The sequence below is a fragment of the Capra hircus genome, chromosome 6 (assembly GCF_001704415.2).
Source record: "Capra hircus breed San Clemente chromosome 6, ASM170441v1, whole genome shotgun sequence".
In the NCBI taxonomy this organism is placed as follows: domain Eukaryota; kingdom Metazoa; phylum Chordata; class Mammalia; order Artiodactyla; family Bovidae; genus Capra; species Capra hircus.
Window position 1 is genome coordinate 84,964,847 of NC_030813.1, and position 72,089 is coordinate 85,036,935.

Sequence of the window (72,089 nt, forward strand, 5' to 3'; positions counted from 1 at the left end):
ACAAGTTTGATCTCTGCATTGGGAATATCTCCTGGAAGACGCCATGCAACTCATTCCAGTATTCTGACCTGGAGAATCCCATGGATGGAGGAGCCTGGTGGGTTACAGTCCATGGGGTCGCAAAGAGTTGACACTCCCTGCATGTATGCAGGGAATGACTATAATGAGAAGTTACTTAGTATATGCAAAAGACTTTTACTGAGGGTAAAGTTTCATAAACATTCAGTATATATCAAGTAATAATTTATTTTCATTTTTGGATGCCACCTTTACAGTACTAAAGATTAAGAAATGTAAAAGATTCTAGAGAGATGCACTTCTAATAAAAACCACCATATGAAAGCTGTATCTCTTAAAAAAAAGAATAAAATGTGCTTCTTATGGTACTCATTTAGTCTCATATTTATACTGAAGTAAAAATTAAATAGCACTGATTTTAAGAGAGAAATGTTGATTGTGCTATTATTACCAATATATTCACAAAATGATTTTTCAAAGTCATTATGAAACAAATGGGGAAAAATAGGTACATCTCAGTTATGATATTAATGATGAGTATTGCTGAAATTAATGCATATCTTTAAATGATTTGATAACCCAATATTCCTGGTTTCAAAATATCTGATTTTTCTACAGGAATATCCCAATGTATCTCTTCAAGTCAATTGCTTTTTGATTTTACATTCTTCCAAATAAGACAAAACAAGCGCAACAAAAAAAATCAGAATGTATTTTCACTTAGAAATAGTATCTACATTGTTGTAATTGGGTAAATCAAAAAGTTCTAGCTTTTTGCCACTTATTAGTGATGGAGTCAAAATCATAGTACATAATACTTGGGATGTCTTAGATGTAAAGGGAATTTGAAATTGACCAAATCATGGTGGCTTACTGAGAATAAACAATCTTAGAAGAGTTGAAAACATTTGAGGAGCTCATTTGCTGAAAGAAATCTGTGACTGCGCAGCTGAGTACTCATAATATTAATTGTTCCTGCTCTAATCTTGTTCTCAATATTTCCTGTTACCTTTGTTGATCCTCCTGTTACCATTGCAGTGATTCATCTCATTCTAATGATTAGCTCTTTCAAAATTTCTCCACTATCCTTAAAACTCTGATAAACTATTTCCCTAAAAGCACTAGAAAAACTTTTGTGACCCTAACAATAAGTTACTGATTACTGTTTTCAAAGTATTGAGCAAATCTTACTCCTCATTGTGTTTATATGAAGACTCACTGCTGCCTTCCTGATCTTCCTATGAAAACTTCTCTAGAAATAGTATCTAGTAAAGAAAAAATTATACTCACAAAGGATTATTAATGGCTTGCTTCTATGCATTAAGAAAATCTGATCTTGACACTGTTTCCAAGTCTAATCTAACAGCTGCTCCCTTGACCTTCATTTGAGGGATGTTATCAGGTTGATCAACAAACATAAGCAGTCTTACCATAGGGATCCCATGGCACATTGGCTAATTAATGCCATTTGTTCTACTATATAAAGGCTTTGGTTTTTCAGTGTCCTAGGATTGAATGAATTTCAGTAAAATTATTAATTATAATATTGAGAAATAAAATAAGATATGAACATTATAAAGTAACTGAAATAAGCAGTGTCTTTTAGATAACAGATGATTATACATATGAAAGCCTGTTTAAATTGCTTCAGAACATAAAGCAAGGAACCCCTAAGTCTGCTGAAGAAGTAAGTGAAGACTTCATAGATGAAGTGCCTTGTCACTTAAACTTCACAAATGAATTCATGATTGGCAGGTGAACACCTTAAAAGAACATTCTGGGTAAAAGAAACCATACGCATAAAAAGGGAACTTTCAGAAATATATTCTCTTAAAGAAATAGTGAAGTCATCTAATCTTATAGGAATGGTGTCAAGGCCATGGAAAAGGTAATTGTAGTGACAGTAGAACCTGAGAAAGGAAAAATATTTTCTCATGAAATGTGTAATTGCCTTGAAAAAATGATTGTGGATTTTTTTTTCCTGCAAAAAATGAGAGTCACTAGTAATAAAAAAGGAGCTGTTATTTTTTCAGTAGCTTTTAAAATACCCCTACATAGTAATGCACAAAATTCTCCAAGCCAGGACTCAGCAGTACATGAACCGTGAACTTCCTGATGTTCAACCTGGTTTCAGAAAAGGCAGGTGAACCAGACATCAAATTGCCAACATCCACTGGATCATCAAAAAGCAAGAGACTTCCAGAAAAACATCTATTTCTGCACTATTGACTATGCCAAAGCTTTTGACTATGTGGATCACAACAAACAGGAAAATTCTGAAAGAGATGAGAATACCAGACCACCTGACCTGCCTCTTGAGAAACTTGTATGCAGATCAGGAAGCAACAGTTAGAACTGGACATGGAACAGCAGACTGGTTCCAAATAGGAAAAGGAGTACGTCTAGGCTGTATTTTGTCACCCTCCTTATTTAACTTCTATGCAGAGTACATCATGAGAAACGCTGGCCTGGATGAAGCACAAGCTGGAATCAAGATTGCTGAGAGAAATATCAATAACCTCAGATATGCAGATGACACCACCCTTATGGCAAAAAGTGAAGAAGAACTAAAGATCCTCTTGATGAAAGAGGAGAGTGAAACAGTTGGCTTAAAGCTCAACATTCAGAAAACGAAGATCATGGCATCTGATCCCATCCCTTCATGGGAAATAGATGGGGAAACAGGGGAAACAGTGTCAGACTTTACTTTTGGGGGCTTCAAAATCACTGCAGATGGTGACTGCAGCCATGAAATTAAAAGACACTCACTCCTTGGAAGGAAAGTTATGGCCAAATCAGACAGACAGCATATCAAAGAGCAGAGACATTACTTTTCCAACAAAGGTATCTAGTCAAGGCTGTGGTTTTTCCACTGGTCATGTATGGATGTGAGAGTTGGACTGTGAAGAAAGATGAGTGCCAAAGAATTGATGCTTTTGAACTGTGGTGTTGGAGAAGATGCTTGAGGTCCCCTGGACTACAAGGAGATCCAACCAGTCCATCCTAATGGAGATCAGTCCTGGGTGTTCATTAGAAGAAGTGATGTTGAAGCTGAAATGCCAATACTTTGGCCACCTGATGCAAAGAGCTGACTCATTTGAAAAGACCCTGATGTTGGGAAAGGTTGAGGGCAGGCAGAGAAGGGGATGACAGAGGATGAGATGGTTGGATAGCATCACCGACTCAATGGACATGAGTTTGGATAAACTCCAGGTGTTGGTGACGGACAAGGAAGCCTTGCATGTTGCGGTCCATGGGATCACAACGTCGGACACAACTGAGCAACTGAACTGAACACAGGAGAAAATAGAGATGTAAGGAAAGAATTAATATATAGAACACTAACTCATGAAGCTACTGAATATTTCACTCTGAGAAGTAATTACAGGGAAAGTATAGATATTTTTTATCTTGAACATAAGGGACATGACCAGGTATAATACAGTGCCAACTGTCACATTTTCTCCTTTTCCCTTCTAGGGTTGGGAGTAAAAATACAGAGCTGAAGTTTTCTTTTTGAGCGTTTCAAAAATAAACTGTTGATAGGTTTGTTTCCTAATGAAGTAAAATCCCTCTGCTCAGCTGTTATTCGTGTTTTTAGCATTTGTTCTGTCAATTTTTACTGAGACGGTCATTCTGGGTGATTCAGCTATACAGCCAAGTATTGGGTCTTAAGGTGTCTGGTTTCTTGCCATTGTATCTCTGTAGAACCTGTTGGGGTAAAGGAAATGTCTTATTCAGTGAGTTTAAAGTTATAGTATTAGGTTTCTGAAGAGATGAAAAGACAACTAGTTAAATGTCTTCCACATGGTTTGTCAGGAAGCAAGTACAAGAGATCTTATGTCTTGACAACTACTAATGCACTGACATTAGTAGGAATACCCATATTTTACACACTTATTACTATGTTCAGTCAGGTATGGAATATAATCATGAATTTCTACACATGATGGCATAGACAAATGAAGTTTTCAATGCCAAATTTAGATATTTAAAATAATTGCTAGACAGTCCATTCTAATGTAACAAGACTGGGAAATTTCTAATAATCTGTATACTTTATAGCTTTATTTTCTTCTAAATTTCTTAATTTTTATATCTAATTTTCTTAGTTTTCTTAATTTCTTAAATTTTATGTCTTCTACCCTCAACTCTCATAGTTTTACACACATTATTGACAAAGTTTCAGAATTCTTAAGTTTTATAACACTTAAACATTTGTTATATATATATATATTTACTTCCTTAGTGGCTCAGATGGTAAAGTGTCTGCTTATAATTAGGGAGACCCGGGTTCGATCCCTGGGTTGGAAAGATCCTCTGGAGAAGGAAATGGCAACCCACTCTGGTACTCTTGCCTGGAAAATCTCATGGATGGAGGAATCTGGTAGGCTACAGTCCATGGGGTCACAAAGAATTGGACACGACTGAGTGACTTCACTTTAATACGCTAACTGTCATTTTCAAATATGATATTCACTAACATGCTACAGAAGAGAGTTAACTTATATTCACTTGTTAATATATCTTTTGATAGATATCTTTTACTTTTTTGATATACAAGGAAAATGCATGTGTAATTAGCCATTTAAGAGAAACAACTCTTTCTGTTCATTTATAATTTAGCAATAATAAGTTAATGCTACTTAGAAAGCATACCTTCTTAGATTATAAATTGTAAGCATTACTTCCAAGAAAATGAAAACTAGTAAGTTTCGTCATGAGCCCAGAGTATTACCACACTTTAGGTTCGGAAATAGTTTAAATTTACAAAGGAAGAGCTTATTGGTAATTTATACATATCAATAAGGTTATTGAAAATATCCAACCTTGTGATAATAAAATTTATTCAGCTGACCTTGAATACTTTAACAACAAACACAAAGCATTGACAGTAATCGTTTAGTTTCCATGCTGCTGCTGCTGCTGTTGCTGCTAAGTCGCTTCAGTCATGTCTGACTCTCTGTGACCCCATAGACAGCAGCCCACCAGGCTCCACTGTCCCTGGGATTCTCCAGGCAAGGACACTGGAGTGGGTTGCCATTTCCTTCTCCAATGCATGAAAGTGAAAAGTGAAAGTGAAGTTTCTATGCCCAGTACCAAAGTAAGGTACCAGTTTTGGAATTCCCAATCAATTCTCATACACTGGATTATAATTTATAGTTTTTAACCTCTATTTGCTATGTGAATATAAAGTAAGTTTACAAAAATAGCATAGGTTATCAGGAGAAGACTACAATATCAGATGTCAAACTAAAAGAGTAGTTCACAAATATCCAAAGACCCCAGTGATATTTTATACATTAGAAAATAAAGTATCACTCTATTTTATGGAGAAAGAGGCTGCTAAATATTTCCATGCCAGTCTTCCTCATGCCTCACTCCTTCTTATAATCCTTTCTTCCTTCTCTATCAGGAGGGGCAATGTGACAGGTTAGAAGCAGAATGCATTAAGGGCCAGACCTTACAATGCACAGGGTTTACTAAAGGGCAAGGCCCTATCTTCCCACTTTCTCTTTAATCTTCCCGCTTCAGACTTTGGCAGGGTTCAGTCAACCAGGGAGGTCGATATTTCTCTTTTTCCAAGTCTTTGTGCTGGTTGGGTATCTGGAGGCAAATTGGGGAGCCCTGGCTATCCTTTCTCTGAACAGGACCCTGAGAAGCACACTGGTAGGGCTATTCGAAAATTTAGGGGAAATGAAAGGAGCCAGAGCAAATACATTCTTCATAATGCATTCCAGACTTTTATCATTATTGCATAACATCATTGTGTTACTACACGTACTGTTAAAATATAACTCTTGAGAACATCTGTATGTGTACTGTCCTCAGGAGCCCTTCATTCAAGAGGAACAAATGACAAAGCAGAATTTGGTGATTTACCTTTCAGTCCACAATCCCATTATAATACCAAAATTGACACTTATCTTTAAATATTTTTCTTTATAATAATGTTAATCCACAGTGTTGTTAATAAAAGACATTCTATACTACTGTAGCACTTGCTATGAATATTTTGGCTTTTATAAATATCTGAGATAAGTTGGAGCTGTCATAGTAGTTTACCTTTCTTGCAGAAATTGTCTGTAATCTGACTTTTTACATTATTGAAACAAGTCATTAAATAGTTTTTCACTATTAGCCTGCCTAATGTGGAATCTGGACAAGAGATGATGCAATCATATCGGCTTTTCTTCTTTTATGTTAGTGACCACTGACCCCAAAGAAAATACCATAATACCTTTTTCTCCAGAGCTCTGGGCAAACTCTTCCATATCCTGTGAGAGAAGAATTTGCTTCATCACAAAGGAGCAACAGCATAACCACCAATATTGAAATGATTGCTACAAACAATTAAAGAGAGAAAAATCAGATATGGTCTGGAATTATTAGAGTTGTAGATTTTAAAAAGATGTTACCATCTTAACCATTCCTAAATGTGTGGTTCAGTAGTGTTACGTGTATTCATATTGTGCAACCAATAACCAGAACTTTATCAACTGGCAAAACTGAAAATCTATGTCATTAAGAAATGCCATGGCAACCATCACTCTGCTTTGTGTTTCTACAAATTTGACCAAGCTATATACTTTTGAATTTTATGGTACATGTCTTTCTGGACTGGCTTATGGCACTCAGGGGAAGGTGCATCCAAGTTGTGTGGTGTTTCAGAATTTCCTTTTAAAGGTTGAATAATCATTTATTGCTTTATTGGTTGAGGGACATTTGGGTTGCTTCAGCCTCTTGGCTCTTGTGAACAGTGCTTTCATGAACATGATGTACAAATATCTCGTTGGCATCCTAGTTTGAATTCTTGTGAATACATTCCCAGAAGTGTAATTGCTGGACTATACGAAAATTTAATTTTTAAGCTTTTTAGGAAACTCCATAGTGTTTTCAATAATGATTGTTTTTTAGCAGACCTCATCCCTGAGATTCTTGAGGTCCTTGGTATAAAGTGAATTTCTAGTGTTATGTATATCTGTGCACTTGTGTGTATGAGCTAGGAAAGAAAGGAGACAGAGGCGACACACAGTGGTGAAGAGGAGATACTGTAAAACAGTGTTAGACTTAGACTCTTCATCAATATTGTCATTGGTTACTACATAGATTATTGGAAGAAGACCACATAGCAACATAGCAACTCATATTTAATTGTTTATTATTATAGTCCTGCTAAATCATTTCTTTAATTTATTCCAGGGAGATGTTCTGAATACTTTTTAAAAATAAGTCATTAGTATTTCATTTCCCTATTAACACTAAGAAAAATTATAATTTGAATGATTTATCATTTTCTCATCTCTATACTTTACCTTCTCTTCAGTTCAGTTCAGTTCATTCACACAGTCATGTCCGACTCTTTGTGACCCCATGTACCACAACAAGTCAGGCCTCCCTGTCCATCACCAACACTGGGAGTTTACCCAAACTCATGTCCATAGAGTCGGTGATGCCATCCAACCATCTCATCCTCTGTTGTCACCTTCTCCACCTTGCCGTCAATCTTTCTAGGCACCAGGGTCTTTTCACATGAGTCAGGTCATCGCATCAGGTGGCCAAAGTATTGGCGTTTTAGATTCAACATCAGTCCTTCCAAGATTCAACATCAGTCTTTCCAGTGAAAACCCAGGACTGATCTCCTTTAGGATGGACTGGTTAGATCTCCTTAAAGTCCGAGGGACTCTCAAGAGTCTTCTCCAACATCACAGTTCAAAAGCATCAAATTTTCAGCATTCAGCTTTCTCAATAGTCCAACTCTCACATCCATACATGACTACTGGAAAAACCATAACTTGACTAGATGGACCTTTGTTGACAAAGTAATATCTCTGCTTTCTAATATGCTGGCTAACTTGGTCATAACTTTCCTTCCAAGGAGTAAGTGTCTTTTAATTTCATGGCTGCAGTCACCATCTGCAGTGATTTTGGAGCCCCCAAAAATAAAGTCTGACACTGTTTCCACTGTCTCCCCATCTATCTCCCATGAAGTGATGAGACCAGATGCCATAATCTCAGTTTTCTGAATGTTGAGCTTTAAGCCAACTTTTCCACTCTCCTCTTTCACATTCATCAAGAGGATTTTTAGTTTTTCTTCACTTTCTGCCATAAGGGTGGTGTTATCTGTGTATCTGAGGTTATTGATACTTCTCCCAGCAATCTTGATTCCAGCTTGTGTTTCTTCCAGGCCAGCGTTTCTCATGATGTGCTCTGAATATAAGTTAAATAAGCAGGGTGACAACATAACAGCCTTGACATACTCCTTTTCCAATTTGGAACCAGTCTATTGTTCCATGTCCAGTTCTAACTGATGCTTCCTGACCTGCATATAGGTTTCTCAAGAGGCAGGTCAGGTGGTCTGGTATTCCCATCTTTCAGAATTTTCCACAGTTTGTTGTGATCCACACAGTCAAAGGCTTTGGCCTAGTTAATAAAGCAGAAATACATGATTTTCTGGAACTTTGTTGTTTATTTGATAAGCCAGCGAATGTTAGCAATTTGATCTCTGGTTCTTCTGCCTTTTCTAAATCCAGTTTGAACATCTGGAGGTTCATGGTTCACGTATTGCTGAAGCCTGGCTTGGAGAATTTTGAGCATTACTTTGCTAGTGTGTGAGATGCGTATAATTGTGCGATAGCCTGAGCATTCTTTGGCATTGCCTTTCATTGGGATTGCAATGAACCCTGACCTTTTCCAGTCCATGGCCACTGCTAAGTTTTCCAGGTTTCCTGGCATATTGAGTGCAGCACTTTCACAGCATCATCTTTCAGGGTTTGAAATAGCTCAACTGGAATTCCATCACCTCCACTAGCTTTGTTTGTAGTGATGCTTCCTAAGGCCCACTTGACTTCACATTCCAGGATGTCTGGCTCTAGGTGAGTGATCACATCATTGTGATTATCTGGGTCGTGAATATCTTCTTTGTACAGTTCTTCTCTGTGTTCTTGCCACCTCTTCTTAATAACTTCTGCTTCTGTTAGGTCCATACCATTTCTGTACTTTATTGAGCCCATCTTTGCATGAAATGTTCCCTTAGTACCCCTAACTTTCTTGAAGAGAGATCTAGTCTTTCCCAGTCTAATGTTTTCCTCTATTTCTCTGCACTGATCACTGAGGAAGGCTTTCTTATGTCTCCTTGCTATTCTTTGGAACTCTGCATTCAAACGTATATATCTTTCCTTTTCTCCTTTTCTTTTGGCTTCCCTTCTTTTCACAGCTTTTTGTATGGCCTCCTCAGATAGCCATTTTGCTTTTTTGGCATTTCTCTTTCTTGGGGATGGTCTTGCTTACTGTCTTCAGTACAAGATCACGAACTTACATCCCTAGTTCATCAGGCACTCTGTCTATCAGATCTAGTCCCTTGAGTCTATTTCTCACTTCCACTGTGATGATCTGAGCCACAGTCACTCCTGGTTTATATTTGCTGACTGTATAGAGCTTCTCCATCTTTGGCTGCAAAGAATATAATCAATCTGATTTCGGTGTTGGCCATCTGGTGACATCCATGTGTAGTCTTCTCTTGTGTTGCTGGAAGAGGGTGTTTATTATGACCAGTGCATTCTCTTGGCAAAACTCTATTAGCTTTTGCCCTGCTTCATTCTGTACTCCAAGGCCAAATTTGCCTGTTACTCCAGGTGTTTCTTGACTTCCTACTTTTGCATTCCAGTCTCCCATAATGAAAAGTACATCTTTTTTAGGTGTTAGTTCTAAAAGGTCTTATAGTTCTTTATACAACCATTTAATTTGAGCTTCAGCATTACTGGTTGGGACATAGACTTGGATTACCATGATATTGAATTGTTTGCCTTGGAAACAAACAGAGATCATTTTGTCATTTTTGAGATTGCACCTAAGTACTGCGTTTCAGACTCTTTTGTTGACTATGATGGTTTCTCCATTTCTTCTAATGAATTCTTGCCCACAATAGCAGATATAATGGTCATCTGAGTTAAATTCACCTATTCCAGTCCATTTTAGTTTGCTGATTCCTAGAATGTCAATGTTCACTCTTGCCATCTCCTGTTTGACCACTTCCAATTTGCCTTGATTCATGGACCTAACATTCCAGGTTCCTATGCAAAATTCCTCTTTACAGCATTGGACTTTACTTCCATCACCAGTCCTATCCACAACTGAGTGTTGTTTTTGCTTTGGCTCCATCCCTTTATTCTTTCTGGAGCTATTTCTCCACTGATCTTCAGTAGCATATTGGGCACCTACTGACCTTGGGAGTTCATCTTTCTGTGTCTTATCTTTTTGCCTTTTCATAGCGTTCCTGAGGTTCTCAAGGTAGAATACTGAAGTGCTATTTACTTCTCCAGTGGACCAGATTTTGCCAGCTCCTGGTTACCAGTATATTGCTCTCTGCTTTTACCTTTGACTATTTTAGATTCTACATATAAGTGATATCATATGGAATATGTCTTTCTCTGTCTTTTCAAAAAGATGAAAAGAAATGAGAATTTCTAACTAGACTAACCCGGAAAAATTACAATCTTGTTGTAATTGAAAATCAATTTTGATTCAATTAATTAGGCACAGGTGGCTAGCACACATTAGTTTATAGACAATATCTAATAGTAAAAAAAAAAATAATAGTAATAACAACAGTTAGTATTTCTTCTAGATCCTTGAATATGTGCCAGTCACATTTTGGAAGTTTCAAATGTACTAAAAAAATTTTCCCCACAACAACAATGGGAGGTTGGCTTTAGGATTTTAAGAGTGAGTGGTTATATCTCTGTGAACACTGCAGTCTAGTTTCCATCATTGTTGCCTATATCTCACGAAAACCTGCTTAATGGTGTCCCTTCTGCTCTTGGCCCTTTGCAATCCAACCCAGTGACTACATCCTGTTATTTTTTTTTTTTTTAAATAAAATGTGATCCTATCTCTTCCTTTCTTAACTCTTTTAACTTTCTCCTAGTTCTTCTACTAGATATTTCAAATTCCTTATGATGATCTCTCTTCAACTTATTTCTTCAACATCATCTGCCTCTTACTCAGCCTCTTTCCATTTAGACTAAGCTTGAACTTCTTGGAAACTGTCATTACTATTCTACCTGCTTTTCTTTCATGTCTGCACCCCAGCCCTATCCCTTTTACGTATCCCTGAACATCCTTCAGATTTCACCTTACTTATCAGTGTTTCAGAGATAATTTCCATAATTCCTACTGGATATTTCAATAGCATGTGTGAAAGTGAAAGTGTTAGTCGATCAGCCGTGTCCCACTCTTTGCGACCTCATGGACTTCAGCCTGCTAGGCTCCTTAGTCCATGGGATTCTGCAGGCAAGAATAGCAGAGTGGATTGCCATTCCATTCTCTAAAAATTTTCCCGATTCAGGAACTGAACCCAGGTCTCACGCATTGCAAGCAGATTCTTCACCGTCTGAGCCACCAGGGTAGGAATTTCCTTATTATGATACTGAGCATGAAATTTTTATGACTTTCTTGTATTCTGGCTTTCCAGGTAGAGTGCCAAGTGGCACAAGCTGGCTTTACACCATTTCTCTATATTAGCACTTACTTCTGGAATATGCTAATCATTGAACAATTATTCTTTTAATGAATGTCTGATGTTTTATTATCTGTTGAATAATGAAGACTTTCATTTTTTTCATATATTCTCAAAATTCCCAGGTATCCCATTTGATTCTGTAATGATAATTAAATTCAGACACTTGAGTTGGTTTAGGAATTTCTTCGAGTTTCTAATTGGCTGGTAATTTTATCAAGCTTCTCACATCCAACTCACTCTAATCAAACATTCTAAATTAAGAATGCAGAATTATTTATGTTGAAAATGCAAAGTAAACAATGCAAAACAGGAATACCTTAGGCAGAGATTTGGCAGGTTTGCAGAGGAGGGCTCCAACAAATTCAAAATTTGGTAGCACTGGGAGAAGAAATTCTAAATCCCAGTAGGTTCGAATGAGCCATATTTCAGCCATTTTCCAATCATTGTCTCATATGTTGTAGTGGGTCTTCCTGAAAGGAGAACAAAAACAAATCTTAGAGGAAGTGACAATATTGTCAAATGCATATATTAGGTGATTTTTGGAAAAGAGCTTAGAGTACTTTAGCAAAGATGTTTTAAAGTGTCTGTTTTTTGATAAAGCAAACATATATGTGCATGTATAATTATACAATATGCACGTGCCTGGCAAGTTGCTTCTGTCATGTCTGATTCTTTACAACCCTGTGGACATAGCCATCCAGGTTCCTATAGGATTCTCCAGGCAAGAATACTGGAGTGGATTGCCATTGTCTCCACCAGAGGATCTTCTGGACACCGGGGAGCCAGGGGGTGATGTTGGTGGTGGGGATGGGTGTGGGTGGGATGGGCAAAGGACTTTCTATTTTTTGCCCTCAGTTTTTAAAGATAGCTTTATCTGACATAGAATTTTTGGCTGATGGTTTTGTCTTTCAACACTTTGAATATATCATCTCACTGACATAGAGCATCCATAGTTTCTGATGAGATATAAGTAGTATCTTATTGGAGTTTACTGGTATGGATATATTATCTTCTATTACTGCTTTAAGATTTTCTATCTTTAGTCTTCAACATTTCACTAGTGTCTGTGTATGACTCTCCCATGTTTATCCTCCTTGGAATTGATTGAAACACTGGGATATGTAGACTGATATCATTCATCATATTTAGGATGTTTTCTGCCATTATTTTTTGAATATTTTGCTTTGCCTATTTTCCTTATAGCACTCCTATTTTGTGTACATTAGTGTGTTGGTTTATATCCCACAGTTTGCTACCCTTGTGTTCATTTCTCTTTATTCTTTTATATTTGTATTCTTTTGATTCTATTATCTTATTGATCTATATTGAATTTGCTGGCTTTTTCATCTGTGGCTTCAACTTGACTACTGACTACCTCTAGTGAATTTTTTCCAGTATTGTAATTTTCAACTCTAAAATTTTCATTTGATACTTTTGAAAACATGATTTCTATCCCCTACTTTGTATCTCTTACTTTCTTGGGCTCCAAAATCACTGTGGGTAGTGACTACAGCCATGAAATTAAAAGATGATTGCTCCTTGGGAGAAATGCTATGACAAACCTAGACAGCACATTCAGAAGCAGAACATTGCTTTGTTGACAAAGGTCCATATAGTCAAAGCTATGGTTTTTCCAGTAGTCATGTATGCATATGAGAGTTGGATGATAAAGAAGGCTGAGTATCCAAGAATTGATGCTTTTCAACTGTGAGAAGGCTCTTTAGAGTCATTTGGACAGCAAGGAGATCAAACCAGTTAATCCTAAAGGGAAATCAAACCCGAATATTCATTGGAAGGACTGATGCTGAGACTAAAGCTCCAATACTTTGGCCACCTGATGTGAAAAGCTGACTCATTGGAAAAGACCATGATGCTGAAAAAGACTGAGGGCAGGAGGATAGTGGGTGATAGAAGATGAGATGGTTGAATGGCATCACCGCCTTGATGGACATGAGTTTGAGCAAACTCTGGGAGATAGTGAAGAACAGGAAGCCTGGCATGCTGCAGTGCATGGGGTCACAAAGAGTCAGACGTGACTGAATGACTGAGAAACAACAATTTCTGACGTATAGATTCTGTTGGATGGGACATTATCTTTATACTTCTCTTTCTGTCTTAAGAATGGTTACTGAAGGTGGGTTGCATGCTTTTAGGAATTCAAAGTCCTCCATTTAGGTGTAATATAAGGATTCACAATGGTCTCACGGTCATTTGCCTGGGTGCATCTTATGTCACTTCAGTCATGTCTGACTCTGTGACCCCATGGACTGTAGCCCACCAGGCTCCTCTGTCCATTGGATTCTCCAGGCAAGAATACTGGAGAGGGTTGAATGCCCTTACTCCAGCGGATCTTCCCAACCTAGGGATTGGATCCACATCTCTCATGTCTTCTGAATTAGCCGTCAGGTTCTTTTCCACTAGTGCCACCTGGGAAGCCTGCGATTGTTTATATATATACACACACATTAATGTGTATATTTAGTTTATCATTTCTTGAGTGTTTTGCTTTTCTCATAGTTTCCTTTGGGTCATTGGACACAATTTGCAATAGCTAATTTGAAGTTTTTCCCTGTTTGAACTATTAGTCTCTCTCATAGTCAGTTTCTATTGCATTTTTTCCCCCACACGGAGGTCACATTTCCATTTTTATTTATATGTATGGTGAAATTTTTGTTAAACTGTAACATTTAGGTAATAACAGTATAGCAAGTTTGAATATTGATCCTCTCCGGGTCCATGTATTTTTCCTGCTATTCGTTCAGTAACTGAATGGACTATTTTAGTGAAGTCTTTTTCCTCTACTGTGTTAAAGCTATGATATGACCGCTTGGAAGGTGCAGCCTTTGGCATACTCACATTCCCTGGGCTGATAGCAGTTATAGTGGGACACTCTTTTTGACTGTCTCTATTTTTAACTGTTACCCCTCACTAGTTGTTGGGTGATTGTGCTATAGTTTTGGATAACATCTTGAAGTATAAATTGCTCTAGCATCTGACCCCAAAAAGTTCAGATATTTTTTCAGGGATACTTTAGAAGTCAGTGTCTGATGTGTGTTCTGACCTCAGAAAGGCTCTTCTCAGCTGTGTCTTCCATTGGTTTTCTAGGGTTTCTGGTAACTTCCCAGTGGTTTAGCTTCTATCTGTCTTGAAGCAACTAGCTTCCTCTTAGCTTCTTAGCAACAAATTCTTTCATAGCTTGTGGGCACTCATAGGCTTGAACTTCCCACTAAGTGCGAGTTGCTCAGTCATGTCGACTCTTTGCGATCCAAGGGACTGTAGTCCCTGGAATTCTGCAGGCCAGAATACTGGAGTGGATAGCCTTTCCCTTATCCAGGGGATCTTCCCAACCCAGGGATCAAACCAAGATCTCCCTCATTGCAGGCAGACTCTTTTAACAGCTGAGTTACAATGGAAGCCCCAAAATACTGGAGTGAGTGGCCTATCCCTTCTCCAACGGATGTTCGTGACACAGTAGTCAAATTGGGGTTTTCTTGAATTGCAGGTAGATTCTTTGCCAACTGAGCTAACAGGGAAGCCCTGAACTTCCCACAGTCTGATTCAAATAAAATGAGTTGATGTTTGGCAAAACCAATACAATATTGTAAAGGAATTAACGTCCAATTAAAATAAATAAATTTATATTTAAAAAAATATGATTGCCTTGAGAATAACTTGGAGCTCTGTGTTTTATGCTTTGAATCTCCCTCTGATCAAACTCTCTGAACCTTGGCTTCCAGAGCTGGGGATATGGACACTGGCACACTTCTATCTCTGTTACATCCTTCTTTTAGGTGTAAATAATAGTGTCTATTTTTAGTTTGCCTCTTTTATTATGGAAGCTGCATTCTATGAATGAGCTGAGGAAATGACTATCTGCAATTCACTGTACTCAATATGCTGTACCTAAATTGAATCTTTGCCCTTTGAGTGTGGCTGAGAGGAAGAAGGGAGAACCTTGTCGACCACTCTTGCCTGGAACTTAGCCTCTGTAACACACAGCTGAGATATGTGTGTGTGTGTATGTGTGTGTGTGTGTGTGTGTGTGTGTGTGTGTAATTCAAGTGGCTTGACCCTTCTAAGAAGATACTATAGCACTCAAAAGGAGTTGTGAGGAGTGAGAGCTGTGTGTTCTTTCTGAACCTACTTAGAGTGGAATCTATTTTTCTGATTAAGGATAGTGAGAGAAGGAGCCATTTGAGGTTTAAATGGCGCAGGATTTCGGTGGTTTTACTGTTGTAATGTTTTTCTGGAATAAATGTGTCTTTACTGTGTGTCTTCAGGACAATTTCTAGACACTTTAAATAGCTGTTTAAAGCACAATTTCCATTAGTTATTCTTGTTTCATGTAAGAGCTGGTCCATGGAATATGTCATGGTGCCATTTAAGAAGAAGGAGGTTCAAAGTGTTGTGAAATTTCTCTACATTCTGCTTCTTTAATATATTCAATGGAATGTAGATGTCAGTTTGCTAGGGCTGAGATGAGTGAGTGGGAAGTAACTATCTAATGGGTACATAGTTGCTTTTGGGAGATGAAAATACCCTGGATCTAGCTAGAGGTGATAGTTGCACATAGTGTAACTCATTAACTGAAGTATACAATTTATAATGCTTAAAAAGATGAATTTCGTGTTATATAAATTTAACCTCACTGGCAGAATCACAAATGGGTGCCACCAGGATTTGGCTCAGAGTTCAGTTCAGTTCAGTTCAGTCACTCAGTCTTGTCCGACTCTTTGCAACCCCATGAATCTCAGCACACCAGGCCTCCCTGTCCATCATCAACTCCCGGAGTTCACTCAGACTCAGGTCCATCGAGTCAGTGATGCCATCCAGCCATCTCATCCTCTGTCGTCCCCTTCTCCTCCTGCCCCCAATCCCTCCCAGCATCAGAGTCTTTTCCAATGAGTCAACTCTTCTCATGAGGTGGCCAAAGTACTGGAGTTTCAGATTTAGCATCAGTCCTTCAAAAGAAATCCCAGGGCTGATCTCCTTCAGAATGGACTGGTTGGATCTCCTTGCAGTTCAAGGGACTCTCAAGATTCTTCTCCAACACCACAGATCAGAAGCATCAATTCTTTGGCACTCAGCCTTCTTCACAGTCCAACTCTCACATCCATACATGACTACTGGAAAAACCATAGCCTTGACTAGACCTTTGTTGGCAAAGTCATGTCTCTGCTTTTGAATATGCTATCTAGGTTGGTCATAACTTTTCTTCCAAGGAGTAAGCGTCTTTTAATTTCATGGCTGCAGTCACCATCTGCAGTGATTTTGGAGACCCCCGAAAATGATTTGGCTCAGAGGCCATGGTTTAATAGCCCCTGGTTTGTAATGGAAACCTATCTATCTATCATCTCTCTATGTATCTTTTAGTGTAGTTTTACAATTTTGTCTGAGTTTTAGGTGCATAGCATCATGATTCAGGATGTTTTGTAAATTATACTCATCATCATTTATTACAGATATTGGGTATAATTCTCTGTGCTAGTCAATAGATTCTTATTGCTTATTTTATGTTTAATAGTTTATATTCATAACACTATACTCCTAATTTGTTCTTCCCCTTCTCCAGTTTGGTAACTATAAATTTATTGTCTATGTCTATGAAGCTGATTCTGTTTTATATATAGATACATTTGTATTACTTTTTAGATTTCACATATAAGTGATACAGTATTTTTATGGATGACATATTTCACTATGAATGATCTTTTCTAGGTTCATCCATGTTGCTACAAATGGCAAATCTTTATTCTTTCTAAGGGTAATATTCCTTTGTATATACATGCCACATGTTAAGACAATTATCTGTTGTTGAGCACTTACTTGGCTTCCATATTTTGGCTATTGTAAATAGTGCTGCTATGAATATTGTGATTCATGTAGTAGTATTTCAGTGACTTAAATGCACACTGTCTGTGTTCAGAGTGCAACCTCTTAACCATTATGGTAAGGGGACTCCCTTTTCTGGGTTATAGTTACTTTCAAAATGTAACATTAACAGTTTCCCATTATTAAGATATATCATCACTATGATATTATGATAAAAGCATGATTACTGTTTAGGTTATGTATTAGTTCAAAAAACTGCTCTTAGAAGAGCAATACTTATTTTATTTTTATCTCTCATAGTTCTGAGTGTTGGTGGGGCTCATTCAGGTGATTCTTGTAATCAGATTCTCAGGTGGTTCCGGTCTTATGGTGACTGGGGCTATAATCATGAGGAGCTCTGGTGACTGCTTTTAAATGGCTGAAATTGCTGGAGGGCTGGAACTACTGGGACTTCTTAGGCATGTGTATGTATCTTTCCACAAGTGGTCATTTATCATGGAAACTTTGAGTATGTTACAGACGTACACGATGAGTAGGCAGACAGAGAGATGAAATGGAGATAGTGAGATAGATAGATAGAGACATAGACAGGCTGAACGACCAAGACAGAGAGGCAGAGACAGGTTTGTGTTGTGTTCTATAACTAAGCCTTGCAGGTTAGGCTGAAACATTTGTGAGACAGCCTCTAGAGTTACTAATGTTCAAGAGAGAGGGAATTACTTGAGGGGAGAGCTGGCAGAGTATTTGTAGTCATGACTCAAAAACACTATAAGTATAGATGTAATCCAGCAGAGGTCCCTTAACTATTGTAAAATGCATATAATACTGCTGTTAAAACCACAGTAAAATCAGTAGATTATGTGAGTTAAGATTTTAAAAACTAGTGGAATTATAAATATGAGGTGTTCTAAAAAAATAGAAAGAGTCCTTATATAACACATTGAATAGTATGCTAAATTTCCAAAGCTTTTTAAAAAAAATTTTATTTTACTTTTGGCCCCAGCATGTGGGATGGGGATCTTAATTCACAGACCAGGGATTGAACATGTGCTTTCTGCAGTGGAAGCTGGAATCTTAACCATTGGACCACCAGTGTAAGTACGTGCTCAGTCAGTTGTGTCCAACAAGGCTTGTCTGTTCATGGGATTTCCCAGGCAAGAATACTGGAGTGGATAGTCATTTTTCCTCCAGGAGATCTGCCCGACCAAGGAGTCAAACCTCGGTCTCCTGCATCTCCTGCACTGACAGGCAAATTCTCTACCACTGAGCCACCTGGGGAGCCCCTTAGACCAATAGGGAAGTCCTCAATTCAAGGATTCTGAGAGAAACCAATACATTGATAACGTGATATGAAAATCTTACGATTTAATATCTTAAGATAATAAGAACTGAATATTTTGAATCTATATGTTTATTTCACTAATTATTTAATATTACATAATAAATAAATGAAAGGACTATTTAGAAAGGTCAAGTAATGAAGAAGTATATAAAATAAAAATTTAAATTGTTTTCATTGGAAATTCAGTTCAGTTCAGTTCAGTTCAGCTCAGTTCAGTCGCTCAGTCATGTCTGACTATTTGTGACCCCATGAACCACAGCATGCCAGGACTCCTTGCTCATCACCAACTCCCAGAGTCCACCCAAACCCATGTCTATTGAGTCGGTGATGCCATCCAACCATCACATCCTCTGTCATTCCCTTCTTTGCCTGCCCTCAATCTTTCTCAGAATCAGAGTCTTTTCCAACGAGTCAGCTCTTTGCATCAGGTGGCCAAAGAACTGGAGTTTCAGCTTCAACATCAATCCTTCCAGTGAACACCCAGGACTGATATCCTTTAGGATGGACTGGTTGGATCTCCTTGCAGTCCAAGGGACTCTCAAGAGTCTTTTCCAACACCACAGTTCAAGAGCATCAATTCTTCTGCACTCAGCTTTCTTTATAGTCCAGCTCTCACATCCATACATGATCACAGGAAAAACCTTTTAGCCTTGACTACGAGGATGTTTGTTGACAAAGTAATGTTCTGCTTTTGAATATGCTATCTAGGTTGGTCATAACTTTCCTTCCAAGGAGTAAGTGTCTTTTAATTTCATGTCTGCAGTCATCATCTGCAGTGATTTTGGAGCCCAGGAAAATAAAGTCAGCCATTGTTTCCACTGTTTCCTCAACCACTTGCCATGGAGTGATGGGACTGGATCCAGCGATCTTAGTTTTCTGAATGTTGAGCTTTAAGCCAAACTTTTCACTCTCTTCTTTTACTTTCATCAAGAGGCTCTTTAGTTCTTCTTCACTTTCTGCCATAAGGGTGGTGTCATCTGCATATCTGAGGGTTTTGATATTTCTCCCAGAAATCTTGACTCCAGCTTGTGCTTCATCGAGCCCAGCCTTTCTCATGATGTACTCTGCATATAAGTTAAATAAGCAGGGTGACAATATACAGCCTTGACATACTCCTTTTCCTATTTGGAACCAGTCTGTTGTTCCATGTCCAGTTCTAACTGTTGCTTCCTGACCTGCATATAGGTTTCTGAAGAGTCAGCTCAGGTGGTCTGGTATTCCCATCTCTTGAAGAATTTCCCATAGTTTATTGTGATCCACACAGTCATAGGCTTTGGCATAGTCAATAAAGGAGAAATAGATGGTTTTCTGGAACTCTCTTGCTCTTTCGATGATCCAGTGGATGTTGGCAATTTGATCTCTGGTTCCTCTGCCTTTTCTAAAACTGCCTTGAACACCTGGATGTTATTGGAAATTCAGTGTATTCTAAAGATCATTTCTTCTGTGGTCTACAAAATTACATATATTTACATAAAATGTGTTTAATTTTATTTCCAAAGATGAGTGTCATGCTTATGTTATTTAGAATTTCTGGAACTTTTTATTTGTTTAGTAATGTGACATGAGGAGTATTTAACAACATTGTCCATAATTGAACTGTTTTCTTTCATGGCTGTTTAACTCATATCTATGTTGTAGATTAGTGTGTTCACAAATTGATAGCCATTTAAGTGCTAGTGGGAATATTCAGTGTGTAATCATGAACATGTGCAAGTCTTTCTGCATGACATATAACTAGATAATGAGTTGCTATATAAAACAGTGTGTATAAACTTTATTTCAATGGTATTTCCATATTATACTCCCTCAAAATTAGTCCTCCCAGATTGTTTGTTCTACAAATTATTTGCAGGAATATTACTTGTTGACAATTTAAATTTCCCAGATTTTCCATACCACCTTTTGTATGTCACTGGCCATTTCGCTTCTGTGAATTTCCTGTTTGTACCTTTCATTTATTTTCATGTTGGAGTGCCAGACTTTTCACTGGAGATTTTTAGCCTTTCTTATTGCACAGTGACTACCAACCCTTTGTCTATTACACGTGCTGCCGTGTAGATTTGCGGAAACTTTTGTAAGCCTATATGCTTGATTTAAAAATATTTTCTACTATGGAAACATATGGTTCTACTTTCTTTCTGTTAGTTTTATTTTTCTTTAAATATGTGTCAGTTATCTAGGTGGGTTCTATGAGAAGTTCTTGGTAAATTTTCCTATAATTCCCCAAACATCAATGTTTCTTCTTTAAAATAAACTATGCCTAAGGCTGATGAATGTTTTTTAAATGTTGTGGATGGTGGTCCCCTTGACCTAAAAGACAAGACTCGTTCCCTGAGCTGGACATTTTGATAATAAACTGCTTTTCTGAGGTACAGTTTTCATCAGTACCTTCAGATTGTTTTCATTTGATTCACCATTTTTTTACAAAGTTCACGTGATTTTTGTCTTGTGCTCATTGTTTCTGCTTATTTCAGTCATAATGGACCTAGGTTTAAAGAAAATAATGTCTATAATATTTTCTGTCATGATAAAGGATTGAATGTTTACATGTAAGTGTTATGGGAGGGACGACGCAATAGCTTCCTGAGGAAAGAGACAAAAGAATGAGAAATGCTGATCTAAAGTGTGGTTATGATATAATATAATATGAAAGTGAAAGTTGCTCAGTCATATCCAGCTCTTTGGGACCCCATGGACTGTAGCCTGCCAGGCTCCTCTGTCCATGGAATTCTCTAGGTCAGTGTACTGGAGTGGGTAGCTATTCTCTTCCCCAGGGGATATTCCCAACCTGGTATCAAACCCAGGTCTCCCACGTTGCAGGCAGATTCTTTACTGTCTGAGCCACCAGGGAAGCCCAAGAATACTGGAGTGGGTAGCCTATCCCTTCTCCAGGGGAATCTTTCCAACCCAGGAATTGAACCGGGGTCTCCTGCATTGCAGGCAGTTTCTTTACCAGCTGAGCTACCAGGGAAGCTCATATTATAATAGTAAATAATTCAGTCTGTGTTCAACAAACCCATTGAATTTCTCATCATATCTGCAAGTAGCTAAGTGGTGCTCTGTCCTGAATTGTAAAAATATACATAGATTTAGATATGTATATAGATATAGATAAGATCATAGATATATTCAGGCAGCTTTGGAGAGAATGAAAATTCAACAGTCCCTTTAGAGTTCAGGTAATTATTTTCTTAACATACAGTTGAGAACTTATATCCATTAGCAAAAGCTGGTTATGGGAGTGAAAATAATAGATGAATAAAAGGTGGGTGACAAAAAGAGAATTACGTCATGAAATTAAAGATTTTTGCAAGTATCTCAATTTTATAGATGGAAGCATGTAGCAGTTGCTACACTTCGAATTCCATGAACACTCCAAAGGCAAATGAGTTTAACTGGATGAAGGCAAGTGTCTTACCATGGCTTTAGGTAAGAAGTGTTGTTGAAGCTGGATGCACAGTAAAAATGAAGAACTATTAGTGGTCTCACTAATAAAATTAAAGGGTGAATCTTTCAAAAGAATTCCAATTATTGAACAATCTCTATAGCAAGGAAAAGCTATAAAATTCTATACAAAAATGAAGATAAAATTCTGAATATCTACAAAGTAATATGGATACTATGAATAGACTTTTATTCTTCTGGTTTCTACACCCAACATGTGAAAAACAGTTAAATTCAACCACATCTTTTTAGTATACTTTTGCATTAAAATAATAAATTTCAATACATACCCACATCATTTATGGAGGAGTTCTACTTACGAGGCAGAACTGCTAGAGCAGCAGTACCCAAACTTTTAGGCCCCAGGAACCAGTTTCGTGGAAGACCATTTTTCCATGGACTGGGATAGGAAGCAATGGTTTTGGGACGATTCAAGCACATTACATGTATTGCTCACTTTATTTCTATTATTGCATCAGCTCCACCCCAGATCATCAGGCATTTGATCTCAGAGGTTGGGGACACCTGCGCTGAGCCTCAGATACAGCTAGTCTCTTTTCCCCTTCTTTCCTGTTTTAGCAAACTTCCAGCAACAAAATAGACAACATTTTGTGATGACAAATATGGCAGTTGCCACACAGGCCAGCAGGAACCCAATGACATCCAGAGAGTGGTACTGGAACCAGGTGAGGTCATGGAGAGCTGGCCGCAAGTGCTTGGCTCCTTTGTGGCGCATGACAAACTCGATCCAGAAGACTGCTCTGTCCAAGGGCTTCATAGGCTGATCATGTTGAATGGCTGATAATCTCATCATATTCTCTTTGTAGCTGAAGGAAAATCAAACAGTTATCATTTATGGAATGAGCTATAATAGATAAAGATGTGAAAATTCCTTGCAGATGGTAACAGAGTGCAACACAGAGTGGAAGAAAAACAGATAATTTTCTCCGAGGTGATTATTGAGATATTAGCTTATGGGCTAGGATTTCTCAAATCACAGTTTTCAAGCTACAAAGAAAAGAAAGAAAATGGGAGAGAACAAGATTGTGTATTCTAAAGAATGGAATAAGCTGTCCCAAAGGGAAAGAAAAGAAAAGAAATTCGTAATATGTTTGTCCAAAGTTTGAATTATCTCATAAAGAATTGTTAATAGACCTGGTAGATGTATTTCAAAATGTTATAATCTAGTTATAGCAGGTAAATCAGGGATGAGGTTTGGAGACATGTCCAGACAGGGCTGGTCTTACATTAGTGAAGTGATGGTTGAGAGTGTGGAAGTAGATTGACTCAGTTTGATTCCTGACTCTTACTTTGTTGGCTGCTTTTTAATTTTTCTGTTCCTCTGATTGTTTTTAAGAAAATTAATTTTACTAACATTTTTAAAACATTTTTATTTTTTAAACTTTTAATTTTACTTTGGAGGGCTCAATTATGATAGAATCTGTTTCTCAGTTTTTCACTGTTATATAAAATGGCTAGGAATAGTATCTTATCTAGTTATTTTGAGAATATTGTATTGATTCTTAGAGGCATTCCTAGCATGCAGTAGACACTCAGTGAATGCTTACTAGTATTGTTCTGGTTCTTTGTCATGAGCCTTCTGGAGAAGGCTCAACATTTCACTCTCAGGCATTGCAGACACACTTGTTTCTATTGCTGAAATAATGGCAGACTAATAGACAAGAAGGAAGAATAAAGAGATATAGCTCATGAACTCTAAATCACAAAGTGCTATAACATGGCAGTGTGGTAATAACAATGGAAGTAACTTTTCTCCCTTTACAGTCAAAAACACAGGAGGAGCACTGGGTTTTTGCAAAGACTGCAGTAATCCTGGAAATATATTTTTAATACAAGAGGAATAGACTACAATAAAGAAGTTACTTAAAATGTGTAAAGTAACATTGTTTTACTAAATACAACATGTAGCATATTATGAACATTCAGTATACTTTCATTTTTGACACCAACATTACATTATTAAAAATTAAAAAGGAATACAAATATCCTAGAGATATGTACATTTACATAAAAACAGCAAAAGAAAGATTTGTTTCTTTCAAAAAAAGAGAAAAAGTGGTTCTTATGCTGCTCACTTACGACAATAGCTGTGCTAAAATTAAATTTAAATAACACTGCTTATAAAACACACAATGCATTTTGCTGCCATTACTGACACATTCTCAAAATCCTTTCTTTACAGAGTCATTATGACAAAAAAGGGGGATATATACACCATATTTGTGATATTAATATAATTGCATCATTGAAATTCATGTATATCCTGAAGTGATTTGGAAATTAAATATTTCTGTTTTCAGAAAATGTGTTTTTTAAATAGGGATATCCCAACATAGCTACCTATTCCAAATAAGACAAAAATGAGCACAAATAAAAGAACTCTGAACATAGTGTTTATATTTACACTATATTTATAGTGTTTATATTTATAAGCTGTATCTATATAGTTGTAATTGAGAAAATTAGAAAATTCTAGTTGTTTACCACTTATGAATGATGGGATCAAAATATTATTACAGACTAGCAGATACAGAGAACAATCTATTGGATACCAGATTTGGGGGAGTAGAAACACACAGGTGGGGGAGTAGGAGGCAAAATTATTGGGAATCACATAAGCTCAAGGAGGTGTTATACAACACTGGAAATTTAACCACTATTTGGTAATTACTTTAAATGGAAAATAACCTGTAAAAATTGTGTAACATTTTTTTAAAAAAGGAATATCCCAACATATGGGATTCCCTGGTGGCCACAGATGTAAAGAATCGGCCTGCAATGCAGAGACCTGGTTTGATCCCTGGGTCAGCAAGATCCTCTGGAGAGGGGAGTGGCTACCTACTCCCATGTTCTTGCCTGGAAAATTCCATGGACTGAGGATTAGTGGGATACAGTCTATGGGATCCCAAAGAGTCAAACACAATTGAGAAACCAACACTTTCACTTTTTCATATCAACATATTCTTCCCAAGTCTATTATGTTTAGATTTTATAATTCTTCCAAACAAGACAAAATGACCGCAGTAAAAAAAAAACAAACAAAAAAAAAAACAAAAAAAAAACACCAAGATATACCCACATTTATAAATAGGATATACATATTTGAAACTGGGTAGTTAGAAAGTTATAGCTGTTTATCATTTATCAGAGATGGAGTCAAAATATTGGCATAGAAAACTTGGAAAATAGTAAATGTATTTGGAATTTGAAATGGATTATATCATGGTGGTTTACTGAAAATAAACCATCTTTTAAGAGTTTAAAACATTTGAGAAGTTCACATGCTGAAAGAAAGTAAAGTGAGCAGATGAGTATCCATATTGTTCATGGTTCCCTACAATAACTTTGTTCTCAAAGCTTCTAAATCCATTAGAATTTCAATGATTTTTCTCATTCTAATGATTAAGTTTTCAAAATTTCTCCACTATCTTTACAACTGACAAACCTTTCCATAAAACCATGAAAAAAACTTAATGTGACATTCACAACCCGTTATTTTTGTCTGTTTTCAAAACATTCAGCAAATCTTACACCTCAATGTGCTTATGTGAAGACTCATGGCTGCCTCCCTCGCCTTCAGATGAGAACTTCTCTAGAAAGATTGGCTAGTAGAGAGAGAGAAAAAAAAAAATATATATATATATATACTCACAAAGGATTATTAATGACTTCCTTCAATGCGTTGAGCAAATCTCTTGTTGACATTGTTTCCAAGTCCAACCTGACAGCTGTTCCCTTGGATTTCATTCGAGCGATGTTATCAGCTTGATCATCAAACAAAGGAGTGCCCACTATAGGGATCCCATGATAGATGGCCTCATAAACACCATTGCTTCCACCATGAGTTATAAAGGCTTTGGTTTTTGGATGGCCTAGGATTGAGTGAATTTCAGGAAGACTATTAATTATAACAGAATAAAATGAGAAATGGGTATTATAAGGCACTGGAAGAAGCAGTATCTTTAAGATAACATTATTATGTATATTGAAAGTGCTTTCAACTTGCTTTCAGAACTCAGAGAAGAAACAGCTATGTCTGCTGAAGGGGTAAATGAAGATTTTGTGAAAGAAGTGCTGAGTCACTTGAACATCACAAATGAATCCAGGATTGGCAGGTGAACAACTTGAAGGACCATTCTGGGTGAAAGAAACCACATGTACAAAAAAAGAGGAGGGCATGCCAGAATTTATTCACCTAAAGATATAGTGAAGTCATTTAGTTTGATAGGAATGGTGTCAGGGGAAAAGAAGGATAATGGTAGTGGCACTGGAACCAGGGGAAGGAAAAGCTAAATTTTATCATGAAGTGTGTTATTGCTTCACAAAAATGATTGTGCATTTTTTAAATAGGAAATTGAGAGTCCTTGGTAATGGCAGAAGAGTTCTTATTTTTAGTAGCATTTAACATACCTCTACCGAATGGAAATGAAAAGTATAAGGAAAGAATTTAGAGACAGAACAGCAATCCAGGAAATTATTGATAAGTTCACTGTGAGAAGTAATTATAGCTAAAGTAAAGATTCTTGCTGTGAGGGATGCAACTATGTAGAATAAACTGACAACTTTTATGTGTTCTCCTTTTTTTCTCATAGCAAAGAAAATTATAATAAAGTAGTAAAGTTTTCCTTTTCAGTGTTTTAATAATTGCTTTGTAGTGTGTTTCCTGTTGAAGCACTCTCACTCTGCTCAGCTGTTACTCATGTTTTCATTATTTGTTGTGACAAGTCTCACCAAGAAGGTCATTCTGGGGAAACCATTTATACAACCGGGTGTTGGGTCCTAAGTTATCTGGTTTTTTGCCATCATATCTCCATAGCACCTGTTAAAAGTAAAGGAAATACTTTATTTTATGAGTTGAACTTCAAAGTTATACTAATACTTTCTAAATTGACTAAGATACATATAATTACATGCCTTCCATATGACATGTAAGGAAATGAAGACATATGAAGTAATGGTAACTAGTAATACAAAGACATAAATAGGAATACCTACGTTTGATGTATTAATTATGTACACATGATGGCAGAGACAAGTGAGATTTTCAATGACCAATTCAAATATTAAAAAAAAAAAACTGCTTCGTTGTTGCTTTACAGTCACTAAGTTGTGTCCAACTCTTTGCACTCCATGAAGTGCAGCATGCTAGGCTTCCCTGTCCTTCACTATCTCTCAGAAGTTGCTCATATTCATATCCATTGATTCGGTGTTGCTATCCAAGCAACACATCCTCTGTCACTCCCTTTCCCTCCTGCCCTTAATCTTTCTCAGCATCAAGGTCTTTTTCAATGAGTCATCTTTTTGCATCAGGTGGCCAAGGGTATTGGAGCTTCAGCTTCAGCATCAGTCCTTCCAATGAATATTCAAAGTTAATTAACTTAGGCTTGACCAGTTTGATCCTGCTGTCCAGGGGACTCTCAAGAGTCTTCTCCAACACCACAATTCAAAAGCATCATTTTTTTGGCACTCAGCCTTCTTTGTGGTCCAACTCTCACATCCATACATGACTACTGAAAAGCCATAGCTTTGACTATAGGGACTTTTGCAGGAAAGTGCTCTCTTTGCTTTTTAATACACTGTCTAGACTTGTCATAGCTTTTCTTTCATGGATAGGTGGTTTTATTTCTAATACAATAAGTCAGTGGCAGATTACACATAAGCTACATACTCATTTGCTTTCTTTATATGCTAGTGTTCATTTTAAAATTCAATATTCACTGATTTATTTTTGACTGTTATAAAAGAGTTTACTTATATCAAGTAGTTAAAATGGGAAGTTATATTATTAGAATTTTACACATTTTGATTATAAAGAAGAAAACGTATGCAGTCAATCACCTAAGATAAATATTTTGGCTTATTCATAATTTATTAATCCCCTTCATAGATCACAGCCTTGTCATGGTAAAGTGGCTTGCGTAACTCAATGAAGCTATGAGCCATGCTCTGCACGGCTACCCAAGGGCAGATGGGTCATAGCGGAGGGTTCTGACAAACGGCGTTTCACTGGAGGAGGGAATGGACAACGACTCCAGTATTTGTGCCATAAGAACCACATGAACAGTATGGAAAGACAAAATATATGACACTGGAAGATGAGTTCTCCAGGTCAGAAGGTGTCCAATATGCTGTTGAGGAAGAGTGGAGGGCAATTACTAATAGTTCCAGAAAGAATGAAGTGACTGGGCCAATGAAGAAATGATGCTTAGTTGTGGATGTGTCTGGTGGTGAAAGTCTGATGCTGTAAATAACATAGGATCCTGGAATGTGAGGCCAGTGAAATCAAGGTAGTTGGACATGGTCAAGCAGGATTTGGCAAGAGTAAATATCAACATGTTAGGAATCCATGAACTACAATGGTCAAGTTCAATGAATTTAATTCAGATGACCATTATATCTACCACTGTGGTTAAGAATCCCTTAGAAGAAATGGAGTAGCCTCACAGTTAACAAAAAGGTCTGAAATGCAGTACTTGGGTGCAATCTCAAAAACCACAGAATGATCCTGGTTCATTTCCAAGGTAAACCATTCAACATCACAGCAATCCAAGTCTGTTCCCCAACCACTAATGCTGAAGAAGCTGAATTCAATTGATTTCAGCAAGACCTACAAGACCTTCTAGCATTAAAAGTTAAAAAAAAAAATTTAAGAAGAAGTCTTTTCATCATGGGGATAAGAATGTAAAAGTAAGAAGTCAAGAGATATCTAGGATAAGAGGCAAGTTTGGCCTTGTAGTACTAAAAGAAGCAGGCAAAAGCTAACAGATTTAGTTAAGAGAACACACTGGTCATAGTAAACATCCTTTTCCAACAACTGATGACTCTATACATGGACATCACCAGATGGTCAATACTGAAATCAGATTAATTATATTCTTTACAGCCAAAGATAGACACTCTATACAGTCAACAAAACAAGACCTGGAGTTGACTGTGGTTCAGATCATGAGCACCTGAGTGCAAAATTCAGATTTGAATTGAAGAAAGACTTAAGTTGAAAGCGGGGAAAACCGCTAAGCCATTCAGGTATGACAGAAATCAAATCCCATATAATTACACAGTGGAGGTGATGAATAGATTCAAGGGATTATATCTGATATACAGAGTGCCTGAAGAACTGTGGATAGATGTGTGTAACATTGTACAGGAGGCAGCGATCAAAACAATCCCAAAGAAAAGGAAATGCCAGAAGGCAAAGTGGTTATCTGAGGAGGCTTTATAAATAGTTGAGAAAAGAAAGGGAGTGAAAGCCAAGGGAGAAAGGAAAAGAAAGATATACTCAACTGAATGCAGAATTCCAGAGGATAGATAGGAGAGATAAGAAGGACTTCTTCAATGAACAATGCAAAGAAATAGAGAAATCAATGGGATGTGAAAGACTAGAGATCTCTTCAAGTAAATTAGAGATCCCAAGGGATTATTTCATGCAAAGATGGGCACAATAAAGGACAGAAATGGTATGGACCTAACAGAAGCAGAAGATATTAAGAAGCGGTGGGAAGAATACACAGAAGAACTATACAAAAGAGGTCTTAGTAACCTGGATAACCATGATGGTGTGGTCACTCATCTAGAGCCACACATCTTGGAGTGTGAAGAAAATGGGACCATAGGAAGTATTCCTGTGAAGAAAGCTCGTGGAATTTCAGCTGAAATATTTCAAATCCTAAAAGGTGATATTGTTAAAGTGCTGTACTCAATATGCCAGCAAATTTGGAAAACATAACAGTGGCCATAGGACTGGAAAAGGTCAGTTTTCATTCCAAACCCAAGGATGGGTAATGCCAAAGAATGTTCAAAGTACTGTAAAATTATATTCCTTTCACATGCTAGCAAGGTAATACTCAAAAATCATTTATCTCGGTCTGAGCAGTACATGAACCAAGAACTTCCAGATGTGCAATCTGGGTTTAGAAAAGGCAGAGGAACCACAGATCAAATTGCCATCATTCATTAGATCATAGAAAAAGCAAGAGAATTCCAAAAAAACATCTACTTCTGCTTCATTGACTATGTTAACCTTTGACTGTATGGATCACAAAAAACTGTGGAAAATTCTTAAAGAGCTGGGAATACCAGACCACCTTAACTGTCTCCTGAGACACTTGTATGCAGGTGAAGAAGCAACAGTTAGAACCAGACATGAAACAACAGACTGGTTCAAAATGGGGAAAGTAATACACAAAAGCTGTATATTGTCACTCTGCTTACTTAACTTACCTATGCACAGTGCATCATGTAAAATACTGGGCTAAGTGACTCACAAGCTGGAATCAAGCTTGCTGGCAGAAATATCAATAACCTCAGATATGTAGATGACACCACCCATATGGCAGAAAGTGAAGAGGAACTAAAAAGCCTCTTGATGAAGTGAAAGAGGAGAGTGAAAAAGTTGGCTTAAAGCTCTACATTCAGAAAAGGAAGATCTTGGCATCTGGTCCCATCACTTCATGGGAAATAGATGGGAAAACAGTGAAAAGAGTGTCAGACTTTATTTTTTTTGAGCTCCAAAATCACTGCAGATTGTGACTGCAGCCATGACATTAAAAGATGCTTACTCCTTGGAAGGAAAGTTATGACCAACCTAGATAGCATATTCAAAAGCAGAGACATTACTTTGCCAACAAAGGTCCATCTAGTCAAGGCTATGGTTTTTCCAGTAGTCATGTATGGATGTGAGAGTTGGACTGTGAAGAAGGCTGAGCGCCGAAGAATTGATGCTTTTGAAGTGTGGTGTTGGAGAAGACTCTTGAGAGTCCCTTGGACTGCAAGGAGATCCAACCAGTCCATTCTGAAGGAGATCAGCCCTGGGTGTTCATTGGAAGGACTGATGCTAAAGCTGAAACTCCAGTACCTTGGCCAACTCATGCAAAGAGTTGACTCATTGGAAAAGACTCTGATGCTGGGAGGGATTGGGGGCAGGAGAAGGGGACGACAGAGGATGAGATGGCTGGATGATATCACCGACTCGATGGACATGAGTTTTAGTGAACTCTGGGAGTTGGTGATGGACAGGGAGGCCTGGCATGCTGCATTCATAGGGTCGCAAAGAGTTGGACACAACTGAGTGACTGAACTGAACTGAAAGAGACTCTTGATGTGGGTGAAAGAGGTAAGTGAAAAAGCTGTCTTAAAACTCAACATTCAAAACAATACATTCATGACATCTGGTCCCATCACTTCATGGCAAATATATGGGGAAAATGTGGAAGCTGTGACATATTTTATTTTCTTGGGCTCCAAAATCATTGTGGAATGTGACTGCAGCCATGAAATGAAAAGATACTTGCTTCTTGAAAGAAAAGCTATGACAAATCTAGACAGAATATTAAAAGCAGAGACATCATTCTGCCAAAAGAGGTCCATATAATCAAAGCTATATTTTTTCCAGTAATCATGTATGGATATGAGAGTTGGATAGTAAAGAAGGTTAGGTAAGGTAAGATAAGGTGAAGTCACTCAGTCATGTCCTACTCTTTGAGGCCCCACAGACTGTAGTCTACCAGGCTCCTGTATCCATGGGATTTTCCAGGCAAGAGTACTGAAGTGGGTTACCATTTCCTTCTCCAGAGGATCTTCCCTACCCAGGGATCGAACCCAGGTCTCCTGCATTGTAGGCATACGCTTTACCATCTGAGCCACCCAGGAAGTCCTTAAAGAAGGTTAAGTGCCGCTGAAGAGTTAATGCTTTTGAATTGTGGTGCTGGAGAAGATTCTTGAGAATCCCTTGGACTGCAAGGACATCAAACCAGTCAATCCTAAAAGAAATCAATCTTGAATATTCATTGGAAGTACTGCTGCTGAAGCTCCAATACTCTGGCCACCTGATAACTGATTTGAAAGATCTTGATCTGGGAAAGGTTGAAGGCAAAAGGAGAAGGGCTGGCAGAGGATGACATGGTTAGATAGCATCACTAAATCAATGGACATGAATCGTGGCAAACCCTGGGTAATAGTGAAGGACAGGGGAGCCCAGCATGCTGTAGTCCATGGGATTGCAATGATTCAGATGACTTAATGACTAAGCAACAACAGCAGAATTTTTTAATAATGTTAATTAGTGCTGCCGAAGAAGTATGTTCTCTTAACTTACAAATTATTAAGCCCTACTTCCAAAAACAATGAAAAGTGGAATTGTTTGACTTGAATCAATATTGCATGACTACATTTATTGTTAAAATTTAACTCCCGAGAGCATCTGTATGTGTGTTGTGTCCTCAGAAGTCCTTCAAAGAAAAGGAACAAGTGACAAAGTGATAGGAGATGTCTAAAATCATATCTTTACAGAGTTCCACAGACTTATTAAATAGTTGTCCATGATTAAGGTATTGTATCTACCTTTTGTGGAATTTGAGCAAAGGCTGATGCAATCACCTCGGCTCTGTCTTCTGACATGTTACTGACCATTGACCCCAAAGAAAACACCACAATTCCATTTTCGCCAGAGCTCTGCACAAACTCTTCCATTTCCTGTGAAAAAAGAATTTGCCCCATCACAAAACAGCAGCAACATAGCATACATTATTGAAGGGATTGCTGCAAGCAACTGAAGAGAGAAAATCAGAAATTGTCTCGAGATTAGAGTAGAGATTTCTTACAAAAATATTGTGGTAAGATACACATGGCATAAAATTTACTTTCTTAATTGTTCCTAAGTGTATAGTATAGTAGTGTTAAGTATACTCACATTGTGCAACCAATCTCCAGATCTTTTTCATCGGACGAAACTGGAAGTCTATTACCATTAAGAAACTCTACTTTCCTCTTTCTCTAGCCTTTGGCAAGTTTCATTCTACTTTGTTTCTACAAATGAGATTAGTCTGGATACTTCTTATAAGTTGAATTGTAGAGTATTTGTCTTTTTCGGACTAGTTATTTTCACTTAATGTAAGGTTCATTCGTGTTGTGACATGCGTCGGAATTTCCTTTTAAAGGTGAGTAATATTCCATTGTTTGTATATATGATATTTGTTTATTGCTTACTCTGTTGATGGACATTTGGGTTGCTTAAACCTCTTGGCTCCTGTGAATAGAGCTTTCATGAATATGTTGTACAGATATCTCATTGGGATCCTAATTTCAATTATTTTGGATATAAACTCAGAAAAGGAATTGCTGAGCTCTATGTGTAGACAGGTTTTATATTAGAAAGTATGCATTATTCTTATCACATACTATACAGTTAGGCTAATAGAGTGATTTCCCTCCCTCACCCACCCCACTCTCCCAATTCCTCTTGAACATATTAACTTCACATCTTGGACTTTGGTCAGTTGTACTAATAAATATTTCACACTATAAAATCATTAAAAAATTTTTTGAGGGACTTTATATTATTTTTTATAATTTTTTAAAACATTTTTTATCCTTGAGATCCTGCGGAAAGAATGGGTGATATGAGGTCAATTTCTTCCACTATATATATTTGTGCAAATGTGTTTCTGTATAAGCAGGAAATAAGATAGAGCCAGTACTAGTAGTGACAAGGAGATACTATTAAACTATATTATCCTCAAACTCTTCATTAGTCTTGATGTTAATTACTAACATAGATTCTTGGAAGGCAGTTACTTGCCAGATTCAACTCCCTTTGGTTCTTTGTTATTATAATTCTGCTAACTCATTTATTTATTCCAGACAGACTTTTTGAGAATTATTTAGGTTATTCATTAATATTTCATTTTCTGACTATGAGCACTATGAAAAAAAAATGATCTGAATCAGTTTATGGCATTCATTCAGCTCTGTAATCCTATTCTTCATCTTAGACTTTGTCATAATTTCCAAACTCTGTCTAAAATACTAACTACTGACTTGAAGAGTCAAGTATTATAGTTTGGAAGTTCTATGAAATAGTTCTGTGAGTTCTATTTATAATCCAAATTTACACTTGTATAGTTACTTATTTGAGAGACCATATTGCTGTGTTTCTTTACATATGATGCCTTTGTCCTGAACTTGCATAATTAATGTCACAGATGAATGTGTTATGTCTAACTGCGGTGAAGGACCTTCAACTTGACTTCAATGAGTCCCCCTGGGAGCACCTGCTCCACAGAGGAAAAGGTGCCCAGGGCTTTCTGCAGCACAGGTCTGGTCAGCTTTTGAGTAATTCAGTTCTAACTAAATAAAGCTCCAGGTGAATCCGTATTTGCCTGGAATTTTTTCTGAATTATTTTTCTTTGTGGTCCTGATCCTTTCTGATTAAGAAAAAGTTACTTTCTATACTAGAATAATTCCAAATGTTGAATGACAACCCACCCCAATATTCCTGCCTGGGAAATCCCATTGATAGAGGAGACTAGCTGGCTATAGTTCACAGGGTCACAAAGAGTCAGACATGACTGAGCATGTATGCATATTCACTGTTGTGCACCTTAGATCTCTCGTATTTATTTTCTAAGAAATGCAAATTTGTATCCTTAAACAACATTTCTCCTGTTCTTCCAACTCTCAGTCCTGGCAACTACCATATTACTCTCTGTTATTACAAGTTTGGCATTTTTAGATTTCATATACAAGTGATTTCTTATAGTATTTGTCCTTCTCTGTTTTTTTCAAAAAGATAAACAAAACTGAAAACCTTTAGTTAGACTAATCAAGAAAAAAAGTGACTCAAATAAATAAGATTAGAAATGAAATGGAGACATTCCAACTAATTCTGAAAAATTACATAGGATCCTGAGAATACCATGAATAATTATAAGCTAAGAAATTATTAATCCATATATGAGAAGAATGGAGAAGTTCTTAAAAACACAACCTACCAAGAATGAATCAGGAAGATGGAGAAAATCTGAACAGCCCTAATAAGTAAAGAAATTGAATTGATAATCAAAAACCTATCAACACACAAAAGGCCCAGGGCCTGATGGCTTCACTGATGTATTCTATGAAATATTATAGAATAATTAATGCTAGTTCTTCAAAAAATCTTAGAAATTAAAGAGGAGGGTAGGAACATTTCCAAAGTCATCCTACAAGGTCATCACCATGATCATGATACCAAATAGATAAGCACATTGCAAGAAGATAAAAATAAAGTCAATATCCAGATGGAGTATTGTTGCAAAAATTCTCAACAAAATATCAACAAGCCAAATTCAAGAGCACATTAAAAGAATTATATAGTAAGACCATGTGAGATTTATCTCTGTGATGCAAGGATAAATAGAATGAACAATAAAATAACTTGATTATCTCAATAGATGTCCAAAAAACTTTTAACAAGATATGACATTCTTTCATGACAAAACCCTCAACATATAGGGTATAGAAGGAACATATCTCAATGGAATAAAGAACATATATGACAAACCCAAAGCTAACGTTATACTCAACAGTGAACACTTGAAAGCTTTTTCTCTATTCAGAAACAAAACAAGGATGCCTGCTCCCACTATATAGAATTCAGTTTCCTTACTGTGTACTAATAATGAAACATCTGGAAGAAACTATCCCATTCACAATAGCATCAAAAGGAAGAAAATAACTAGAAATAAATTTAGTCAGTGACGTGAAAGATCTATACAGTGATAACTATAAGAAATTGTAGAAATAGAAGAAAACACAAATAAATGGAAAGTCATCATATGACATGGACCAGAAGACTAATACTGCTAAAATGGTGACATTACCAAAAGCCCAAAGAATCACACCTTGAAATTTCATATTTACCACAAAGTTTCAATATTTCAAATAGTGTACTGGCCCCCACATAGACACATAGACCTTGGAACAGCATACAGGGTTCAACTAATAGTCAACAAGGGAGCAACAAGGGAGACAAAAACACCAATTGTGGAAATGTTAGTCACTTCTTTCTTTTCTGAGAAAACTGGATAAACTATGAAAAAAAACAAAAAACCAGACCACTCACAAAAACAACTCAAAATGTATCAATGTATCAATGACTTAAACACAAGACCAGATACCATAACATCCCTAAAAGAAAATATAAGGTTAGGAACTCCTTGACACTGGTCTGGAAAATGATGTTTTTGTATAGGACACCAAGACCACAACAAAAGGGAAAAATCACAAGTGGGGCTACATCAAGCTTAAAAGCTTCTGCACAGCAAAAGAAATAATCAACAAGATGAAAATGTGATCTACAGAGTGGAAGAAAAGTTTTGTAACCACATATTGAATGAGGGGTTAAGATCCAGAATATATGCACAACTCACACAACAAAATTCAAGTAAAGAATGGGCAGATGAACAAAATAGACCCTTTACAAAGAAGATTTCCAAATGGTCACCAGGTATAGGAAAAGATACTCAACATCAGTAATCATCAGGGAAATGTATTTCAAAATCACAATCAGATATTACCTCCCCCCTATTAGAAAGTCTGTAACCAAGAAGAGAAAAGTGTTGTGAGAATGTGGAGAAAAGTGAATGCTTGTACACTCTCAGTGGGAATGTAAATTGGTTTAACCCTCATGGAACATACATTGACGGTTCCTAAAACAGTTAAAGAAGATCTACTGTGTGATCCAGCAATTCTACTTCTGGGTATAGAGTCAAAGGAAATAAAAACAGAATATAGAAGAGGTATATGGGCTCCATGTTGACTGCAGCATTATTCACAATTAGCTAAGGGAAAAAACTTAAGTGCCTACCAATGGATGAATTATTTAAAGATGTTTCATAGATACACACAGACATGCACACACACACACACGGAGACACATGTGCTGAGAATGAAATGTTATTCACCCACGAGAAAGAAGGAAATCCTGCCATTTTCGACAATATGGGTGGACTTTGAAGACATTATGCTAAAATGTGTGCTGTCATTTTAATCTTTATTTTCTTCCTATAATCAAATAATCCACTATGATATATATCCTAAAAGTTGTAATCCTAGCTTATGCCTTTTTAATCTTCAAGAAAACTGTGATCTTATATTTGTTATTTTCCAAGTAAATATTTTATTGTATCTCATTTTTATTGTATCTCATTTTTATTGTATCTCATTTAATATATTTTATTGTATGTGATTTAGTATAATTTAACATTTCCTAGTGGCTCAGATGGCAAAGAATCTGCCTGGAGTGCAGGAAACCAGGATTTGATCTCTGGGTCTGGAAGATCCCCTGGAGAAGGGAATGGTTGCCTACGCCAGTATTCTTGCCTGGAGAATCCCATGGACAGAGGAGCCTGGTGGGCTACAGTCCATAGTGTCACAAAAAGTCAGATATGACTGAAGTGACTTAGCAGCAGCAGCATTTAATATAAAGATTTTTAATGTCAGGAATTTTTAAGGTTTTGGTTTATCAGATGAAGAAGATGAAATATTAAAGTATTTTTGTAAGTTTTAAGGCTTTTCACCACAGCACTAGCTAAAATAAATGCCCATTTCCAACAATAGAAATAAATGTACATATAACTGTATGTTTTTATTCCCAACCCAGAGATTTATTTAAATTTATTTAAAATAAATCATCCTGATTCATGTCAATGTATGGCAAAACTCACCACAATAATGTAAAGTAATTATCCTCCAATTAAATTAATTTAAAATAAAGAAAAAAAATGAGTTAATGTGATATATCTGTGAATACTGTACTCTAGTTTTCACTCATTATTGTCTATATCTAGCAATAATCTGCTAAATGGTCTCTTCCTACTCTTTACCATTTACAATCCAACCCAGTGACGACATCTTGCTTTTTATTTTAAATAATATATGACTATCTCTTTCTCAGGGTTTTTGTCATAGCTCAGTTGGTAAAGAGTCTGCCTGCAATGCAGGAGACCTGGGTTGGATTCCCAGGTTGGGAAAATCCTCTGGAGAAGGAAATGGCAACCCGCTCCAGTATTCACACTTGGAGAATCCCATGGACAGAGGAGCCTGGCAGTCTGTAGTCCATGTGATGGCAAGAGTTGGACACAACTTAGAGACCAAACCACTGCCATCACCTCTTTCTTTCTTAATCCTTTCAATATTCTTCCCAATGCCCCTACTAGATGTTTCCAATCTTTACAATTATCTGTTTCCAGCTTACCTCTATAGCATCATCTTCTTTATTCAGCCTTTTCCTATCCAAACTAAACTTGGACTTTTTGGCAACTGTCATTACTACTCCAGCTACCTTTCTTTTATATCTTCTCCCAACTGAGCTAAGAGAGAAGTCCATATCTTCTTCCACCCCTGCCCTATTCCTCTGTTTATTCCTGAGCATCCTTCAGATCTCATAATTGTCTGTGAATCTGAGATACATTATATGATTCATGCTGAATATTTCTTTAGCACTCTGGTCTTTCCATCTTATAACATTTTTTACAACTTGATTGTGTTCTGTCATTTCAGATGGACTGTCAGGTGGTAGAAACTGTGCCTACACCATTTGCCTATATTAGCACTCACTTCGGGAATATGCTATATACAAAATTACCCTATAATAATTATAATACAATTATAATGAAACATATTATAGTGAGATGAGGTGTCTGGATGGCATCCCCAGGTGATAATATCGCTATTATTTTATTTATATGAAATATATATTTTTATATAGAACTATAAGTGTCCTTTAATGAATGATGCTTCTCTATGTGTGAATAATGAAATTGCAATTTAATTGATGTATTATCAAAGTGTCCCATGTACTCTTGTTTATTCTGTAATGATAATGATATTCAGATAGATGTGCTGATACAGAAATATATCACTTTCTAGGTGAAAGTTCACTTTATCCAGGTTCCCATATCTGACTACCTGTAATCAAACATTCTCAATAAAGAATACAGAATATTCCTATTGAAAACACAAAGTTCACAAAGAACAGCAAGGAGGAGTAGGTGACCTTAGGCAGAGGCCTTGGCAGGTTTGCAGTGGAGCCCTCCAACAAACTCAGCTTTTGGTAGTCGTGGACGAGGAAATGAAAAGTCCCAGTAGCTTCGAATGAGCCACATTTCGGCTTTCCCCATTGTCTCTGATAAGGTAGTAGATCTTCCTGAAAGTAAAAAGGAAAACAACAACAAATGTTTGATCAAATGAGACTATTGTCATATGTGTATATTAGATAATTTTTGTAAAGGAACTTGGGATGTTTTGGCGCGATATTTGAATGTGTCTGTTTCTTGATAAATCTATACATAGCATAGTATAGGATAATAAAGTATATCTGGAATACATCTGTTTCTACTTAAGCAGAAACAATTTCTAAAAGCTAACTGGATACTTATACTACAAATATGTGTATAACTTTCAATGTACATGTCTTCATTTGTCAAGACAGTTTATGAGATTCTTAATGACTTTAAGTTAAAAAAAGAAGTTTTGTAAGTTGGATAGTAACTTAGCAGATGTCCTAGGTACTTCAGTCTGTGGTAAATGACTTCCTGGTATCCGATACTAGTAATGGGCTTTACCCTACCCTATAATTTAAGTGTTTGCATAATATTTGTTAGATTGAGTGGTCATTTTATATTTTTATTTCACTGTTTCACTTATTTGAGATAAATTTTTGTGAATTTATATTTAGACAAACTCAACTTCCAAGGCACTAGGAAAAATAAGACTTCATTCTACCAACTAAAAACATGAATTACCTAGTCGTTTTGTTGCTAAGTGATAACTGACTCTTTTCCACTCCGTGGACTATAGCCCAACAGGCTTCTCTGTCCATGGGATTTCCCAGGCAAAAACACTGGAATGGAATGCTGTTTCCTTTTCCAAGGGATCTTTCTGACCAAAGGATCAAACCTGTGTCTCCTGCCTTGGCAGGTAGATTCTCTACCACTGAGCTATCAGGAAGCCCACCTTACCTAGCACTTCACTGTAAAACTGGTTCCACTTCTTATCGTTGTATGCTGTGAAGAAAAGGTCAAAATAAAGTGTGTAAAACATATTTTTGACCCTCTCCATGAATGTCATGCGATCACTTAATTCTGAAAACATAACAGGTACATAAGATGGTGGGAATGGAAGTCTTCCACTATTCTTTTCAATTATATGGCCAGGTGAGGTGTAATGACTGTACACGAATGGTATTTTAAGTAATTCAGCCAGCAGTTCACCGCAGGGTCCAATGGCATCTGCAATAAGGATATCAAACCTTGATTCCTGTAGTTTTGTCATTAATTTCTTGTTGGAAACAGCGTCTTTACACATCCTTAAAGCAGTATCAAAAAATTCCCAAAATAAACTTTTCACTGTTGACAAATAGGACCAAAAGGAATCTTTCGCCACATATGTCCATTCCTCAAGAAGACCGTTCCATAAAATTCTCATAATCACTTTTTGTTAAAGATACAGGAAAAGTCTCAAATCTCATAGTAGATGGTTTGCTGGAATTAGGAATAGTGGAAGCTGAAGATATCAGAACAGTCACCTCATGACCCTTCGTGACAAGTTCCTCCAGAATTGTCTTTATATTCATCCAGTGACTAAATTCCACCGGCCACACCAGCACCTTTCCACAACTCCCACCGCTAAAGTAACAAGTCAGCTGTAGCAGCAGCAGAAGAGAGAGTCTTTTCATAGGCATCTTGCTCATATGCAGTCCTTTAAAAATAATTACTGTAAACTTTTGCTATTGCTCAGGCTTATATCCAGAAGTTATCAACCAGAAGTTAAATTATAACTCCTATTCCTTAAAAAAGTAGATTACATGAATAGTCAGCAGATGTGGAAATCAAGTGAAAAGGCAAAGTGCAGAACGTTTCCAGATTATACAGTGTGTTTAGTATTGATTTGTCAGTGCTGTCACCCTTCTTGTACACACACATCAATTATATTCTATGAGAAAGAAGACTAACTAGTGTAAAACAATAGCAAGTGAGAGGCTCTTGTGTCTGCAGTCGCTTTGACACAGAATTAGAGATAAGGTGACATCAACAAAATGGAGGGTTATGAGGTCACAACAATTGTGTCCCTCACAGAAACAGCAAAAACAATAAATGATCAACTGCAAAGCAATGTAAATTATTTGGGGAAAGTTCTGGACTAAAATGAAAAAGCAGCAGAAATCCTGCAGTTTGCAAAGGCTGAAGATGTGTGTTCTGATTTTTTCAGTGTAATGTATTAATTCTAAAGATATCAATTAAGTTTGACTGGTCAATTGTATAATTTTATTATCACTATTGCCATATTGATTATTTTGTCTGAACGATCTGCCTACTGATGACAGTGGCCACTTAAAGCAGAAGGAGACAACACGGGATGAGACGGTTAGATAGCATCACTGACTCAATGGACATGAGTGTGAGCAAACTCTGGGAGATGGTGAAGGACAGGGAAGCCTGGTATGCTGTGGGCCATCAGGTGATGTTATCAAGTTGATCAGCAAACATAGGAAAGCCCACCATAGTGATCTCATGGCAGATGGCCTTGTAAGTGCTGTTGATTCTACCATGAGTTATAAAGCCTTTGGTTTTTGGATGATCTAGCATTGAGTGACTTTCACTAAAACTGTTAATAATAATTCAGAATAAAACAAGAAATGGGCCTTATAAGGCACTGTAAAAAGCAATGTTTTTAAGATAACAGATGGTTACACACAGGAAACTGCATTTAAATTGCTTTCAGAACTCACAGCCAGAAACTCCTGTCTGCTGGAGAGATAAGTGAAGACTTCATGAAAGAAGTGCTTTGTCACTTGGATTTCACAAGTGAATTCAAGATTGGCAGAAGAACAACGTAAAGAACACTCTGGGTAAAAGAAACCACATATGCATAAAAAGGGGGCATTCAAAAATATATTCTCTAAAAGATTAAGGAAGTCATTTAATCTGATAAGAATGGTGTCAAAATCACCGAAAGGGTAATGGTAGTAACTGTGGAACCAAAGAAAAGAGAATCTTCATTTTATTAAGAAATATGCTACCTCTTCATGGAAATGATTGTGGATTTTATTTCTGTAGAAAATGGAGAGTCACTGGTAATAAATAAGGAGCTATTATTTATCAGTAGTATCTAAAATACTCCTACACAGGAGAACCAATAGGTGTAAGGAAAGCATTCAGAGGTAGAACAATAACCCATTAAGCTACTCACTGTTAGAAGCGATTACAGGCAAAATGAAGATATTTTAATTTGGGGCATAAGGGATAGGACCAATGTATAATTCATTGCCAACTATGATATGTTTTCCTTCTCCCCTCTAGTGTTGGGAGTGAAAACACAGAAGTAAATTTTCTTTCTGAATGTCTTAATAATAAACACTTGATAAGTTTATTTGCTATTGAAGTACTATCACTCTGCTCAGCTGTTAATCATGTTTTTAGGATTTGTTCTGCCAATATTTACCAAGAAGGTCATTCTGGTGGAATTCAGTTATACAGACAAATATTGGGTCCTAAGGTGTCTGCCTTTTTGCCATCGTATGTCCATAGAACCTGTTAGGGTAACAAAAATACCTTATTCAATTAGTTTAAAGTTATAGCATTAGAATTCAAGAGATTAAAAGATAACATAAAATGTCTTCCATATGGCTTGTAGGAAGAAAGGATGCGTGATCATAAGCAACGATAACTATTAACACACTGACATCAGTAGGAATAGTTACATTTTACATACTTATTACTATATTCATTCAGCTATGGAATATAATCATGACCATTCACACATGATGGCATAGACAAATGATGTTTACATTTACAAATGAAGCCTTTTTTTGTAATTTATAAGTATCAATAAACTGTTGAAAACGTTCCAACTTTGTGATAATAAAATTTATTTAGCTGACCATGAACACTTTAACAATGAACCACAAAGGAGTGACAGTGTCAATCTGTAGTTTCTATGCCCAGTACAAAAGAAAGGTACGGATTTTGGAATTCCCAATCAATTCTCATACACTGGATTATAATTTATAGTGTTTAACCTCTATCTGCTCTGGAAATGTAAAGTAAGTCTATCAGCAAAGAAACAGCATAGGTCATTAGGAGAAGATCACAATATCAGATAGCAAATTATAAAAGTAGTTCAAAATATCCAAAGACCTCAGGGGAATTTTATGTATTAGAAAATAAGGTACCACTCTATTTTATGGAGAAAGAAGTTGCTGAATCTTTTCCATACCACTTTCCTTATGCTTGATTCCTTCCTACAGTCCCTCTCCCTCCTCAATCGAAGGAGCAAAGTGACAGGTTAGAAGTAGAGTCCATTATGGGCCAGACCTTACCACGCACAGAGCTTACTTAAGGGCAGGACCCTGTCTTCTCTTCGATCTTCCTGATTCAGATTTCGTCAGGACTAAGTCACCAGGGAGGCTGGTGTTTATCTTTCTCTAAGTCACTGTGTCTGGATGGGATCTGGAGGTCTCTTAGGGAGCCCTGACCATCCGTTCTCTGAATAGCACCCTACAAAGCACACTGATAGGGCTACTTTAAAATTTAGGGGAAATGAAAGGGGTCAGGATTATCTGACAAGCACAGTCTGCACGATGCATTCCAGACTTTTATCACTATTGCATAATGTCTTTGTGCTACTGCACTTACTGTTAAAATTTTACTCCAGAATAATTGTATGTTTACTGTGTCCTCAAGAGTCCTTCAATGAAAAGGAACAAATGACAGCGCAGAATTTGATGGTTTATTTTCCTGCCCACAACCCCATTATAATATCAAAATTCATACTGGATCTCTTAGATATTTTCCATTTTGATAGTGTTAATCCAAAGTATTGTCACAAAAAGATACTCTAAACTACCGTCAGTCAATCAGTTCAGTCGCTCAGTCGTGTCCGACTCTTCATGACCCCATGAATCCCAGCACGCCAGGCCTCCCTGCCCTTCACCAACACCTGGAGTTTACTCAAACTCATGTCCATGGAGTCGGTGATGCTATCCAGCCATCTCATCCTCTGTCATTCCCTTCTCCTTCTGCCCCCAATCCCTCCCAGCATCAGGGTCTTTTCCAATGAGTCAACTGTTCGCATGAGGTGACCAAAGTATTGGAGTTTCAGCTTCAGCATCAAGCCTTCCAGTGAACACCTAGGACTGGTCTCCTTTAGGATGTACTGGTTGGATCTCCTTACAGTCCAAGGGACTCTCAAGAGTTTTCTTTAACACCCCAGTTCAAAAGCATCAATTCTTCAGCATACAGCTTTCTTTACAGTCCAACTCTCACATTCATAAATGACCATAGGAAAAACCATAGCCTTGACTAGGTGGATATTTGTTGGCAAAGTTATGTCTCTCTTTGTTTTTTTTTTAAACTTTTAATTTTTACTTTACTTTACTTTATAACACTGTATTGGTTTTGCCATATATTGAGATGAATCCACCACGGGTGTACATGTGATCCCAAACATGAACCCCCCTCCCACCTCCCTCCCCGCTACATCCCTCTGTGTCATCCCCGTGAACCAGCCCCAAGCATGCTGTATCCTGCATCAGACATAGACTGGTGATTCAATTCTTACATGATAGTATACATGTTTCAATGCCATTCTCCCATATCATCCCACATTCTCCCTCTGAGTCCAAGAAGTCCACTATACACATCTGTGTCTTTTTTGCTGTCTTGCATACAGGGTCATTATTGTCATCTTTCTAAATTCCATATATATGTGTTAGTGTACTGTATTGGTGTTTTTCTTTCTGGCTTACTTCACTGTGTATAACCTGCTCCAGTTTCATCCATCTCATCAGAACTGATTCAAATGTATTCTTTTTAACCGCTGAGTAATACTCCATTGTGTATATGTACCACAGCTTTCTTATCCTTTCATCTGCTGATGGACATCTAGGTTGTTTCCATGTCCTGGCTATTATAAACAGTGCTGTGATGAACATTGGGGTACATGTGTCTCTTTCAATTCTAGTTTCCTCGGTGTGTATGCCCAGCAGTGGGATTGCTGGGTCATAAGGCAGTTCTATTTGCAATTTTTTAAGGAATCTCCACACTGTTCTCCATAGTGGCTGTACTAGTTTGCATTCCCACCAACAGTGTAGGAGGGTTCCCTTTTCTCCACATCCTCTCTAGCATTTATTGCTTGCAGATTTTTGGATCGCAGACATTCTGACTGGTGTGAAGTGGTACCTCATTGTGGTTTTGATTTGCATTTCTCTAATAATGAGTGATGTTGAGCATCTTTTCCTGTGTTTGTTAACCATCCGTATGTCTTCTTTGGAGAAATGTCTATTTAGTTCTTTGGCCCATTTTTTGATTGGGTCGTTTATTTTTCTGGAATTGAGCTGCAGGAGTTGCTTGTATATTTTTGAGATTAGTTGTTTGTCAGTTGTTTCATTTGCTATTATTTTCTCCCATTCAGAAGGCTGTCTTTTCACCTTGCTTATATTTTCTTTTTTTGTGCAGAATCTTTTAATTTTAATTAGATCCCATTTGTTTATTTTTGCTTTTATTTCCAGTATTCTGGGAGGAGGATCATAGAGGATCCTGCTGTGATTTATGTCGGAGAGGGTTTTGCCTATGTTCTCCTCTAGGAGTTTTATAGTTTCTGGTCTTACATTTAGATCTTTAATCCATTTTGAGTTTATTTTTGTGTGTGGTGTTAGAAAGTGATCTAGTTTCATTCTTTTACAAGTGGTTGACCAGTTATCCCAGCACCACTTGTTAAAGAGATTGTCTTTACTCCATTGTATATTCTTGCCTACTTTGTCAAAGATAAGGTGTCCGATGTGTGTGGATTTTTCTCTGGGCTTTCTATTTTGTTCCACTGATCTATATTTCTGTCTTTGTGCCAGTACCATACTGTCTTGATGACTGTGGCTTTGTAGTAGAGCCTGAAGTCAGCCAAGTTGATTCCTTCAGTTCCATTCTTCTTTCTCAAGATTGCTTTGGCTATTTGAGGTTTTTTGTATTTCCATACAAATCTTGAAATTATTTGTTCTAGTTCTGTGAAAAATATGGCTGGTAGCTTGATAAGGATTGCATTGAATTTGTAAATTGCTTTGGGTAGTATGCTCATTTTCACTATATTGATTCTTCCGATCCATGAACATGGTATATTTCTCCATCTATTAGTGTCCTCTTTGATTTCTTTCATCAGTGTTTTATAGTTTTCTATATATAGGTCTTTAGTTTCTTTAGTTAGATATATTCCTAAGTATTTTATTCTTTTCGTTACAATGGTGAATGGAATGTTTCCTTAATTTCTTTTTCTACTTTCTCATTATTAGTGTATAGGAATGCAAGAGATTTCTGTGTGTTGATTTTATATCCTGCAACTTTACTATATTCATTGATGAGCTCTAGTAATTTTCTGGTGGAGTCTTTAGGGTTTTCTATGTAGAGGATCATGCCATCTGCAAACAGTGAGAGTTTTACTTCTTCTTTTCCAATTCGGATTCCTTTTATTTCTTTTTCTGCTCTGATTGCTGTGGCCAACACTTCCAGAACTGTGTTGAATAGTAGCGGTGAAAGTGGGCACCCTTGTCTTGTTCCTGACTTTAGGGGAAATGCTTCCAATTTTTCACCATTGAGGATAATGTTTGCTGTGGGTTTGTCATAGATAGCTTTTATTATGTTGAGGTATGTTCCTTCTATTCCTGCTTTCTGGAGAGTTTTTATCATAAATGGATGTTGAATTTTGTCAAAGGCTTTCTCTGCATCTATTGAGATAATCATATGGCTTTTATTTTTCAATTTGTTAATGTGGTGAATTACATTGATTGATTTGCGGATATTGAAGAATCCTTGCATCCCTGGGATAAAGCCCACTTGGTCATGGTGTATGATCTTTTTAATGTGTTGTTGGATTCTGATTGCTAGAATTTTATTGAGGATTTTTGAATCTATGTTCATCAGTGATATTGGACTGTAGTTTTCTTTTTTTTGTAGTATCTTTGTCAGGTTTTGGTATTAGGGTGATGGTGGCCTCATAGAATGAGTTTGGAAGTTTACCTTCCTCTGCTATTTTCTGGAAGAGATTGAGTAGGATAGGTGTTAACTCTTCTCGAAATTTTTGGTAGAATTCAGCTGTGAAGCCGTCTGGACCTGGGCTTTTGTTTGCTGGAAGATTTCTGATTACAGTTTCAATTTCGATGCTTGTGATGTGTTGTTAAGATTTTCTATTTCTTCCTAGTTCAGTTTTGGAAAATCGTACTTTTCTAAGAATTTGTCCATTTCTTCCACGTTGTCCATTTTATTGGCATATAATTGCTGATAGTAGTCTCTTATGATCCTTTGTATTTCTGTGTTGTCTGTTGTGATCTCTCCATTTTCATTTCTAATTTTATTGATTTGATTTTTCTCTTTTTGCTTCTTGATGAGTCTGGCTAATGGTTTGTCAATTTTATTTATCCTTTCAAAGAACCAGCTTTTGGCTTTGTTGATTTTTGCTATGGTCTCTTTTGTTTCTTTTGCATTTATTTCTGCCCTAATTTTTAAGATTTCTTTCCTTCTACTAACTCTGGGATTCTCCATTTCTTCTTTTTGTAGTTGCTTTAGGTGTAGAGTTAGGTTATTTATTTGACATTTTTCTTGTTTCTTGAGGTATGCCTGTATTGCTATGAACTTTCCTCTTAGCACTGCTTTTATAGTGTCCCACAGGTTTAGGGTTGTTGTGTTTTCATTTTCATTAATTTCTGTGCATATTTTAATTTCTTTTTTGATTTCTTCTGTGATTTGTTGGTTATTCAGATGTGTGTTGTTCAACCTCCATATGTTGGAATTCTTAATAGTTTTTCTCCTGTAATTGAGATCTAATCTTAATGCATTATGGTCAGAAAAGATAGTTGGAATGATTTGATTTTTAAAATTTATCAAGGTTAGATTTATGGCCCAGGATGTGATCTATCCTGGAGAATGTTCCATGAGCACTTGAGAAAAAGGTGAAATTCATTGTTTTGGGGTGAAATGTCCTATAGATATCAATTAGGTCTAACTGATCTAATGTATCATTTAAAGTTTGTGTTTCTTTGTTGATATTCTGCTTAGTTGATCTGTCCATAGGTGTGAGTGGGGTATTAAAGTCTCCCGCTATTATTGTGTTATTTTTAATTTCCCCTTTGATACTTGTTAGCATTTGTCTTACATATTGCAGTGCTCCTATATTGGGTGCATATATATTTATAATTGTTATATCTTCTTCTTGGATTGATCCTTTGATCATTATGTAGTGGCCTTCTCTATCTCTTTTCACAGCCTTTGTTTTAAAGTCTATTTTATCAGATATGAGTATTGCCATTCCTGCTTTCTTTTGGTCTCTATTTGCGTGGAATATCTTTTTCCAGCCCTTCACTTTCAGTCGATATGCGTCCCTTGTTTTGAGGTGGGTCTCTTGCAAGCAGCATATAGAGGGGTCTTGTTTTTGTATCCATTCGGCCAATCTTTGTCTTTTGGTTGGGGCATTCAACCCATTTACGTTTAAGGTAATTATTGATAAGTATGATCCCATTACCATTTACTTTATTGTTTTGGGTTCGGGTTTATGCACCCTTTTTGTGTTTCCTGTCTAGAGAATATCTTTTAGAATTTGTTGGAGAGCTGGTTTGGTGGTGCTGAATTCTCTCAGCTTTTGCTTGTCTGTAAAGCTTCTGATTTCTCCTTCGTATTTGAATGAGATCCTTGCTGGGTACAGTAATCTGGGCTGTAGTTATTTTTTTTCATCACTTTAAGTATGTCTTGCCATTTCCTCCTGGCCTGAAGAGTTTCTATTGAAAGATCAGCTGTTATCCTTATGGGAATCCCCTTGTGTGTTATTAGTTGTTTTTCCCTTGCTGCTTTTAATATTTATTCTTTGTGTTTGATCTTTGTTAATTTGATTAATATGTGTCTTGGGGTGTTTTGCCTTGGTTTTATCCTATTTGGAACTCTCTGGGTTTCTTGGACTTGGGTGATTATTTCCTTCCCCATTTTAGGGAAGTTTTCAACTATTATCTCCTCTAGGATTTTCTCATGGTCTTTCTTTTTGTCTTCTTCTTCTGGGACTCCTATAATTCGAATGTTGGAGCATTTCATGTTGTCCTGGAGGTCTCTGAGATTGTCCTCATTTCTTTTAATTCGTTTTTCTTGTTTCTTCTCTGATTCATTTATTTCTACCATTCTATCTTCTATTTCACTAATCCTATCTTCTGCCTCCATGATTCTACTATTTGTTGCCTCCAGAGTGTTTCTGATCTCATTTATTGCATTATTCATTATATATTGACTCTTTTTTATTTCTTCTAGGTCCTTGTTAAACCTTTCTTGCATCTTCTCAATCCTTGTCTCTAGGCTATTTCTCTGTGATTCCATTTTGATTTCAAGACTTTGGATCATTTTCACCATCAATATTCAGAATTCTTTCTCAGGTAGATTCCCTACCTCTTCCTCTTTGGTTTGGTTTGGTAGGCAGCACTCCTGTTCCTTTACCTGCTGAGTATTCCTCTGTCTCTTCATCTTGGTTATATTGCTGTGTTTGGGGTGGCCTTTCTATATTCTGGGAATTTGTGGCATTCTCTTTATTACGTAGCTTCCTCACTGTGGGTGGGGTTGTATCAGTGGCTTGTCAAGGTTTCCTGGTTAGGGAGGTCTTGTGTTGGAGTTCTGGTTGGTGGAGCTGGGTTTCTTCTCTCTGGAGTGCAGTGGAATGACCAGTAATGGGTTATGAGACGTCAATGGTTTTGGAGTAACTTTGAGCTGCCTGAATATTGAAGCTCAGGGGTGAGTTCCTGTGTTGCTGGAGAATTTGCGTGGTATGTCTTGCTCTGGAACTTGTTGGTCCTTGGGTGGAGCTTGGTTTCAGTGTAGGTATGGAAGCGTTTGATGAGTTCCTATTGCTTAACGTTCCCTGAATTCAGGAGTTCTCTGAGTTCTCAGGCTTTGGACTTAAGCTTCTGGTTTTCAGTTTTATTTTTACAGTAGCCTCTAGACTTCTCCATCTATATAGCACCGATGATAAAACATCTAGCTTAAGGATGAAAAGTTTCTCCACATTGAGGGACACCCAGAGAGGTTCACTGAGTTACATGGAGAAGAGAAGAGGGAGGGGGTAGTTAGAGATGCGGTGAGATCAAAAGAGGAGAGAGCAAGCTAGCCAGTAGTCACTTCCTTATGTGAGCTCCATAGTCTGGACCGCTCAGAGGTATTTACAGAGTTATACAGGGAAGAGGAGAGGGAGGAAGTAGACAGAGGTGGCCAGGAGGATAAGAGAGAGGAATGAGAAGGAGAGAGACAAATCCTGCCAGTAACCAGTTCCTTAGGTGTTCTCCACTGTCTGGAACACAGAGATTCACAGAGTTGGATAGAGAAGAGATGGGGGAGAAAAGAGACAGAGGCCACCTGGTGGAGCAAAAGGAGAGTCCAAAGGAGGAGAGAGTGGTCAAGCCAGTAATCTCGCTCTCAGGTAAACTTGGGGTTTTTAAATGTACAAAATTGACAACAAAAACCAAAGAGCAAAGATTAAAAATCTAGAGTAGAGGTTGGGTTTTCAAAAATACAATATTAAAGAAAAGAAGCAGAAGGAAAAAAGAAAAAAGAAAAAAAAAGCCACAAGAATTATTAAAAAACTCCAACAACAACCACATAAAGACTATATATGATGTTTGCCTTTAAAAAATAGAATCTTTTTTTTGAAAATTAATATTAGGTTATAGAAATAAAAATAAGAGGAGAAATAGAAGACTTAACCATTAAAAAAAAAGTTAGGGAAAAAAAGCAAGAGAGAAAAGGGGGAGGGAGGAAAAAAAAACAAGGAATGATTGTAAAAACAGTAAAGATATTTCTGGCCCTTCTCTGATGTTGTGGGCAGTGTGGAATCACTTCCAAGGCGGTTCCCTCTGTTTAACTTCTTCTGTTTGCTGGTTTTTTAGGCTCACTAGTTCAGTCACACTGTGGGGAGGGGGGATGCTGCAAACATATAGCACTGTCGTGTGCACACAGCGTCTCAGCCCCGCTGGACCTGTCCCTTCTCGCGGCGCACAAACCGCTCCGGCTCTACGATGCTCAGCCGGGAACCTTCTGAGGCCGGCCCTAGGCTGCGTGCACCTCCCTGGTCTAAGCTGCTCAGGTTCGGCGCTGAGGCAGCCCTCAGAGGCTCAGATTCGGCTGGGACTGCGCTTTGTGCTCTTCCCAGGTCCGAGTAGCTCAGGAGTTTGGCGAGCGCGGTCGCTGCGAGTTGTCGCCTTTCCTGCCTCTGCTGCTCAGTTTTCTGGGTGTGCCGCTGGCGCCCCTTGTGAGGCAGATGGTGACTGTCCAGCACCCCCAGAAGTCTTAGCAAAGAAGCCTGCCTGCAGTTTGGTAGGTAGGGTCTCTCCGGGCCTGCAATTGCCCCTTTCCAGCCTTTACGGCTCTGGCTGCCTGTCCCCGGCAGGGGATGGTCTGCAGCTGGCTATTTCCGTTCCATTCTTTGTTCTGTGCGCGGTCCTGGCGGTGTCTTATGTTCCAGCTTTTCACGTGGTAGCTATCCCACAGTCTGGTTTGCTAGCCCAAGTTAGATAGTTCTGGTTACACGTGGGGTGTTCCTGCCCGATTCTTACAAAGCACTGCAGCCCGAGCCTCCCGAGCTTCCCTGCCCTGCCCCCACTTCCTAGTGGTGGATGCAGGCATCTGTGCTGCTTTTCCGCTGGGGAGTTACTGTTGGGCTTGTAATCTCTTGGTTTTAATTATTTATTTAATTTTCCTTCCTGTTATGTTGCCCTCTGTGTTTCCAAGGCTCGCCACAGATTCGGCAGGGAGAGTGTGGTGTTTGGAAACCTCTCTTCTTAAAATTCCCTTCAAGGGACAGGCTTCCCTTCCTGGGACGGAGCTCCCTCCCCACCTCCTTTGTCTCTCATTTCATCTTTTATATTTTTTCCTACTTGTTTTCAAAGACAATGGTCTGCTTTTCTGGTTGCCTGAAGTCCTCTGCCAGCCTACAGAAGTTGTTTTGTGGAGTATGCTCAGCGTTGAAATGTTCTTTTGAGGAATTTGTGAGAGAGAAAGCGGTGTTCCCGTCCTATTCCTCCGCTATCTTAGGAGCACCCCCCTCCCGCCCCCCCCATCTCTGCTTTTTAATATGCTGTCTAGGTTAGTCATAACTTTCCTAACAAGGAGTAAGGGTCTTTTAATTTCATGGCTGCAATCACCATCTGCAGTGATTTTGGAGCCCCCACCCAAATAAAGTCTGACACTGTTTCCACTGTTTCCCCATGTATTTCCCACGAAGTGATGGGACCAGATGCCATGATCTTCGTTTTCTGAATGTTGAGGTTTATGCCAACTTTTTCACTCTCCTCTTACACTTTCATCAAGAGAATTTTTAGTTCCTCTTCACTTTCTGCCATAAGGGTGGTGTCATCTGCATATCTGAGGTTATTGGTATTTCTCCCAGCAGTCTTGCTTGGTACCAGCTTGTGCTTCTTCCAGCCCAGAGTTTCTCATGATGTACTCTGTATGTAAGTTAAATAAGCAGGGTGACAATATACAGCCTTGACGTACTCCTTTTCCTATTTGGAACGAGTCTGTTGTTCCATGTCCAGTTCTAACTGTTGCTTCCTGACCTGCATACAGGTTTCTCAAGAGGCAGGTCAGGTGGTCTGGTATTCCCATCTTTTTCAGAATTTTCCACAGTTTACTGTGATCCACACAGTCAAAGGCTTTGGCATAGTCAATAAAGGAGAAATAGATGTTTTTCTAGACCTCTCTTGCTTTTCCCATGATCCACTGCTGCTAATTCGCTTCAGTCATGTCCGACTCTGTGAACTCATAGACCCCATAGACCAGCCCACAAGGCTCTTGCATCCCTGGGATTTTCCAGGCAAGAATACTGGAGTGTGTTGCCATTTCCTTCTCCAATGCATGAAAGTGAAAAGTGATAGTGAAGTCACTCAGTTGTGTCCAACTCTTAGCGACCCCATGGACTGTGGCCCACCAGGCTCCTGTGTCCATGGGATTTTCCAGGCAATAGTGCTGGAGGGGGCGTGACATTGCCTTCTCCTCAGATGTTGGCAATTTGATCTCTGTTCCTCTGCCTTTTCTAAATCCAGCTTGAACATCTGTCAGTTCACAGTTTACGTTTCTCTGAAGCCTGGCTTGGAGAATTTTGAGCATTTCTTTACTAGCATGTGAGATGAGTGCAATTGTGTGGTAGTTTGAGCATTTTTTGGCATTGCCTTTCTTTTGGACTGGAATGCAAACTAACCTTTTCCAGTCCTGTGGCCACTGTTGAGTTTTCCAAATTTGCTGGCATATTGAGAGCAGCACTTTCACAGCATCATCTCAGGATTTGAAATAGCTCAACTGGAATTCCATCACTTCCACTAACTTTGTTCATAGTGATGCTTTCTAAGGCCCACTTGACTTCACATTCCAAGATGTCTGGCTCTAGGTGAGTGATCACACCACTGTAGCACTTGTCATATATATTTTGGTTCTTATAAATATTTGAGTGAAGTTGGAGTTATCATAATAATTTACCTTTCTTGCAGAAATTGTCTGTAATCACACCTTTTATATTATTTAAGTGACTCATTAAATATTTTTCCACTATTAAATTACTTTGCTTACCTTTTGTGGAATCTGAGCAAGAGCTGATGCAATCATATTGGCCCTTTCTTCTGTTGATAACCATTGACTCCAAAGAAAACACCACAATGTCTTTTTCTCCAGAGCTTGGGCAAACACTTTCACTGCCTGTGGAAAAAAAATTTGCGTCATGTGGGGAAATTAACAAGATAACTCCAGTCAGGGCCTCACGCCCCATGCTCTCATGCTCTCTCACCCATGTTCTGTAAACAATGAGTTTGCACGGTTATGTAACAGATGAGATCTGTAACAGATGTAGGACTGCATGTGCATATCACGAGGTTCTTACTGGTCAAGGGCTGCTTTGTGCAGTAGGCCTGTAGGAGCTTCACCATGAAAGCCCTCACTGCTGCTGCACTGGGGCTACACTGGTGTGACCCATGGTTATGTTACATGAGATTATGCTATGGCTAGGTTATGGTTATGTTATGGCTGCTGCTACAGGTACTGCATCAGCCAGGAGAGAAGCTGTTTTATGGCTGCCGTGCCAGTCAGGAGACAGTAACCTGTCTGCAGTTACTGTGGCTCCTTGAGTCTCCTTCCAGGCTCTTAACTGGTGCCTTGCCTACCCTGGGTTCAGCGAACAGTGTGAGCTGTATGAATGGCAAGAAAACTGGCATCACAAACAAGATCAGCAAGACACTTCATCACAAAGGAGCAACAGCATAGCTAACATATTGAAAAGATTGCTCCAAACATCTCAGCTCAGTTCAGTTCAGTCGCTCAGTCGTGTCCCACTCTTTGGGACCCCATGAATTGCAGCACACCAGGCCTCCCTATCCGTCACCAACGCCCGGAGTTCACTCAGACTTGTGTCCATTGAGTCAGAGATGCCATCCAGCCATCTCATCCTCTGTCGTCCCCTTCTCCTCCAGCCCCCAATCCCTCCCAGCATCAGAGTCTTTTCTAATGAGTCAATTCTTCACATGAGGTGACCAAAGACTGGAGTTTCAGCTTTAGCATCATTTCTTCCAAAGAAATCCCAGGATTGATCTCCTTCAGAATGGACTGGTTGGATCTCCTTGCAGTCCAAGGGACTCTCAAGAGTCTTCTCCAACACCACAGTTCAAAAGCAACAATTCTTCGGCACTCAGACTTCTTCACAGTCCAACTCTCACATCCATACATGACCACAGGAAAAAACATAGCCTTAACTAGACAGACCTTAGGTGGCAAAGTAATGTCTCTGCTTTTGAATATGCTATCTACGTTGGTCATAACTTTCCTTCCAAGGAGTAACTGTCTTTTAATTTCATGGCTGTAGTCACCATTTGCAGTGATTTTGGAGCTCAAAAAAATAAAGCCTGACACTGTTTCCACTGTTTCCCCATCTATTTCCCATGAAGTGATGGGACCAGATGTCATGATCTTCGTTTTCTGAATGTTGAGCTTTAAGCTAACTTTTTCACTCTCCACTTTCACTTTCATAAAGAGGCTTTTGAGTTCCTCTTCACTTTCTGCCATAAGGATGGTGTCATCTGCATATCCGAGGTTATTGATATTTCTCCCAGCAATCTTGATTCCAGCCTCTGCTTCTTCCAGCCCAGCGTTTCTCATGATGTACTCAGCATATAAATTAAATAAACACCTAAAGAGAAAACTGGATATATTCTAGAATTATTAGAATTGTAGCTTTTTAAAAGATATTGCCATCTTAATCATTCCTAAAGTTATGGTTCAGTAGCATTAAGTGTATTCATATAGTGAAACCAATCACCAGAACTTTTTGATCGGGCAAAAATTGAAGTCTATGTCATTAAGAAACTACAATTTCCTCTTTCCTCAGCCTCTGGCAGCCATCACTCTGCTTTATGTGTCTACGAATTTGACTAGGCTGGATACTCTGGACTTTTCTTGTACTTGTCTTTCTGGACTAGCTTATTTCATTTAGAGTAAAATTCATCTCCGTTGTGTGGTATGTCAGAAGTTTCTTCTAAAAGCTAAGTAATAGTTTCTTACTTGTTTAATTCAATGAAACTATGAGCCATGCTGTGTATGGCCACCCAAGTCAGATGGATCATGGTGGAGAGTTCTGACAAAATGTGGTCCACTGGAGAATGGAATGGCAAATCACTTCAGGATTCTTGCCTTGAGAACCCCATGAACAGTATGCAAAGGCAAAAGATAAGACACTGAAAGATGGCCTCTCCAGTGTGCTACTGGAGATCAGTGGAGAAATAAATCCAGAAAGGCAGAGATTTGGCAGGTTTGCAGAGAAGGCCTCCAATAAACTCAAAATTTGGTAGCACTGAGAGAGGAAATTCTAAATTCCAATAGGTGCCAAGATGAGTCATGTTTCAGCTTTCCTCATTATCTCAAATGTTGTAGTGGGTCTTCCTGAAAGAAAAAACAAAAACAAATCTTTGATGAAATGACTGTCTTGTCACATGCATATATTAGGCAATTTTTGTGAAAAGGCTTGAAATGTTTTGGCCAAAGATGTTTCAAAGTGTCTGTTTTTTGATAAAGCAAATACGTCTGTGCATGTATAGTATGCAATACTCATGTATGCATGCTAAATCGCTTCTGTCATGTCAGACTCTCTGTGAGCCTGTGGACCTAGTCGTTCTCTAGGCTCCTCTGTCCATTGGATTCTCTAGGCAAGAATACTGGAGTATTAGTAAGGCAGACACTGCAGTTTATTAAGGCAGATACTCAAGTTTAGTAAGGCAGATATATAATTGCTTGGAGAAGTCTTAATCCTTCAAATGGTTGTTTATGGCTTCCTGGAATGCTCTATACTAGTAATGGAACACAGGGTTCTACTTTCAGTATTTGATAAATTTTACCATAATATTTATGAGTTTGCTGAACCCTGTCTTGCCCTCCTCTAGGGGATCTTCCTGACCTATGGATTGAATCCATGTCTCTTAAGTCTCCTTCATTAAGGTTCTTTACCACTAGTACCACCTTGGGAACCCATAATATATAATGTAGTGTAATATAATAAGAAAACTGAGGTACAAGTAGGAACAAGTAGGAACAAACAAGTAGGAACAGTTTCTAAGTGCTACCTAGATACTATTGCTACAAATATCTGTGGGACTCTTCAACATACATGACTTTATTAATGAAAAATTTTACGAGGTTTCTAGTGATGCTTTCTAAATTAAAAAAAGAAGTTTAGTAAAGTAGATATATAATTTTTTGGTGAAGTCTTAATCCTTCAAATTGTGGTTTATGACTTCCTGGAGTGTTCTATGCCAGTAACGGAACACAGGGTTCTACTTGCAGTATTCCATAAAAGTTTCCATAATATTTATGAGTTTGCTGAATCATTTTGTATTTTCATTTCCTTATTTTACTTAGAGGAGACAAATTCCTGTGACCTTATGTGAATTCACTTTCAAAAGAACTAGAAAAAATAAGATTTCATGCTACCAACTAAAAACATGACTTACCTAGTATTTCACTGTAAAACTTACTCCATGTGTTCACATTAAACATTTGGAACCAAAAATCAAAATAAAGTACATAAGTTTTTGACCCTCTCCCTGAATGTCATATGACGACGAATTCAGAAAACATATCAGGTGCATAAGATGGTAAGAATGGAAGTTTTCCACTAATCTTTTCCACTGAGTCACCATACAAGAAGCAGAGATTGTACAAATAAAGATACTTTAGGTATCTCAGTGAGAAGCTCACTCCCCACAGGATCCATGGCATCTGCAAGAACAACGTTAAACCTGATTCCTGTGTTTTGTCATAAGTCACTTGTTAGAAACAACATCTTTACAGAGATCCTTAAAAACATCAAAAAATTCCCAGTATAAACTTCTTACTAATGAAAAATGTGTCCGAAAGAAATCTTTTGCCAGATATGTCCACATGCTGACCAAATGCTTGATAAAATTCTTACAATGTGCTGTGTGCTGTGCTTAGTTACTCAGTCATGTCTGACTCTTTGGGACTCCATGGACTGCAACCTGCCAGGCTCCTTCAGCCAGAGGAAAAGTCTCATATTTAATAGGAGATGATTCATTGGGATCAACAAGAATGGAAGTTGGAGGTGTCAGAACAGTCACCTCATGAACCCTCCTGACAAGTTCATCCAGAACTGTTTTCATATTCATTCAATGACTGTATTCCGTTGGCCAAACCAGCACCTTTCCACAACTTCTAGAGCTAAAGTATCAAGTCATCTGTTGCAGTACCAGAAATGAGAGCCACTTCATAGACTTTTTGCTCCTGCAACTATTACTGCATTCTTTCACCAGTGCTCATGCATATATAAAAGGAGAAATCAATCAGGAAGTTAAAGTATAATTCCTGATTTATAATGAGAGTTTATGTATTTATAACATAATACAACTCAACTAAGTACATTATATTAATTGTCAACAGAAGTGGAAAGCAAGTGAAAGGGCAAAGAGTAAAACACTTCTAGATTATACAGTGTGTTCAGTGTTGTCAGCGCTGTCACTGATTTAAAAGTCGATGATTTTACACATGCAAATCCACTGTTATGTAAGAGACAAGACTAGCCTGAAAACTGTAGCAAGTGAATGTCTACAGAATCCTTCAATCAGAGTTAGAGTTAAGGTGATGGGTTATGGTCCATAGGGTTGCAAAGAGTCAAACGTGACTGAAGCAACTTAGCATGCATGCACACAGCAAGATAGACCGTTTGAAAGTTTCAACACTTGTATCTCCCACAGAGAAATAGCAAAAAGTATAAATAGTGAAGTGAAGTTGCTCAGTCATGTCCGATAGTGAACAATATGTTGGGAAAGCTCTGGACTATAATGAAGAAGCAACAGAAACCTGGCACGATTGAAAACTGAGAGTGGTCATATAGAAAACATGGGACTGATTTTACCTGCATTACCCCATCCTCCAGTTCAGAGATTCTGGGTCTTGTGGCTAAGATCAAGTGTAGTATTGGGACTTCCTAGATGGCTCAGTAAAGAATCCACCTGCAACGTGAGAGACCTGGGTTCAATCTCTGAGTTGGGAAGGTCCCTGGAGAAGGGGACGGCCAGAATAAGGTATTCTAGCCTGGAGAATTTCATGGACTGTATAGTACATGGGGTCGCAAAGAGCTGGACATGACTGAGCTACTTTCACTTTCAGGCGGCTCAGTGGTAGAAAGAACCCCCCTGCCAATGCAGGAGATGCAAGAGACACGGGTTCAATCCCTGTTTGGGAAGATCCCCTGGAGTAAAAAACGGCAAATCACTCCAATACTTTTGCCTGGAAAATTCCATGAGCAGAGGAGCCTTGTGGGCTTTAGTCCATGGGGTTGCACCAAGTTGGACATGACTGAGCGACTGAGCACAAGGGGTTCAGGACAGCTTGGCACCAGCAGAGATTCTGTCAGAGTATTTTCCCTCCATGGGGAAGAGTAGTGTCAGAAAAGACCAGCAAGCCTCACTATCATAGGTGTTTGCAGCCTATGTTACTGAGGACTTCCACAGTGTTCTCCAACTCTGTGTCCAGCCACAGAGCTGCCGCGTCTTTGCTGCTGTGTCTTTCCCGAGGCTGGAACTGTCCCTGGGGTGGGACCTGACTCCTGGGGCCCTGTCAGTCCTGTGCCTGGCTTTTTCTGATTGGGATGCCACAAGCCTTGTGGTCTATGTGAGAGGAGCTGCTGCACTGCAGCCCACCCCCAGGTTCCAAGCCAGTTCTTTTCCTGGTATAACTAGGGTTGGGCTTCCCTGGCAGCTTAGTTGGTAAAAAATCCACCTGCAAAGCGGGAGACGTGGTCAATCCCTGGGTTGCGAAGATCCCCTGGAGAAGGAAAAGGCAAACTTTCCACTATTCTTGCCTGGGAAATCCCATGGACAGAGGAGCCTGGCAGGCATAGCATCATGATTCAGGATGTTTTGTAGATTATACTCATCATCATTTATTACAAGATATTGGGTATAATTCTCTGTGCTAGTCAATAGGTTCTTATTACTTATTTTATGTTTAATAGTTTATATTTATGACACTATACTGCTAATTTGTTCTTCCCCTTCTCCACTTTGGTAACCATAAATTTATTGTCTATGTCTATGAAGCTGATTCTATTTTATATATAGATACATTTGTATTACTTTTTAGATTTCACATATAAGTGATATAGTATTTTTATGGATGACATATTTCACTATGAATGATCTTTCTAGGTTCATCCATGTTGCTACAAATGGCAAATCTTTATTCTTTCTAAGGGTAATATTCCTTTGTATATACATCCCACATGTTAAGACAATTATCTGTTGTTGAGCACTTACTTGGCTTCCATATTTTGGCTATTGTAAATAATGCTGCTATGAATATTGTGATTCATGTACTAGTATTTCAGTGACTTAAATGCACACTGTCTGTGTTCAGAGTGCAACCTCTTAACCATTATGGTATGGGGACTCCCTTTACTGGGTTATAGTTACTTTCAAAATGTAACATTAACAGTTTCCCATTATTAAGATATATCATCACTATGATATTATGATAAAAGCATGATTATTGTTTAGGTTATGTATTAGTGCAAAAAACTGCCCTTAGAAGAGCAATACTTATTTTATTTTTACCTCTCATAGTTCTGTGTGTTGGTGGGGCTCACTCAGGTGATTCTTGTAATCAGATTCTCAGGTGGTTCCAATCTTATGGTGACTGGGGCTATAATCATGAGGAGCTCTGGTGACCGCTTTTAAATGGCTCAAATTGCTGGAGGGCTGGAACTACTGGGACTTCTTAGGCATGTGTATGTATCTTTCCACAAGTGGTCATTTATCATGGAAACTTTGAGTATGTTACAGACGTACACGATGAGTAGGCAGACAGAGAGATGAAATGGAGATAGTGAGATAGATAGATAGATAGATAGAGACATAGACAGGCTGAACGACCAAGACAGAGAGGCAGAGACAGGTTTGTGTTGTGTTCTGTAACTAAGCCTTGGAGGTTAGGCTGAAACATTTGTGAGACAGCCTCTAGAGTTACTAAAGTTCAAGAGAGAGGGAATTACTTGAGGGGAGAGCTGGCAGAGTATTTGTAGTCATGACTCAAAAACACTATAAGTATAGATGTAATCCAGCAGAGGTCCCTTAACTATTGTAAAATGCATATACTACTGCTGTTAAAACCACAGTAAAATCAGTAGATTATGTGAGTTAAGATTTTAAAAACTAGTGGAATTATAAATATAAGGTGTTCTAAAAAAACAAAAGAGCGTCCTTATTTGACACATTGAATAGTGTGCTAAATTTCCCGTAGCTTTTTTTTTTCTTTAATTTAAATTTCTTTATTTCAAGTGGAGGCCAACCACCCCACAACACTGCATCGGTTCCGCCACACATCAACACGAATCTGCCACGGTTGCACACGCGCTCCCCACACTGAACCCCCCCTCCCACATCCCCCCCTCACACCACCCCTCCGGGCCATCCCAGTACAACAGCCTCAAGGATCCTGCATCGAACCAAAAAATTTTATTTTACTTTTGGCCCCAGCATGTGGGATGGGGATCTTAATTCACAGACCAGGGATTGAACATGTGCTTCCTGCAGTGGAAGCTGGAATCTTAACCATTGGACCACCAGTGTAAGTACATGCTCAGTCACTCAGTTGTGTCCAACAAGGCTTGTCTGTTCATGGGATTTCCCAGGCAAGAATACTGGAGTGGATCGTCATTCTTCCTCCAGAGATCTCCCCGACCACGGAATCAAACCTCGGTCTCCTGCATCTCCTGCGCTGGCAGGCAAATTCTCTACCACTGAGCCACCTGGGGAGCCCCTTAGACCAATAGGGAAGTCTCAATTCAAGGATTCTGAGAGAAACCAATACATGGATAACGTGATATCAAAATCTGATGATTTAATATCTTAAGATAATAAGAACTGAATATTTTGAATCTGTATGTTTATTTCACTAATTATTTAATATCACATAATAAAAAAATGAAAAGCTTATTATGAAAGGTCAAAAATGAAGAAGAATATATAATAAAAATTTAAATTATTTTCATTGGAAATTCAGTTCAGTTCAGTTCAGTTTAGTCACTCAGTCATGTCTGACTATTTGTGACCCCATGAACCGCAGCATGCCAGGCCTCCTTGTTCATCACCAACTCCCAGAGTCCACCCAAACCCATGTCTATTGAGTCGGTGATGCCATCCAACCATCACATCCTCTGTCATTCTCTTCTTCGCCTGCCCTCAATCTTTCCCAGCATCAGTCTTTTCCAACGAGTCAGCTCTTTGCATCAGGTGGCCAAAGAACTGGAGTTTCAGCTTCAACATCAATCCTTCCAGTGAACACCCAGCAGAGATGTCCATTAGGATGGACTGGTTGGATCTCCTTGCAGTCCAAGGGACTCTCAAGAGTCTTTTCCAACACCACAGTTCAAAAGCATCAATTCTTCTGCACTCAGCTTTCTTTATAGTGCAGTTCTCACATCCATACATGATCACAGGAAAAACCTTTTAGCCTTGACTACATGGATGTTTGTTGACAAAGACTCTGCTTTTGAATATGCTATCTAGGTTGGTCATAACTTTCCTTCCAAGGAGTAAGCGTCTTTTAATTTCATGTCTGCAGTCATCATCTGCAGTGATTTTGGAGCCCAGAAAAATAAAGTCAGCCATTGTTTCCACTGTTTCCTCATCCACTTGCCATAGAGTGATGGGACTGGATCCAGTGATCTTAGTTTTCTGAATGTTGAGCTTTAAGCCAAACTCTTCACTCTCCTCTTTCACTTTCATCAAGAGGCTCTTTAGTTCTTCACTTTCTGCCATAAGGGTGGTGTCCTCTACATATCTGAGGGTATTGATATTTCTCCTGGCAATCTTGATTCCAGCTTGTGCTTCATCGAGCCCAGCCTTTCTCATGATGTACTCTGCATATAAGTTAAATGAGCAAGGGGACAATATACAGGCTTGACATACTCCTTTTCCTATTGGGAACCAGTCTGCTGTTCCATGTCCAGTTGTAACTGTTGCTTCCTGACCTGCATATAGGTTTCTGAAGAGTCAGGTCAGGTGGTCTAGTATTCCCATCTCTTGAAGAATTTCCCATAGTTTATTGTGATCCACACAGTCAAAGGCTTTGGCATAGTCAATAAAGGAGAAATAGATGTTTTTCTGGAACTCTCTTGCTTTTCCTATGATCCAGTGGATGTTGGCAATTTGATCTCTGGTTCCTCTGTCTTGTCTAAAACTGCCTTGAACACCTGGAAATTATTGGAAATTCAGTGTATTCTAAAGATCGTTTCCTCTGTGGTCTACAAATTTACATATATTTACATAAAATGTGTTTAATTTTATTTCCAAAGATGAGTGTCATGCTTACGTTTTTTAGAATTTCTGGAACTTTTTATTTGTTTAGCAATGTGACATGAAGAGTATTTAACAATATTGCCCATAATTGAACTGTTTTCTTTCATGGCTATATAACTCATATCTATGTTGTAGATTAGTGTGTTCACAAATTGATTGCCATTTAAGTGCTAGTGGGAATATTCAGTATGTAATCATGAACATGTGCAAGTCTTTCTGCATGACATATAACTAGACAATGAGTTGCTATATAAAACAGCGTGTATAAATTTTATTTCAATGGTATTTCCATATTATACTCCCTCAAAATTAGTCCTCCCAGATTATTTGTTCTACAAATTATTTGCAGGAATATTACTTGTTGACAATTTAAATTTCCCAGATTTTCCATACCACCTTTTGTATGTCACTACCATTTCGCTTCTGTGAATTTCCTGTTTGTACCTTTCATTTATTTTCATGTTGGAGTGCCAGACTTTTCACTGGAGATTTTTAGCCTTTCTTATTGCACAGTGACTACCAACCCTTTGTCTATTACACGTGCTGCCGTGTAGATTCGAGGAAACTTTTGTAAGCCTATATGCTTGATTTAAAAACATTTTCTACTATGGAAACATATGGTCCTCCCTTCTTACTTTCTGTTAGTTTTAGTTTTCTTTAAATATGTGTCAGTTATCTAGGTGGGTTCTATGAGAAGTTCTTGGTAAATTTTCCTATAATTCCCCAAACATCAATGTTTCTTCTTTAAAATAAACTATGCCTAAGGCTGATGAATGTTTTTTAAATGTTGTGAATGGTGGTCCCCTTGACCTAAAAGACAAGACTCATTCCCTGACCTGGACATTTTGATAATAAACTGCTTTTCTGAGGTACAGTTTTCATCAGTACCTTCAGATTGTTTTCATTTGATTCACCAATTTTTTTACAAAATTTACGTGATTTTTGTCTTGTGCTCATTGTTTCTGCTTATTTCAGTCATAGTGGACCTAGGTTTAAAGAAAATAATGTCTATAATATTTTCTGTCATGATAAAGGATTGAATGTTTACATGTAAGTGTTATGGGAGGGACGACGCAATAGCTTCCTGAGGAAAGAGGCAAAAGAATGAGAAATGCTGATCTAAAGTGTGGTTATGATATAATATAATATGAAAGTGAAAGTTGCTCAGTCATATCCAGCTCTTTGGGACCCCATGGACTGTAGCCTGCCAGGCTCCTCTGTCCATGGAATTCTCTAGGTCAGTGTACTGGAGTGGGTAGCTATTCTCTTCCCCAGGGGATATTCCCAACCTGGTATCAAACCCAGGTCTCCCACGTTGCAGGCAGATTCTTTACTGTCTGAGCCACCAGGGAAGCCCAAGAATACTGGAGTGGGTAGCCTATCCCTTCCCCAGGGGAATCTTTCCAACCCAGGAATTGAACCGGGGTCTCCTGCATTGCAGGCAGTTTCTTTACCAGCTGAGCTACCAGGGAAGCTCATATTATAATATAATAGTAAATAATTCAGTCTGTGTTCAACAAACCCATTGAATTTCTCATCATATCTGCAAGTAGCTAAGTGGTGGTCTGTCCTGAATTGTAAAAATATACATAGATTTAGATATGTATATAGATATAGATAAGATCATAGATATATTCGGGTAGCTTTGGAGAGAATGAAAATTCAAAAGTCTCTTTAGAGTTCAGGTAATTATTTTCTTAACATACAGTTGAGAACTTATATCCATTAGCAAAAGCTGGTTATGGGAGTGAAAATAATAGATGAATAAAAGGTGGGTGACAAAAAGAGTATTAGGTCATGAAATTAAAGATTTTTGCAAATATCTCGGTTTTATAGATGGAAGCATGTAGCTACACTTCTAATTCCATGAACACTTCAAAGGCAAATGAGTTTAACTGGATGAAGGCAAGTGTCTTGCCATGGCTTTAGGTAAGAAGTGTTGTTGAGGCTGGATGCGCAGTAAAAATGAAGAACTATTAGTGGTCTCACTAATAAAATTAAAGGGTGAATCTTTCAAAAGAATTCCAATTATTGAACAATCTCTATAGCAAGGAAAAGCTATAAAATTCTATGCAACAATGAATATAAAATTCTGAATATCTACAAAGTAATATGGATACTATGAATAGACTTTTATTGTTCCTGTTTCTACACCCAACATGTGAAAAACAGTTAAATTCAACCACATCTTTTTAGTATACTTTTGCATTAAAATAATAAATTTCAATACATACCCACATCATTTTATGGAGGAGTTCTACTTATGAGGCAGAACTGCTAGAGCAGCAGTACCCAAACTTTTAGGCCCCAGGAACCAGTTTCGTGGAAGACCATTTTCCCATGGACTGGGATAGGAAGCAATGGTTTTGGGACGATTCAAGCACATTACATTTATTGCTCACTTTGTTTCTATTATTGCATCAGCTCCACCCCAGATCATCAGGCATTTGATCTCAGAGGTTGGGGACACCTGCGCTGAGTCTCAGATACAGCTAGTCTCTTTTCCCCTTCTTTCCTGTTTTAGCAAACTTCCAGCAACAAAATAGACAACATTTTGTGATGACAAATATGGCAGTTGCCACACAGGCCAGCAGGAACCCAATGACATCCAGAGAGTGGTATTGGAACCAGGTGAGGTCATGGAGAGCTGGCCGCAAGTGCTTGGCTCCTTTGTGGCGCATGACAAACTCGATCCAGAAGACTGCTCTGTCCAAGGGCTTCATAGGCTGATCATGTTGAATGGCTGATAATCTCATCACATTCTCTTTGTAGCTGAAGGAAAATCAAACCGTTATCATTTATGGAATGAGCTATAATAGATAAAAATGTGAAAATTCCTTGCAGATGGTAACAGAGTGCAACACAGAGTGGAAGAAAAACAGATAATTTTCTCCGAGGTGATTATTGAGATATTAGCTTATGGGCTAGGATTTCTTAAATGCACAGTTTTCAAGCTACAAAGAAAAGAAAGAAAATGGGAGAGAACAAGACTGTGTATTCTAAAGAATGGAACAAGCTCTCCCAAAGGGAAAGAAAAGAAAAGAAATTCATAATATGTCTGTCCAAAGTTTGAATTATCTCATAAAGAATTGTTAATAGACCTGGTAGATGTATTTCAAAATGTTATAATCTAGATATAGTAGGTAAATCAGGGATGAGGTTTGGATGTCCAGACAGGGCTGGTCTTACATTAGTGAAGTGGTGGTTGAGAGTGTGGAAGTAGATTGACTCAGTTTGATTCCTGACTCTTACTTTGTTGGCTGCTTTTTAATTTTTCTGTTCCTCTGATTTTTTTAAATTAATTTTACTAACATTTTAAAACATTTTTATTTTTTAAGCTTTTAATTTTACTTTGGAGGGCTCAATTATGATAGATTCTGTTTCTCGGTTTTTCATTGTTATATGAAATGGCAAGGAATAGTATCTTATCTAATTATTTTGAGAATATTGTATTGATTCTTAGAGGCATTCCTAGCATGCAGTAGACACTCAGTGAATGCTTACTAGTACTGTTGTTCTGGTTCTTGTATTGTTGTTCTGGTTCTTTGTCATCAGCCTTCTGGAGAAGGCTCAACATTTCACTCTCAGGCATTGCAGACACACTTGTTTCTATTGCTGAAATAATGGCAGACTAATAGACAAGAAGGAAGAATAAAGAGATATAGCTCATGAACTTTAAATCACAAAGTGCTATAACATGGCAGTGTAGTAATAACAATGGAAGTAACTTTTCTCCCTTTACTGTCAAAAACACAGGAGGAGCACTGGGTTTTTGCAAAGACTGCAGTAATCCTGGAAACATATTTTTAATACAAGAGGAATAGACTACAATAAAGAAGTTACTTAAAATGTGTAAAGTAACACTGTTTTACTAAATACAGCATGTAGCATATCATGAACATTCAGTATATTTTCATTTTTGACACCAACATTACATTATTAAAAATTAAAAAGACATACAAATATACTAGAGATATGTACATTTACATAAAAACAGCAAATGAAAGATTTGTTTCTTTCAAAAAAAGAAAAAAAGTGCTTTTTATGCTGCTCACTTATGACAATAGCTGTGCTAAAATTAAATAACACTGCTTATAAAACAGACAATTCATTTTGCTGCCATTACTGACACATTCTCAAAATGCTTTCTTCACAAAGTCATTATGACAAAAAAGGGGGAATATATACATCATATTTGTGATATTAATATAATTGTGTCATTGAAATTCATGTATATCCTGAAGTGATTTGGAAATTAAATATTTCTGTTTTCAGAAAATGTGGTTTTTAAATAGGGATATCCCAACGTAACTACCTATTCCAAATAAGACAAAAATGAGCACGAATAAAAGAACTCTGAATATACTTACATTTATAAGGTGTATCTACGTAGTTGTAATTGAGTAAATTAGAAAATTCTAGTTGTTTACCATTTATGAATGATGGGATCACAATATTATTACAGACTAGCAGATACAGAGAACAATCTATTGGATACCAGATTTGGGGGAGTAGAAACACACAAGTGGGGGAGTAGGAGGCAAAATTACTGGGAATAACATAAGCTCAAGGAGGTGTTATACAACACTGGAAATTTAACCACTATTTGGTAATTACCTTAAATGGAAAATAACCTGTAAAAATTGTGTAACATTTTTTTTAAAAAAAGAATATCCCAACATACGGGATTCCGTGGTGGCTCAGATATAAAGAATTGGCCAGCTATGCAGAGACCTGGTTTGATCCCTGGGTCAGCAAGATCCTCTGGAGAGGGGAGTGGCTACCTACTCCCATGTTCTTGCCTGGAAAATTCCATGGACTGAGGATTGGTGGGATACAGTCTATGGGGTCCCAAAGAGTCAAACACAACTGAGAAACCAACACTTTCACTTTTGCATATCAACATATTCTTCCCAAGTCAATTATGTTTAGATTTTATAATTCTTCCAAACAAGACAAAATGACCACAGTAAAAAACAAAACAAACAAACAAACAAAAAAAACAAAAAACAAAAAACACCAAGAATATACCCACATTTATAAATAGGATATACATATTTGAAACTGGGTGGTTAGAAAGTTATAGCTGTTTATCATTTATCAGAGATGGAGTCAAAATATTAGCATAGAAAACTTGGAAAATAGTAAATGTAATTGGAATTTGAAATGGATTATGTCATGGTGGTTTACTGAAAATAAACCATCTTTTAAGAGTTTAAAACATTTGAGAATTTCACATGCTGAAAGAAAGTAGAGTGGGCAGATGTGTATCCATATTGTTCATGGTTCCCTACAATAACTTTGTTCTCAATGCATCTTAATCCATTAGAATTTCAATGGTTCTTCTCATTCTAATGATTAAATTTTCAAAATTTCTCCACTATCTTTAAAACACTGAAAACCTTTTCCATAAAACCATGAAAAAACCTTAATGTGACATTCACAACCCGTTATTTGTGTGTTTTCAAAACATTGAGCAAATCTTACACCTCATTGTGCTTATGTGAAGACTCATGGCTGCCTCCCTCGCCTTCAGATGAGAACTTCTCTAGAAAGAGTGCCTAGTAAAGAAAAAAAAATATATATATATATATATACTCACGAAGGATTATTAATGACTTCCTTCAATGCGTTGAGCAAATCTCTTGTTGACATTGTTTCCAAGTCCAACCTGACAGCTGTTCCCTTGGATTTCATTCGAGCGATGTTATCAGCTTGATCAGCAAACAAAGGTGTGCCCACCATAGGGATCCCATGATAGATGGCCTCATAAACACCATTGCTTCCACCATGAGTTATAAAGGCTTTGGTTTTTGGATGGCCTAGGATTGAGTGAATTTCAGGAAGATTATTAATTATAACAGAATAAAATGAGAAATGGGTATTATAAGGCACTGGAAGAAGCAGTATCTTTTAGATAACATTATTATGTATATTGAAAGTGCTTTTAACTTGCTTTCAGAACTCAGAGAAGAAACAGCTATGTCTGCTGAAGGGGTAAATGAAGATTTTGTGAAAGAAGAGCTGAGTCACTTGAACATCACAAATGAATCCAGGATTGGCAGGTGAATAACTTGAAAGACCATTCTGGGTGAAAGAAACCACATGTGCAAAAAAAGAGGAGGGCATGCCAGAATTTATTCACCTAAAGATATAGTGAAGTCATTTAGTTTGATAGGAATGGTGTCAGGGGAAAAGAAGGATAATGGTAGTGGCACTGGAACCAGAGGAAGGAAAAGCTACATTTTATCATGAAGTGTGTTATTGCTTCACAAAAATGATTGTGCATTTTTTTTAATAGGAAATTGAGAGTCATTGGTAATGGCAGAAGAGTTCTTATTTTTAGTAGCATTTAACATACCTCTACAGAATGGAAATGATAAGTATAAGGAAAGAATTCAGAGACAGAACTACAATCCAGGAAATTATTGCAAAGTTCACTGTGAGAAGTAATTACAGCTGAAGTAAAGATTCTGGCTGTGAGGGATGTGACTATGTAGAATAAACTGACAACTGTTATATGTTCTCCTTTTTTTCTCATAGCAAAGAAAATTATAATAGAGTAGTAAAGTTTTCCTTTTCAGTGTTTTAATAATTGCTTTGTAAGTGTGTTTCCTGTTGAAGCACTCTCACTCTGTTCAGCTGTTACTCATGTTTTCATTATTTGTTGTGACAAGTCTCACCAAGAAGGTCATTCTGGGGAAGCCATTTATACAACCGGGTGTTGGGTCCTAAGTTATCTGGTTTTTTGCCATCATATCTCCATAGCACCTGTTAAAAGTAAAGGAAATACTTTATTTTATGAGTTGAACTTCAAAGTTATACTAATACTTTCTAAATTGAATAAGATACATATAATTACATGCCTTCCATATGACATGTAAGGAAATGAAGACATATGAAGTAATGGTAACTAGTAATACAAAGACATAAATAGGAATACCTATGTTTGATGTATTAATTATGTACACATGATGGCAGAGACAAGTGAGATTTTAATGACCAATTCAAATATTAAAAAAAAAAACTGCTTTGTTGTTGCTTTACAGTCACTAAGTTGTGTCTAACTCTTTGCACGCCATGGAGTGCAGCATGCTAGGCTTCCCTGTCCTTCACTATCTCTCAGAAGTTGCTCATATTCATATCCTTTGATTCGATGTTGATATCCAAGCAACACATCCTCTGTCACTCCCTTTCCCTCCTGCCCTTAATCTTTCTCAGCATCAAGGTCTTTTTCAATGAGTCATCTCTTTGCATCAGGTGGCCAAGGGTATTGGAGCTTCAGCTTCAGCATCAGTCCTTCCAATGAATATTCAAAGTTAATTAACTTAGGATTGACCAGTTTGATCCTGCTGTCCAGGGGACTCTCAAGAGTCTTCTGCAACACCACAATTCAAAAGCATCATTGTCTTGGCACTCAGCCTTCTTTATGGTCCAACTCTCACATCCATACATGACTACTGAAAAACCATAGCTTTGACTATATGGACTTTTGCAGGCAAGTGCTGTCTTTGCTTTTTAATGCACTGTCTAGACTTGTCATAGCTTTTCTTTCATGGATAGGTGGTTTTATTTCTAATACAATAAGTCAGAGGCAGATTACACATAAGCTGCATATTCATTTGCTTTCTTTATATGCTAGTGCTCATTTTAAAATTCAATATTCACTGATTTATTTTTGATTGCTATAAAAGCATCTACTTATATCAAGTAGTTAAAATGGGAAATTATTTTATTAGAATTTTACACATTTTGATTACAAAGAAGAAGATATGCAGTCAATCACCTAAGATAAATATTTTGGCTTATTTATAATTTATTAATCCCCTTCATAGATCACAGCCTTGTCATGGTAAAGTGGCTTGTGTAACTCAATAAAGCTATGAGCCATGCTCTGCACGGCTACCCAAGGGCAGATGGGTCATAGCGGAGTGTTCTGACAAACTGTGGTCCACTGGAGGAGGGAATGGAATGGACAACTACTCCAGTATTTTTGCCATAAGAACCACATGAACGATATGGAAAGACAAAATATATGACACTGGAAGATGAGTTCTCCAGGTCAGAAGGTGTCCAATATGCTGTTGAGGAAGAGTGGAGGGCAATTACTAATAGTTCCAGAAAGAATGAAGTGACTGGGCCAATGAAGAAATGATGCTTAGTTGTGGATGTGTCTGGTGGTGAAAGTCTGATGATGTAAATAACATAGGATCCTGGAATGTGAGGCCAATGAAATCAAAGTAGTTGGACATGGTCAAGCAGGATATGGCAAGAGTAAATATCAACATCTTAGGAATCCATGAACTAAAATATTCAAGTTCAATGAATTTAATTCAGATGACCATTATATCTACAACTGTGGTTAATAATCCCTTAGAAGAAATGGAGTAGCCTCACAGTTAACAAAAAGGTCTGAAATGCAGTGCTTGGGTGCAATCTCAAAAACCACAGAATGATCTTGGTTCATTTCCAAGGTAAACCATTCAACATCACAGCAATCCAAGTCTGTGCCCCAAATACTAATGCTGAAGAAGCTGAAGTCGATTGATTTCAGCAAGACCTACAAGACCTTCTAGAATTAACAGTAAAAAAAAAAAAAAAAAAAAAAAAAATGAAGAAGTCTTTTCATCATGGGGATAGGAATGTAAAAGTAAGAAGTCAAGAGATACCTAGGATAAGAGGCAAGTTTGGCCTTGTAGTACTAAAAGAAGCAGACAAAAGCTAACAGACTTTAGTTCAGAGAACACACTGGTCATAGTAAACATCTTTTTCCAACAACTGATGACTCTACAGATGGACATCACCAGATGGTCAATACTGAGATCAGATTAATTATATTCTTTACAGCCAAAGATAGACGCTCTATACAGTCAGCAAAACAAGACCTGGAGTTGACTGTGGTTCAGATCATGAGCACCTGAGCGCAAAATTCAGATTTGAATTGAAGAAAGACTTAAATTGAAAGCGGGGAAAACTGCTAAGCCATTCAGGTATGACAGAAATCAAATTACACAGTGGAGGTGACGATTAGATTCAAGGGATTATATCTGATATACAGAGTGCCTGAAGAACTGTGGATAGAGGCGTGTAACATTGTACAGGAGGCATCGATTAAAACATCCCAAAGAAAAGGAAATGCCAGAAGGCAAAATGGTTATCTGAGGAGGCTTTATAAATAGTTGAGAAAAGAAAGGGAGTGAAAGCCAAGGGGGAAAGGAAAAGAAAGATATATTCAACTGAAT

The 72,089-nt window shown here is 37.8% G+C and overlaps 1 protein-coding gene and 2 pseudogenes across 1 annotated transcript in view; all 3 read right to left on the reverse strand.

Moving 5' to 3' along the window:
• Positions 22,325-40,716, reverse strand: LOC108636230 (annotated as a pseudogene).
• Positions 41,450-53,916, reverse strand: LOC108636268 (annotated as a pseudogene).
• LOC108633246 (UDP-glucuronosyltransferase 2B4-like) overlaps positions 64,961-72,089 on the reverse strand; it is a 22,383-nt gene continuing 15,254 nt past the window's right edge. The window contains exons 4-6 of the mRNA XM_018049521.1: positions 69,531-69,618; positions 68,450-68,669; positions 64,961-65,619 (exon numbers count right to left, since the gene is read on the reverse strand). Coding sequence (XP_017905010.1) covers positions 65,340-65,619; positions 68,450-68,669; positions 69,531-69,618 — 588 coding nt within the window. The 3' untranslated portion in view covers positions 64,961-65,339. The remainder of the gene's footprint in view (positions 65,620-68,449; positions 68,670-69,530; positions 69,619-72,089) is intronic.